This window comes from Pinus tabuliformis, chromosome Q (assembly GCF_031772625.1).
Source record: "Pinus tabuliformis cultivar Carrire ecotype Pingquan chromosome Q, CPIR1, whole genome shotgun sequence".
Taxonomy (NCBI): domain Eukaryota; kingdom Viridiplantae; phylum Streptophyta; class Pinopsida; order Pinales; family Pinaceae; genus Pinus; species Pinus tabuliformis.
Genome location: NC_142296.1, coordinates 461,011,743 through 461,083,831, shown reverse-complemented (window position 1 = coordinate 461,083,831; position 72,089 = coordinate 461,011,743). Strand labels below are relative to the sequence as shown.

The 72,089-nt window shown below is 41.2% G+C and overlaps 1 non-coding gene across 1 annotated transcript; it reads left to right on the top strand.

Annotated features, from left to right (window-relative positions):
* Positions 1 to 30,316: 30,316 nt before the first annotated feature.
* On the top strand, positions 30,317 to 30,390 carry TRNAM-CAU (transfer RNA methionine (anticodon CAU)). Its single transcript has one exon. It is a non-coding gene; the product is annotated as a tRNA-Met (tRNA).
* Positions 30,391 to 72,089: the final 41,699 nt, after the last annotated feature.

Here is a 72,089-nt window from a genome sequence, read left to right as displayed (position 1 = left end):
GACCTCTAATTGAATGAATTTTGGAATTTTTGATCTTAAATCTAGAAGACAGAGTTTTAAGTACATGATGATGCTAGATTTCACACAACAATCTCTTGATTTAGTTCACACTTCTAATGTAAATCCTATGATCTAAATAGGCTAAAGGACTTGTTTTCAATTGTGGTGGGCCCTTGCCACTCCTGGAGCAAGCCCAGATTAACTCAAATCGCTTAAAACTTAAAAAAAAATTACTTACAGAACTTTAAGTACGAAATTAGAATTTTGTGTTACATTTCAACAAAACATGAATTCTAATAGCAAATACATAAAAGTCTCCATTGTATTCATAACATAAGAAATATTACATCTGCTTGCTACTTCCCACTGTCATCTATTGCTCCTCTTGCTCTACCACACCATGATTCCATTGTTCATATGCTTGCTTCCCCCCTTGTATTGCAGAGCATCGGGCTTTATATAATGCAACCAATGCACAACCAATATAACTAAACAAAGCAAATAAAATCTCAAGGCTAAAGTAAGCCATATGAGATCTTCTAGAACAATTTTAAGAAGGGTCATGGTTAGCTCGTTCTAATCATGGAGAAACTAAAGGATCCATTTCCGTTTAAAGCATTAAGTCGTTCAACAAAATCATTTAGAACCGAACCTGACCCAACCCATTCAGACTGAACCCAAGTCGTTCAACGTGATTCTGTACTTAACTTTGCACTAAAATATTCCCCTGACCATAACTTCTTCTCAAAGATGAATTTTTCCAAACGAATTTTGGCTTACCTGAATGAGGGTGCTCTGAAAAAAACCTGCATGTCCAAATTTCAAGATTCTTCATCATCTAATCACAAATTTGATATTTTCACCTATAGGATTTTATTCCGTACTTAACCTATAGTAACTAGTTTAACGGACTTGTGAAGAATTTTGGCAATGGAACCCTGCAACAAATGAAATTACAAAAACCGTTATTAGTAAATCATGACTAAATCATCTCTAATCATATAAAAGCTAAGAAAACTAATGATAATCAATAAGGAGGCATAGGATATGTATTGGCATCAAGTTGTGGAATTACGATATGAAATGAGTTAAAAATGTCGGAAGTTAGGCTATGAAATAGTGGTACTATGTGATGGAAAAATAGACATATTCGAGGCTCAACAAGGTTTCAACTCAATCTTCATCTCTCCAACAAGTCTTCATATCCTTTGAGTAGTTATATCACATTTAACTATTTCTTAATCCATTTTAGGTTTTTCCTTAGATCAAATGTTTATCTATGTTCTCTTGAGTGGTTCTCTAGATATGGTCTATTGTTTCTTTCTTCTTTTTCTCCAATTTATATTTCTCCCAATATTTCATTTATCAAGTTTCTCAAATCATCCTCTACATTTGTATCTTCTCCTCCCATTTTCATGTAAGAAAAATAGGTCTTTCTTCTTGTCCATTTTTCTATGGTATGTGCACACCACCACTTTCACTTATCATAGTAGTGCTTGTTTTTCATGTAATATATTGTGTTTCATCCTTTTCAAGACCCCATTGATTCTAACATTATTTTCTCTCAAACTTGAATGTTATGCAAAATTGTCTACTCGTAATATTTCAATTAATAGTTTGTTGTTGTGTTTACCCTTGTATGTACCTACTCCTTGGTATTGCATCCAACATTTGAATGAATTAAGATGTACATTATTCTTTTATATGTCTCTTCTCATTCCATCTTTACTGACATAAACTTACATGCTATCTTGGGTTCCCTGTACACTTACATGTGTTTAGCAAATCTATCCCATTCAATGTTTGGAACTTTAGTGTAATTCTCTTTACTAATTGTTCCCATTTTTCTATGTTTTTTTGTGTGTTTTTCCCACCATTAGGGAAGGCTTCCTTTCAAAATAATTTCAAGTGTTCTCATTTTTTTTCTTTTGATACAAGTCCTCCATTTCATTGATGAACATGTTCACTAATCCACCTCAATCAAAATATGGTGTTTGTGTGATTGTGTTGGTGGAGGGGGGGTAGTGGGGATGGTAATAGTGTAGTGGAAGTCATACATCCATCTTATGAATCATACTTCATATAGACATCTGGACCTTAGGTCACAACCTCCCTCTACCCATTTAACTACAAAACATTACTCTCTAGTTTATCATTATTTTTGTTTTGGTAAGTAAGCACCCATAGGGGATTTGAACTAGTGACCTATCACAAGGAGTGCCTTAACAGTGCACCCATTCACCGTCAATCCAAACCCACATGGGCTTCCTAGTTTATGATTCAATAAACATATGTATGCATCATTTAAAGAAGGAAAATATCATCAAACAACACAATAGATAAGGAACTACAATGGAAAATACAATAAGCAGACAACATGATGGAAAATAGAAATTGGAAGGGGGGACTCATTCCATTCACGTCCAACACAAGTATAATACATTATTACATAATATTCCTTCTTTAACCAAACCATAATAATACAAAGGAATATCCAAACCATGACATAATAGTCTAAAACCTTCACTTGTCTCCTATCTATACAAAAACCAACTTATGGAAAACCTCAAATAGGCCAAGGCCTTTACATTTATACATTTATATTGTTTCCCCTATAGGTAGGATGATTCATTAAAACTCCAAAAACCATTAGCTTACTCCCATTTTTTTCTTTATGAACTAGTTGATACCTTCTTAAGCTTTGGTTAAGTGGCTATAGTCTTCCGCCACTTTATGCCTTAGTCTTCCACCACTTTATGCCTTAGTCACCTCAACTTATGCATGGTATGTTCATTCTAGTCTTATGATCTCTAATACAATTTATTATTTCTAAATATCTTCATACTTGGTGTTGTGTCTTTTATTTCTCTCTCTGCTAAGATTGCATGTTAGTGTTCAACTATAAACTATTGGTTTAATATTTTTTTATATTTAAATATGTTTTAATGGATGAAAGAAGTTTAGCAGTGGAGCGATTTTTCGAAAACACATGGGCCAAATGATTATTTTAAGATTTATTTTTCATTAAGAATGAGGACATGGAGGAAAAGGGCCTTCAATAAATGACTCAACGAGGAAACCTTAATCTTGTTTATCAATTCTAATTATTTCATGGTAGAAATGTAGTTCGCATAGATAATTGTTGTGGATTAATAGTGTTTTTTCTAAGGGTAAACAACTTGATAATAAATCTCTCATTTATGATTATAGCATATCTAAATATTGAACACTTATCCTCGAGTTACCCTTAGAAAACTATGATTATAGCATATCTAAAGATATGATTATAGCATATCTAAAGATTGTGGAGGAGTGGTTGGTACTAGGATGGTTGTAGCTTCAAAGCCTTTTTTTATTCATGGATGGAGTAAAAAATTAAGCCTTCTACTTCATCTACTATGAATCCTACTAATTCATATGTAGTGGAAAACTTTGAAGACATGTGAAGCTAAAGATCACAAATTTTACGTCATTTTGGAGGCTTTTGCTGTAATTTGTGTCGTCAATTATTTTAACTCTCTTACTTTAGACTTGTACCAATGGGTTCATTTCACCTAGGAAAAGTAGTGTGAGGTCTATCTTTATAGTAATAATTTGTTTATTCTTTGTGAGGTCTATCTTTATAGTAATAATTTGTTTATTCTTTTAGTTTACATACATTGAATATGATCATAAAGTTCTATATGAGGCATAATTAATTTTCAAAATTTTAGTTATATATTTGACCACGATGAAAATAAAAAGTATCAGGGCCATTAATTTTTTTCATAAAGGTCATTAAAAAAGTTATAGAGTCTGGTAAAATTATATCTTATATTATTCAGGGTAACACGCATTAAAAGAAAATAATGTTCATCATTAATTTATGTTATGCATAAATTGTATAAATTTATTCGTTTCATATTTTTAAAATGATTTATGATAAGCAATAAAAATAATTTATTCGTTTCATATTTTTAAAATGATTAACGATAAGCAATAAAAATAATAAACTTAAATGCTATTTGTTAACCATATTTATCTATTCTTTAAACTTATAACTTAATAGAATTATTAATTAAAATAATTACACAAAGAAATGGAAAGTTGATGATTTTTTTTGGAAAAAAATTGTGATTACATTTTGTGGATGCATACTGATATATGCATTCAGATCAAACGATCATACAAAAATAATGTGACTATACATCACATCTATATAGAGAGGATGAATAATACTTAGTATATTAGAATATAAATACATAAGTGTGTCATTTATATATACTATGTGTTGCTGCACCCTATTAATACTAAGGGAGTTCGATCCATCTCACTTGACAACCCATGTAGAACTTTTAGACCATGGACAAAATGACCAGCTTTAGCTTTGATATTGTGCTTCTTGTGGCTTCCCTTCGATGAAGGGCCTATGATAAAAATCATAATGTCCATGATCATCTAATAGCCTAGTGCCATCCGAACACCCCACTTTGATAAGAAATCTACTAGTGAGTTGCATTCCCTATAAACATGACAAACATAGCAGTTTTCAAAAGAATCCATGAGTTGTATAACTTCTTCCAGTAGTGGTAGCAAAATCTGATAGCAATATCTTTGGGCCCCTAAAAGTTCATAATTTAATGATTAAAATATCACTAATTTTTGTGTAAGTTTAGAAAGTTTCATTGACAAGTTCAAATTTACATCCTTCCATTAATACTTTCTATCTTTTCCCTCCCACAAGGGAAACCAGATTGGAAACTGGAAAATAAGAGTGTTCATAGTCTTAAAACCACGTCCATACCAGGAAATTTGGACCAGGCCTACTACACCATAGAAGGGAAAAATAACAAACAAAGAAAATAGAAAAGGCAAGCTTAGAAGGCTACAATTCTAAGGAATAATATATATATATATATATATATATATATATATATATATATATATATATATATATATATATATATATATATATATATATATATATATGTGGGGAAAAAATCCCTAGTAATAATTTAACAAAGCATCCCAAAATAAAACTTCTCCTTTAAGACAAGGAGGTTGGGAGAACATCCCTAGAAGGGGAAAATAGAAGATAAAGACAAAAAAAAGGAAAGTTTAGAAGGCTACAATTCTAAGGAAGATTGATATATATATATATATATATATATATAGATTGGGAGAACATAACTAGTATTAATTTAACAGAGCATCCCAAAAGCTAAAAAGTATAAGCATAAAATAAAAGCTATGCATTAAGACAAAGATGTGTCTAGATTGATGGGTTTCTCCTCAGCTTTGCAACATGATGACATAGGTGAACCCAAAGATGAACTAATTTCCAATTTTGTTAGGTAAACTTCCACATATAGCATTAGATCCTTCAACTCATCCAATTTATGTAGTAGGTTTTCCTGAATTTGGTGCCCATCGAATAAAACTTTCCTAAGAAGCAACTTCACATACCAATAGAGATAAATAATGTGGAGGTAATGGTGACCCCTTGTGTTGCCAATATCTAAAATCCAAGTATCCATCCCATCCAAAACTTCTAAATATATGATTTCTTGACGTTCATGGTGAATATAATTTTCCACTTCATGTATTTCAAACTAAAGCTCAGGTGGGGTGTTGACCTGGTAGTGCATAGTAGAACATTCCACCCAAAAAATGGGCCTGAGAGCTAACAACATTTTCATGGCCACCGCCACCTTTGTGGTAGTGGTATTGCTACTGTTTCACTCTAGTTTGAGAGAGAAAAACATAGGTGAGGCCGAGGAGGTTATAAATAGGGGAATACATAAGCCTTGGGATAAGGAAGAAAGAAACACTTTCCTGCCAGAGAGGGGACAAGAAGAAGAGACCGAAACTAGACCTTCTCTATCAATTAAAGGCAATGTAGGAGAAAGGAAAATAGGGGGAGGAAGAGAATGCAATCATTCCTGAGGCAGAGAGCCCTAGTCTAATATAATGGTGGGAGGGGGAAACAACATGAGTATGAAACATGAAAATAGAAAGGAAACAAAAGCTTCACCACTAGAGAAAACCACTGCAGCACAAGCTCTGGAGGCACTGACACAGGGAAGAGTAATGGAATATACAATGTGCTATGATAGGTTCCTTGGATGTCAAGGCTCATTAAGATCTAAATTAAATGATAGCATGTAAGGAGGGGTGGCTTAAAACCCCATCAAATCATTCATCTCAAACATAATTATCATCCAATATCACCCTCATCAAGGTGATTAAAATCTCATTTAAAAAAATAGTAATCATAATTTTGTCAACTTCCATTTTTATCAAATAATATATATGGAGTCATAAAAAGGAATTCATAAATTCATTCTCAAATGATGGATTGCATTAAAATGATTTGAAATAATTACTAGCATAGATACATCTTCACTTCGAATCTACTAAGCACTAAGAGGAATCAAACATTTCAAGATGAGAACCTCTTTTTGAATGAAAACTTGAGAAAATATTTGCACCTCAAGAAATTTGATTCCTCTCATTAGTTGGTAGATACGAAGTTAAGATGAATCTATGCTGGTTATTAATAATACTCATGATCATACAAAAATAAGGTTGATAAAAAATCTCTCTCTGATGAAACAATCCTCACAAGACATGTTTTTTGCATGTAAAAAGGTCACTGGCATATATATACATATGGTTGTCTTATGATTAATAAAAAACAAAACAACAAAACAACAAAACAACAAAACACAACATATTCATAAGCAAACTCTTGTATATGGTTCTTGTAAGATATATTTCCCTCATATTTGTGCCCCATGGTTTAGTCAGATCCAAGGTTCAACTTTTTTTTCTTTTTATGAGGCCTTATTTAATCTTAGTGACCACGAATGTTCCTTTATCCAAATCCAATACATTTTTTGAGAGTTAACCCGCTTCTTCATTTTTGTGCATGTAGATGTGATCTAAGAGATATGTGAGAAATTTGAGAGTTTTTTTATTTATATTTTTCATGAGAGGAAGCAGAGTGAAATTCATGAGCACTGTTTTCTTTTGCATCCATTTTATAGCCACATGGAAATAGACATATATATGGAGACATTTGATATTCCTGGATATTACAAGAAGGATGGTGACGAAGAGAGAAAAGAGTTCAACATGATTGTTTGTGGCAGGCCCAAAGTTTGTAGAGAAAGAAAGAGAATGGGGGGAACCCTATGCAACACCATCAAAGAAAGCTTAGGGGTAGTCATTTTGAATGATAATAGCTCCGGGAGGAGAGAAAGAATTGATAACTAAGGATGAGGGGTACAAAGAGAAAAGAGTCAAAAAGTGTGAGGAGACTTTAGAGGCATTAGGGGGTTTATTATCAAAGATAATAGCATTTCATTCAAGCTAAATTCCCCAACTGACAAATAGAGGAAGTCCTTGAAGGCTGTATGTAATATTTATAAAGGCCACAGTTTCAAGCAAAGAGAGATGTTCTTAGAAACCCAATCCAAGTCTTGGGGGCATGAGTGTTTTAATTCCATCCACTACTACATATATGAGTAACTTGCGATGACATAGTCCAACGATATGGCCCATCATGTCTGTTATCACTCCGGTTGTTCCCTGCCTCCAAAAGCGAATACGGCCGAGGTAACCACTAACCAATCTTTTAGCTGCAGATCCTAGCCAATCTGCAACTAGAGAGGGATCTCTCTTTGTAATTTAACTTTGTTTTGAAGTATTTTAGGCTAGTTATGATGCACAGAGTTTGGTTTTTTGTTTGTTGGATGGTGACCTCAAATAGAGTTGGGATGCAAGTTCAAAACAGTTTATACCATTGGGCAATGGGGTCAATGATGGTGTACTACTGAAGGTGTTTCTTTGGTAAAAGGGCAATGCTATAGAGCAAGATAATCAGTCTTGGAACAATTTTTAGATCTGGAAGTTTATGGAATGTAAGCCAGTGGATGAAGGGTAGTCAAGAATCCTTGATCATGCTGGCAGAGGGAAGGTGCTTGAATATTATCAAGGAGCAGTTAAGAATTCCTAAATAGTATTCAAAATGAAAGAATTAGTGAAAATAGGAGTAGCTAAGAATTCCTATTTATGACTAATTCTGAAGAAAACATAATTAATAGCAGAGATTGAACACATAGTGTATTTAAACAAATTCTGGGCTATTCTTTTTCTCTGTTACTAAGATCATGAGACATATATGATATTTGCAAACACAGGAAACATAAACATAGGTTAGAGCAACTTATTGATCCATAGAAAGACATAGGAATTCTGTAGCAGTTCCCAGAACATCAAATCCACATTTAGATGGTCTAGCAACAATGAACTTCAAACAACCTTTGTATTAGAGAGTCTGAGAATTTACAGCGCAGTCAAGAGAGAAAATCACCAACACCAAATACATTTTATGGGGAGGTATTTATACAAAAATGAGACACAAAATATCTTGTAGATAAGTCTTCATGCAATAACTTCCTTCACCAACTCTTCAAAAGAAGTAAATGAGAGAAATAAATTCCGCAGTAAATGTTGGTGTGCTAGCTGTCCAATTTGTCAGAGATATTTGACTTTCTGGACTAAGTGAGTCGGCTGATGGCTGCATCTTTATTCTGCGTTTCCTGAGTTTGCTGTCTTGCTGTGTTTCTGTCTTGGCCTTGTCATCAGTGCTTGATTTTTTCATTAATGAGCTGCAGTCATAATTTGGCTTCTTCTTTCTGCTGTTTTTACTTTTTTGATAGGTGGGCCGTGCCTTTGAATTCACTGACCTATAGCTGACCCAAAAAGAGGAAACAGAAACAAAATCACCTTGGTAAAATTTCCAACATTCTCTGCCACCAGTCTTCTGTAGGCAACTGATGTCTTTGTATTTTTATCAGTGTTTCATCAGCTTCAGTATATCTATAAAAGTTGGGCTGAACCTCAAAAAGGTGATTTATCTCATGTTCAATGTAGAACAGATTTTCTAATTTATCATAAAGACTCTGTCCAGAGGGAGGCCCTGTTTCTTCTGAGGTGCTAGAGGATGCTGTAATTTGATTGGCAACATAATTATTCACCCTATTGGCATACTATTCATGTGTTAGCAACCTTCCACTGCTGGTTAATAAGCTAGGTAATCCTTTGCTCTGCAATGTTGCAAACTTTAGTTTGAAGGCATTTATTTCTGCCTGCATTTCTTGACATTTTCTCTCTAGAGTCTGTACAAAATTTTTCAGGGTTAGCACCTTCTTCACTATCAAAATGGTATATGTCCGGTTCCTGATATCTAGGGCTGCCAGCTACTCTTTAGTATGAGTGTTCAAAAATTGGATCATTCTATTGGCTTGCTCAGGCATATTTGTTATATACATTTTTGGGCACTACAACCCCAAGCATGAAATGTCCATAAACCAAGGGCTCCTAAGTCCCTAAAAGTGTTGTTCTTACCCCTAAAGGAACAAGGTCAACTGATTACAGCTTCTCCCAGAAATTCTCCATGAAAAAACTGCTTAGAACTGGTCAAAACAAGATCATTTCAGCTGCTCCATAGGCAAAGTGCGTTGCATCTCACCTAAACACACTGTGTGGGTGCGTTGCATTTCAAAAAGCCCTTCTATGGGGTGCGATGGGCAAGAAGTGACAAATGGCAGTGTCATTCCGCGAGGTGGAGAGGCATGGAAACTTCCAGAAACTTCTCCTGTGACACTTGCCTCTCTGAATTCGACCAAGGATGAGTAAGAGATCATCAATCTCCAAGTGGAAGCAAGAACTATCAGAGGGAAGACACTAATCAAATCACAAGCTGAATCATCTCCCTTACAGATATCTATATATGGATCCCTCATCCCAGAGATCCAGAGGCTAGAATTTTGCATATTGTAAGGAATTGTTGTTGGTTTCTTGAGACAACATCAGATTGTTGGGTGATCTAAGCTTTGTATGAGGTGAAGAGGGGCTTCCTTACTGAGAGGATGATGCTGGGTCAGAACAACTGGTTGTAACTCCCCTTGGCTCTTTCTTGTTTATCAATAAAAGCTATTCAAGTTTTCCTCCATACTCTTGTGTCATTCATGTTTGCTGCATTTGTATGGTCAATTTACATCTGATCCTAGATTGTTTATGATTATAGATCCATGTTCTTCTATAGTGCTATGCTACTGTGATCTTACAGGTACTTTGTGACGCTGGGCGTGCAAGGGAACAAGTAGCGAAAGACTATCAAGAGAGAGAAGAATCGAACTAGGAGATTAGCGCAAGACAGAGGTTAGTCTTCTTTGTTCTTCTCTCATCTATACTTCATAAAGGAAAAGCGAAAGTAGCTTTACTTTGTTTCTTTCTAAGGTAGCTGTCACACCTTAGTGGGATAAGCAGTTCTGTGTAGACACTTTTCCCTGTAACAAAATGGCGACTCCGCTGGGGAAGAATTAGTTTGTTTGTTTATCTTCCTTGTTGTCTATTTTATAAACTTACAAACGGAGCCTGAAGTCGAGCCAGGTAGCTTTCGAACTGCATTTGCTATGCAAATGCAAAGTAGATAAATGCCGCTTCAGTCAATCTCCGGGATTTGTTTATAAATTAAACAACTGATTTACAAACTCTCTGATTGCCCTTTGTGATAACTCTTAGATCCTCCTTAGATCTACCCTGATTGTTGCATTACTAATTACCATTTGCTCGGCCAAAACCCATGAACTGAACTGCAAACTGTGACCCGGAACCCAAGCAAAGTCTCGTCTCTGGCCCAGCGCAGGTATTGTTCTGTGAATCTGAAATTCAGCGCACTTCCCGAGTGTAGTAGGTGCGCTGCATTTTAAATTCCCTGTGTTACAGGTGCGGTGATCAGACTAGGCATTGTTCAGTTTTGGTTTCTGCAGTTCATTCTTTCCAGTTTTATTCATGAATTTTGCTGCCTGTGATCAGTATATCTCTGTTTGAGACCCCTTTTCTTTGTTGTTATTCTGCCTCCTTTGTACAAAATAACTGTAAATGTTTTTGTGTGTTTGTTGGGTCATTTTCAGTTCTCCTTTGCAAAAGTAACGTAATCGTACTATCGTCCTTTGATTTGAAAGCGTCGCAAGTGTCGTTTTTAAGCATAGGAAAGAGTTTGATTGCTGTAGATAGTCGATTATCCTGTTACTATTGTATTTGGTCTGAATTTGTAATTTTTCTAGTGTCGAAAACAAGTATTCGTTTCCAAATCATAAGGTGTTGTGATTGCCTCCATTTTTTGATTTCGAAAAGAAACTTGTTGATAATTGTCACTTGAAAAGCAATTCAGATTTGTGCATCAACTTTCTTTTTATCTTTTACATACTAAGAAAGTCGAAAACAAATAGATGCATGTGCATTTGAATTTAGACTGTTTGATTGGTTTGATTTAGGAAAGTGCATTTAGAGTGTGCTCTTTGCTCTTTGTGAAAGAATACTGTCTCTCTTTCCTTAGTAGCTAGGATTTTCATTACACAAAGAAGATAAAAGACTATTTATCATCTTAGGTTGCATTTTAGGAATTACACATCTACATCTCGTGGTGAACCTAAAAGGAAAACTTCATAAACAAGATCAACTATAAAATAAATTCAATGAATCTAACAACGCTTTGGAACTTAACGCACAACATTTAGAAGTCTAGGCTAGAGACGTATTCCGGCGTCGTAAAGCCTGGTAACTGTTGTTCTCACTGATGTTTGGGTGATTCCTCCACTTTGAGATGATAAGTGCTAGTACGAACTTGTGCTCCCATGTACCGTTGAGTATATTTTGGGAGACCACAATAGGCTTAATCCTTTATCCATAGGAAGCCGTGTCTGCCGCCCTATCGATTGCAATGCACTGAACACAGCATTCAGGAAGATTGACTGCCATACCGTAAAAATTATTCTACAGTTTTGCGATTGGTTTGGTAATCCCTCTACCTAGATTTCCAGAGCAGTCCCTTTCGTTCCTTTTCAGACTCCTTAACGGAAAAGGTCCATCTGAGCAATTGTCACTTCAGGCTCATTAAAAATCGAAGGTGACTAGAGTCATCTTTTGTTTTTTCTCGACTCTTAAAAATTGAAAAACAAGTTGTGTCAAAGTGTCTAAAATTTATTTTAAACGGAATAATCATCACCTTTCCCTGCGTTGATCTTAGGTTGAGGAAATGGAACCCACCAACCAAGGAATTCCCCTTGGAGGAAATCCTAGTCCCTTCTCCTCTTGGGGAGATGTTGGTGCGCCCCATATGGCCACATTGTTGCTTCCAGGATTGACGATCGGCTTGCCCGTATGGCTCTTCTCAACCTCTGTCGTTCCTGAACAATCGAGTCAGCAACTAGACAAATCCAGAGTTACCCACCAACCTTCTACTTCCTCCAATTCTTCCTCTCCTCCCTCTTCTTCGCTTGATGGGGCTGGTAAAGCCAAAAATCACGTGCCTGAGAAGAAGAAATAAAAGAAGAAGAAAGAGAAGAAGAAGAAGGAGCCAAAAGAAAAAGGGGGCAACCAAGCGTCGTCTAGCGAAAATCCACACACTGCACCGACCAGGCCTAAATCGCCATGTGTCATTTGCAAAGGAGACCAATATCATAGAGATTGTCCTTGCATCCCTTGGATCTTAAGGGACTTGTCTCCTCGTTTGCACAACCCGGTGTCGTCAACCTTTGATGATCATGTTGAAAACACACCGTCGACTAGTGAAAGTGAAGCCCCAGGACAAAAAGGAAAATACAGATTTCCTTGTAAGCTGTGCGAAGGAGACCATGCCATCCACCGTTGTCCCTTCTTAGATGAGGCTAAAAGAGTTTTGGATGATCGTCCGGTTTCACCGTTACGACTTCCTCCTGGATATAAAAAAATCTTGCCGAGTCCGTCACTAGTTGAAAAGCCGGCTGACCCGCCAGGTGGTCGGACGAAGCGTCTATCATTGAAGACAAACCATATGAACCCATACCAGACGAAAGTCAAAAGGTCGAGGCAGCAGTTGACCCGGTCTTGCCTTCAGAGGTTCCATCTTCAGATGATACAGTCACAGAAGAGAATAAGGATGACACCGTCCAAATTCTTTTCATAAGCACAGACTCCGATGAACATGGGAGCAATTTACCCATTCCTTTACCACAGGAAGGAATTTCATCAGAGTCGTACCCGGCCGTCTATTCGGTCCCACCACCAAGAAACCTAGTTGTCTCCTTCGATTGGAATCAACTAGGCAAACCCCGTTTACCAGCTAGTGTACCATTCCGAATTATTGCTCAAGTATATAGAATGGTTATGGTTGGTACCATCATAGATGAAGGGGCTTCTGTGAGTATCCTTTCCTCGACTGCTTGGAAAGCGCTTGGTTCACCATCGCTTTTGCCTGAGATGAGAAATCTAACAGGCTTTGACAAAGGAACCAGTCGACCGTTAGGGATCCTTCCCAATGTGCCCATAATATTGAGAGGAAAAACCGTTCACATGAATGTAATGGTAGTTCAAGGACCCCTGGATTATAATCTACTCCTTGGACGAGACTATATGTTATGAAACCAGCTCACAAAAAGATAGAAAAGAGAGATCCACGCCTAGAATTTAGCCTCTTCGAGGGGGAAACCTCCTTTACATTACATAAATGAAAAATTCTTGGATGATACAAATGACAAAACCTCCTTTCTATATATAGGAGTCTAAGGAGTCACAATATAATCCAGCCGACATAACAATAATAATATAAAGCCACAAAAATAACAATAGAGGGATTCTATGGGGCACAGAAATAACAATATGGGGGTAATAGGGGCACAACAATATAAATAAGGGGTATAACTACAATAGTAATGGGGTAATCACTAGTATTATAGGGACCCAACATGCCCCTCTCCTTCAAAAAAGTGTTGTCCTCAACGCTTGAGTAGTTCTGGATACTTCTGCATAAAATTCTCATCCTCCCATGTGGAATCTTCAGCGGATAAGTTCTTCCACTTGATAAGATACTCTGAAATTGATCGATTTCGTAGCTGTCGAGTTCTTGTTTCTGTGACTGCTTCCGGTTCCAATATAATTTTTCCTTCCTCGTCAAGTTCTGGCAATATTGTTTGAACTGGGAGCTTGTCGCCTATAACCTTCTTTAAACATGAAACATGGAAAACAGGGTGCAATCGAGAAGCTGCAGGAAGCTCCAATTTGTATGCCATAGTACCAATCTTTTGCAACACCTTGTACGGACCATAATACTTTGGTGATAATTTATTATCCTTCTTAGCTTGCTTTAGGGACATTTGCTTATATGGTTGTAGCCGTAGGAATACCCAATCACCTACATCAAAACTTCTTTCACTGCGATGTTGATCTGCCTGTTGTTTCATTCTATTTTGTGCCAACACGAGGTTATCCTTTAAGAGTTGGAGGACTTGTTGTTGATGTTCGATGTGATGTTCCACTGCCTGAACCTTAGAATTTTCTCTTAAATATGATGTGATGGATGGTGGTTGATACCCATAAAGTGCCATAAATGGGGTCATTTTTGTTGCTGTATGGAAGGAAGTGTTATACCACCATTCAGCCAGAGGCAACCATTTGACCCATTGTGTCTGTTTATCAGATACAAAGCAACGAAGATATCCTTCCAAACATTTGTTTACTATCTCAGTTTGCCCATCAGATTGAGGATGATAAGATGAGCTATGAGCTAACTGAGTACCAAGACAAGAAAATAATTCTGTCCAAAAATTTCCCTTGAAAATGGGATCTCTATCACTTACAATAATCTTTGGGTTTCCATGTAGCTTTTGAACTGTTTCCATAAATGCAGTAGAAACTGTACTGGCTTTAAATGGATGTGATAATGCACAAAAGTGTGCATACTTGGTAAGTCTGTCAACTACCACCATGATGACACTCTTTCCCTCAGACTTGGGTAAACCTGTGATAAAATCCATTGAAACCTCCTCCCAACGTTGGCTTGGAATGGATAAAGGTTGTAATAGACCGGGTGTCTTAATTGTTTCAACTTTATTTTGTTGGCAAACCAAACATTCCGCCACAAACTTTTGAATATCTGATTTAAGGCCATCCCAAAAAAATTCCTTCTTAACCCTATGGTAAGTTTTTAAAAATCCTGAGTGCCCTCCTAAGGGAGAAGTGTGCAATTCCATAAGAATCTTTTGTTTTAACTGGGAATTCTTACAGAGGTATAAGTGATCTTTGTACCATAACGAATCATTTTTCCAGCTAAATGTATCAGAAGATTTGGAATCTTGTTGTAGCTTTCGAATAAGTGCCCACACTTCTTTGTCATTCTTCCATTCCTCCCTTGCTTCGTTTATCCAATCTGGTTGGATAATAGAAATGGCACACAACAATGCTTCGACATCCTCATCCTTTCTTGAGAGTGCATTTGCCACCACATTTTGCTTACCTTTTTTGTAGATGATTTCAAAGTCATAACCCAACATCTTTGTGACCCACTTTTGTTGCTCTTCAGAGGATAATCTTTGTTCTAAAAAGTATTTAAGGCTATCATGATCCGTTTTTACCTTGAAGTGTTTTCCCATTAGGTAGGGTCGCCATTTCTTAAGTGCATGGAGTATTGCCAACATTTCCTTCTCATAAATAGCTTTGCTTAAAAACTTTCCCTTGATTGGACAACTTTCAAAAGCAATGGGTCTTTCATCTTGCATTAGAACAACACCAATTCCATTTCCTGAAGCATCACATTCCACAATAAAGGTTTTTGTGAAGTCCGGTGTAGCTAAGACCGGTGCTTGGCACATTGCCTCTTTAAGATGTTCAAAGGCCTTTGTTGCTTCCGGAGTCCATGAAAATGAATCTTTCTTCAATAATGTTGTTAGAGGTGCTGCTATTCTCCCATAATTCTTAACGAACTTGCGATAATACCCTGTCAACCCAAGAAATCCTCGCAGATGCTTTATGGATGTGGGGATTTTCCATTCCTTAATGGCTTTAATTTTGCTAGGGTCTACCTTAACTCCTTCATGAGATACAATATGACCCAAATATTCCACCTCCTGGACTCCAAAGAAACATTTGGATCTTTTTGCATATAATTGTTTCTCCTCCAATAGTTGTAGCACCCTGTCAACATGTTCAACATGATCCTTCCAAGACTTGCTGTAGATTAGTATATCATCAAAAAATACTAACACAAATTTTCTAAGGAATGGTTTGAAAATTGAATTCATCAAACCTTGAAATGTTGAAGGTGCATTGGTAAGGCCAAAAGGCATGACCAAAAATTCATAATGACCCTCATGAGTTCTAAATGCCGTTTTCGGAATGTCTTCAATCTTCATTCTAATTTGATGATATCCCGAATGAAGATCCAACTTGGTGAAGTAAATTGATCCATGCAATTCATCCAGTAATTCATCAATGACAGGAATGGGGAACTTATCTTTAATAGTGAGCTTGTTGAGCTCCCTATAATCTGGACACATGCGCCATGATCCATCCTTCTTGTGCACCAATACTACTGGAGCTGAGAAAGAACTTTGACTCGGTTGAATTATACCAGCCTCTAGCATTTCTGCAACCATACGTTCAATTTCACTTTTTTGGACATAGGGATATCTGTATGGCCTGATGTTTGGAGGAACACTTCCTGGAATCAGATGAATAGCATGATCATGATCACGCATAGGTGGGAGACCTTTGGGAGTCTCAAATACCTTGGAATGATTGTCCAGGACTTTTTGGAGATCTGGAGAAATAGATGATCCAAATGTGGAAACATCTAGTGAACATAATTGTGCAATTACACCTCTTTGCTCCTTTTTTAGAAGCTTTGTCATGCCATTATAGCTGATTATCTTTCCCGGTTTCCCTGCAATACCCCTTAATTCAACTTCCTTTCCTTCCGCAGAAAATTTCATGAAAAGTTCTTGAAAATTAAAAGCTATTGTACCCAAGGATTGTAGCCATTGGACTCCTAGTACAACATCAGCACCTCCCATTGGAATGGAAAGCATTGGGCTAGTCAATACATATTCTCCCATGGATAGCTTGATATTATGGCACTTTCCAGAGCAATTTATTGTTCCTCCATTTGCAATCATCACTTGACACTCTGGTGCTGGATATAGGAAGCAATTCAATTCTTTTGCTACCCTACAATGAATAAAATTGTGGGTGCTTCCTGAATCAATCAACACTATTACCTTTTTCTTCTTGATTTGTCCTTCTATCTTGATGGTTTGAGGAGTGGTAATTCCCACCAATGCATTACAAGATATGGTCGGATTTATTTGTTCTTCATCTAGGCTTTGTTCCTGGAGTATATCCTCTTCTTTTGACCTTTCTTGCTCCTTTTCTTCTTCCTCTTCACAATCTATGTAGAATAATTTCTTCTCAGCACACTTATGACCTTTTGTGTATTTGCTATCACAATTGTAACAAAGCCCTTTTGCTCTTTTTTCTTCCAATTGTTGTGGTGTCAACCTTGTAGGTTGTGGAAGACTATGGGAAACAACACTTCCGTCTTTATAGTTGTGAATGGTATGCTTCCTAGTTGCCATAATTTTGCTTTCCATTTTTCTTGCTAACCTGAATGCCTTCTCTAATGAATCAGGTTCCCAAAGGCGAACATCATGTTGGATATTATCCTTTAAAGACCCTATGAACACATCAATCCTATGCTCCTCTGGAATATCTTTTACCCTTATGTTCAATTTTTGGAACTCCTCAATGTGCTCCATTACTGAACCCTTTTGTTTGAGACTTATCAATTGGTTAAAAAAAGTGTTGTTTTTTGTATCTTCATAATGTGCTATCAATTCTTCCGTAAAAATTGACCAAGTGATAAATTTTTTATGAGAGCAAAGCCATTGATACCATACAAACTGATTTGGTTCCAAATATACAGTTGCCATATGTACCTTTTGTGTGTTTTGCACATTATTGAGATCGAAGAACTGCTCCATCTGTAATATCCATGTGGCGGGATCCTTGCCATCAAACTTCCTCATATCGATTTTTGGAATATGGTGGGTCTTCGATCCAACATTAGTGTCTATGGAATCATGATTAACATTATTTTTTTTCACATCATGAGTTTCCTTTACAACCTTTTCACCATTAGTAAGTATTTCTTGTAGAAAATTTGTCAAATCTGTCTTCAAATCTGCCATGTCTGTCTTCAAATCTGTCTTCAAATCTGCCATGTCTCTCTTCAAATCTATCTTCGAATCATCCATCTTAGCTTCCATGCCATTTATCTTAGATTCCACGCCACTTATCTTAGCTTCTGTTAGCTTTTGTGAGCGTGACATTTGTTGCACTTGTTCTTGTAATTTTGATATATCATGTAGCATTTCTTCTTCTTCTTCATGAGTCATGCTAGAGCTTTCAGGTTCCTTACTAGGTGTTTGCATTTTCTTTCCTCGGGGCATCAGTTACTGATAATAATGCTTTACTATGCCCTTTGAATTCCGTTAAACCAAGCTTACACAAAAATTTAAAAAAAAACTACACACCTTTTTTCACTTTATAGAAGCTTGATATTGAATCTGATGTATCTCTGTAATTTCGGATCATCCAGTTCTAAAATTGCTACCTGTAGTAGCCTTCTGCGTCCTCTTTCCAATGCCACAAGTCTGAGCCAAATTGGATTCTCCAAGGAAGAGTTATGTGAAATCTCCCACAGTGACTTGGTTTAGACGGGTTCAGTAGAGCGAACTTGTACGACGTTCCACGAGTCACCATTTCAACCTTTGAATCTGAAACACACACACAAGAAACTACAGTCCGTCCTCTTTCTATACCTTTTTATGAAATTTCAATCCGATCCTCAGAGAGAGAGTTATGACGATTTTCCCCAGGTCACCTGTTTTGAATGTAATTCAGGAGTCTGCAAAAAGGCCAACTTCCTCAGATCATATCTCCGCAAATGTCACGCGAAAAGCTCTGAAATTCGGACCCAAGGTTCAGAGCCAATTCTTCTCAAATGGGTTTTTTTTTTTACTTCTGAAGCGTCACAGAAAACAAGTTATAGCGAAAATGCCACGATGACCTGTTTGGAGCAGCGAAACCCTAGAATCCAAAGCTCTGATACCAAATGTTATGAAACCAGCTCACAAAAAGATAGAAAAGAGAGATCCACGCCTAGAATTCAGCCTCTTCGAGGGGGAAACCTCCTTTAAATTACATAAATGAACAATTCTTGGATGATACAAATGACAAAACCTCCTTTCTATATATAGGAGTCTAAGGAGTCACAATATAATCCAGCCGACCTAACAATAATAATATAAAGCCACAAAAATAACAATAGAAGGATTCTATGGGGCACAAAAATAACAATATGGGGGTAATAGGGGCACAAAAATATAAATAAGGGGTATAACTACAATAGTAATGGGGTAATCACTAGTATTATAGGGACCCAACACTATATTTATTGCATGGGAGCCATTGTCTCCTCACTCTTTAGAGTAATGTGTTTTCCGCACGAAAGAAGAGTGGTCAAGCTCGTGGACCAGCTTTCATTTCCCGGATCACGCATAGCAAATAGTCATATACCATCCCTAAATGGTCTTTTCACACAAGGAATGTCTCATCAATCCCCAGTCCGCCCACCCGATGAGCGCGAGTGATTCGGGGGACATGACTGAAACCCAGGGGGCATGCACCCTGGTCTGCTTCGGCAGGAAAACTTCGGGTATAGGGTAGGTTTCCGCGAGAGATATATGACTGGTCTGTACTCCCATCCGTTATTGGAAGAGGGAGTTATTCTGGAACAAGATTCTCTTGTCAAAGTTACGTGAGTGGAGTAGCCTCCTCCACTCACCTTTGTCTATTTCGGTAGACATCGCCGAAGAAATGTTTTGTTTGCTCTGTGAATAGAACAATCTTTGGGTAACCTGAAAGAGGTATACCTTTCCTGATAAAAAAAATGTTTTGTCAGTTTGAACAAAAGGTGGCCTTGAAACTTTATTTTATACCTAGGGGCATGCAAACCTTTTGGCATGCAAGGGAAGAGCGACTATTTATTTTTTAAATTTGTAGGTCCTCTAACCCTTTAAACTCATAGGATTGGTCGTTTCCTAACTTGCATAAAGAAAGGATGTGGGGAAAAACTCTAAAAATTGCCGTTTTTAAATGGGACATTCTTATTATACGACTGGATTAATCGAGTAGTTTTAGCGCATAGTTCAAGCTCGTTAAAAAATAAACATAAGCCATAAGCAAATGTTCCCCCTCGCGTTTAAGCTCATTAAAAAATGAACTATTTCCCGGTAAATAACCATCATGAATGTAGTACTTCAGCCTTTAAAAGCCTTGGTCGTGTTCTCATCATCACCTCCACTCTGTATTGGCCGATCATTCACCTCCATTTGATTGTTTACCCCTTTTTGAGGAACAGCTGCGAAGAGTGATCTCATTAGCCATCCTTGTAACACTGCCATGATTGGAACATTCCAAACCTTTCCTGGAATCAGCTGCTACCCAATTTTATCACTCGTTCCTCAAAAGACGAGTCTCCTTCAAGCTCTTTTCAACTGACTCGTAAAATATGAAAATATTGTCGAGCCATTGGCCTCTCCAGCTCGCTAAAGGGACCGGAAGTGCTATCCCTCCTCTAAACTTTAATCTTTTTGGACCTGAGGGATTATTACACAAAAAGATCGAGTGCTTGTTTTGTTCGGCTCGTTAAAAGTATCGAAAATTCATCCCTTCTGTATTGTTTTATACTTTTTCAGAATTAAGGGATTAGATGTCGGAAAAGGAATTTTGGAGTTTCCTTTACGTTCCTTTTCAGACTCTCTAAAATTGAAAAGGACCGAGTTATCTTTGTCGTTAAACTCGTTAAAACTTAATAGTGACAAACTTGTCCATAGCAGACAGGAACGAGTTTCACTATCGCTAGGCTCATTAAAACATAGCGATGGGTTTGCCCGAAGGGAAAATTATAGAACAAGCATATGTTATCCTCCTCAAGCTTGAAAAAAATAAAGAGGTACTAGTCAGCAATGACTGGGGAAAATTGGGAAGAAAACTTGAAGAAACTTTGTTGGTAGCAAGTCGCTCTTGAACATGACACTTTCACTCCACATCCAAGTCAGGTTGGGTTGTCTCATTCACTGGTCACATCGCCATGGTCCCATCACACCATCAAAATTTGGGGTAATGCTACCAATCCATCATGTCAGTGTCGCCGATATGTTCAAGAGAAGTCATTCAGAGAATTCACTTGTGTCTCACCCACTACAATACATTCATACTCCATTCTTTCATGACCGCCACCCTGAACCGTACGTCATCAGATCGTTTTCACCTCCATTAAAATCATTTGCTCCATTCCGTGTCATTGATTTGGGATTCATTAAGGACCTCCTATGACGGATCAATTCTTGTCGACATTAGCTCATTATGCGAGAAGTCGATCTAGGAACACCTCATTCAGTACTTTGAAGCTTGCATGCCTCAATGGCAAGTTTCTCACTTCTGGCGAAAGGTTTACATCGATGGCCTTCGACTGAAAGATTTTGCGTGGTGTTCGACGCCAAGTCCTTTATTCACACCATGTGAATTGTACTACAGTACCTTGAGGGTCATTATCATTATCGGTGATTCCTCTCGCGCCTGTTAACAACTTACATCATTGGCTGGTAATCAGGCGATGTCTTTCCATGTTCGACTCCAGGAAATCTCTCACATGGATAGACTTGTACTTCGAGTGAAGATCGGACGAGATTGAAGACCCCGGATCTAGTTTCATCCATCCGGGCTGTGATATATATTCAGGGAAATAAAGACATCAAATGTACATAGATAATCATCCAATCAAAGGGATGATGGCTCTACCAGAATCATCAGTCTACACTCAGACGTTTGTCTGTCCTATGTACATGAAAATGAATTTATAAAGCTGAGCATGGGAATGCCCGCCTTAGCTAGATCATGAAAATATTATGAAGATAATGTATTGTATTGTATCTTATTACAGGTCTCCTCCCAGCTTGAAAGAACTTCGGATCCTCATAATAAAGCATTTCACCCGACGTGAAAAGATTAATGACCTCATGCTTTAGGGGGCAACTATTATACATATTTTTGGGCACTACAACCCCAAGCATGAAATGTCCATAAACCAAGGGCTCCTAAGTCCCTAAAAGTGTTGTTCTTACCCCTAAAGGAACAAGGTCAACTGATTACAACTTCTCCCAGAAGTTCTCCATGAAAAAACTGCTCAGAACTGGTCAAAACAGGATCATTTCAGCTGCTCCATAGGCAAAGTGCGTTGCATCTCACCTAAACACACTGTGTGGGTGCGTTGCATTTCAAAAAGCCCTTCTATGGGGTGCGATGGGCGAGAAGTGACAAATGGCAGTGTCATTCCGCGAGGTGGAGAGGCATGGAAACTTCCAAAAACTTCTCCTGTGACACTTGCCTCTCTGAATTCGACCAAGGATGAGTAAGAGATCATCAATCTCCAAGTGGAAGCAAGAACTATCAGAGGGAAGACACTAATCAAATCACAAGCTGACTCATCTCCCTTACAGATATCTATATATGGATCCCTCATCCCAGAGATCCAGAGGCTGGAATTTCGCATATTGTAAGGAATTGCTGTTGGTTTCTTAAGACAACATCAGATTGTTGGGTGATCTAACTTTGTATGAGGTGAAGAGGGGCTTCCTTGCTGAGAGGATGATGCTGGGTCAGAACAACTGGTTGTAACTCCCCTTGGCTCTTTCTTGTTTATCAATAAAAGCTATTCAAGTTTTCCTCCATACTCTTGTGTCATTCATGTTTGCTGCATTTGTATGGTCAATTTACATCTGATCCTAGATTGTTTATGATTATAGATCCATGTACTTGTATAGTGCTATGCTACTGTGATCTTACAGGTACTTTCTAAAGCTGGGCGTGCAAGGGAACAAGTAGTGAAAGACTATCAAGAGAGAGAAGAATCGAACTAGGAGATTAGCGCAAGACAGAGGTTGGTCTTCTTTGTCCTTCTCTCATCTATACTTCATAGAGGAAAAATGAAAGTAGCTTTACTTTGTTTGTTTCTAAGGTAGCTATCACACCTTAGTGGGATAAGCAGTTCTGTGTAGACACTTTTCCCTGTAACAAATTGGCGACTCCGCTGGGAAAGAATTAGTTTGTTTGTTTATCTTCCTTGTTGTCTATTTTATAAACTTACAGATGGAGCTTGAAGTCGAGCCAGGTAGCTTTCGAACTGCATTTTCTATGCAAATGCAAAGTAGATAAATTCCGCTTCAGTCAATCTCCGGGATTTGTTTATAAATTAAACAACTAATTTACAAACTCTCTGATTGCCCTTTGTGATAGCTCTTAGATCCTCCTTAGATCTACCCTTGAATGTTGCATTACTGATTACCATTTGCTCTGCCAAAACCCATGAACTGAACTGCAAACTGTGACCCAGAACCCAAGCAAAGTCTCGTCTCTGGCCCAACACAGGTACTGTTCTGTGAATCTAAAATTCAGTGCACATCCGGAGTGTAGTAGGTGCGCTACATTTCAAATTCCCTGTGTTACAGGTGCGCTGATCAGACTAGGCATTGTTCAGTTTTGGTTTCTGCAGTTCATTCTTTCCAGTTTTATTCATGAATTTTGCTGCCTATGATCAGTATATCTCTATTTGAGACCCCTTTTCTTTGCTGATATTCCACCTCCTTTGTACAAAATAACTATAAATGTTTTTGTGTGTTTGTTGGGTCATTTTCAGTTCTCCTTTGCAAAGTAATGTAATCGTACTGTCGTCCTTTGATTTGAAAGCGTCGCAAGTGTCGTTTTTAAGCATAGGAAAGAGTTTGATTGCTGTAGATAGTCGATTATCCTGTTACTGTTGTATTTGGTCTGAATTTGTAATTTTTCTAGTGTTGAAAACAAGTATTCGTTTCCAAATCATAAGGTGTTGTGATTGCCTCCATTTTTTGGTTTCGAAAAGAAACTTGTTGATAACTGTCGCTTGAAAAGCAATTCCGATTTGTGCATCAAATTTCTTTTTATCATTTACATACTATGAAAGTCGAAAACAAATAGATGCATGTGCATTTGCATTTAGACTCTTTGATTGGTTTGATTTAGGAAAGTGCATTTAGAGTGTGATCTTTGCTCTTTGTGAAAGAATACTGTCTCCCTTTCCTTAGTAGCTAGGATTTTCATTGCACAAAGAAGATAAAAGACTGTTTATCATCTTAGGTTGCATTTTAGGAATTACACATCTACATCGTGGTGAACCTAAAAGGCAAACTTCATAAACAAGATCAACTATAAAATAAATTCAATGAATCTAACAATGCTTTAGAACCTAACGCACAACATTTAGAAGTCTAGGCTAGAGATGTATTCCGGCGTCGTAAAGCCTGGTAACTGTTATTATCACTGATGGTTGGGTGATTCCTCCACCTTGAGATGATAAGTGCCAGTACAAACTTGTGCTCTCACGTACCGTCGAGTATATTTTGGGAGACCACAATAGGCTTAATCCTTTATCCATAGGAAGCCGTGTCTGCCGCCCTATCGATCGCAATGCACTGAACACAGCATTCGGGAAGATTGACTGCCGTACCGTAAAAAGTATTCTGCAGTTTTGCGATTGGTTTGGTAATCCCTCTACCTAGATTTCCAGAGTAGTCCCTTTCATTCCTTTTCAGACTCCTTAACGGAAAAGGTCCATCTGAGCATTTGTCACTTCAGGCTCATTAAAAATCGAAGGCGACTAGAGTCATCTTTTGTTTTTTCTCGACTCTTAAAAATTGAAAAAACAAGTTGTGTCAAAGCGTCTAAAATTTATTTTAAACGGAATAATCATCACCTTTCCCTGCGTTGATCTTAGGTTGAGGAAATGGAACCCACCAACCAAGGAATTCCCCTTGGAGGAAATCCTAGTCCCTTCTCCTCTTGGGGAGATGTTGGTGCGCCCCATATGGCCACATTGTCGCTTCCAGGATTGACGATCGGCTTGCCTATATGGCTCTTCTCAACCTCTGTTGTTCAGAACGCCGCGATTCCTGAACAATCGAGTCAGCAACTAGACGAATCTAGAGTTACCCACCAACCTTCTACTTCCTCCAATTCTTCCTCTCCTCCTTCTTCTTTGCTTGATGGGGCTGGTAAAGCCAAAAATCAAGTGCCTGAGAAGAAGAAAGAAAAGAAGAAGAAAGAGAAGAAGAAGAAGGGGCCAAAAGCAAAAGGGGGCAACCAAGCGTCGTCTAGCGAAAATCCACACACTGCACCGACCATGCCTAAATCACCATGTGTCATTTGCAAAGGAGACCACTATCATAGAGATTGTCCTTGCATCCCCCGGATCTTAAGGGACTGGTCTCCTCGTTTGGACAACCCGGTGTCGTCAACCTCTGATGATCATGTTGAAAACACACCATCGACTAGTGAAAGTGAAGCCCCAGGACAAAAAGGAAAATATAGATTTCCTTGTAAGCTGTGCGAAGGCGACCATGCCGTCCACCATTGTCCCTTCTTAGACGAGGCTAAAAGAGTTTTGGACGATCATCCAGTTTCACCGTTACGACTTCCTCCTGGATATAAAAAACTCTTGCCGAGTCTGTCACTAGTTGAAAAGCCAGCTGATCCGCCCAGGTGGTCGGCCGAAGCGTCTATCATTGAAGACAAACCATCTGAACCCATACCAGACGAAAGTCAAAAGGTCGAGGCGGCAGTTGACCCGGTCTTGCCTTCAGAGGTTCCATCTTCAGATGATACAGTCACAGAAGAGAATAAGAATGACACCGTCCAAATTCTTTTCGTAAGCACAGACTCTGATGAACATGGGTGCAATTTACCCATTCCTTTACCGCAGGAAGGAAGTTCATCAGAGTCGTACCTGGCCGTCTATTCGGTCCCACCACCAAGCAACCTAGTTGTCTCCTTCGACTGGAATCAACTAGGCAGACCCCATTTACCAGCGAGTGTACCATTCCGAATTATTGCTCAAGTATATAGAATGGTTATGGCTGGTACCATCATAGATGAAGGGGATTCTCTGAGTATCCTTTCCTCGACTGCTTGGAAAGCGCTTGGTTCGCCATCGCTTTTACCTGAGATAAGAAATCTAACAGGCTTTGACAAAGTAACCAGTCGACTGTTAGGGATCCTTCCCAATGTGCCCATAACATTGAGAGGAAAAACTGTTCACATGAACGTAATGGTAGTTCAAGGACCCCTGGATTATAATCTACTCCTTGGACGAGACTATATTTATTGCATGGGAGCCATTGTCTCCTCACTCTTTAGAGTAATGTGTTTTCCGCACGAAGGAAGAGTGGTCAAGCTCGTGGACCAGCTTTCATTTCCCAGATCACGCATAGCAAATAGTCATATACCATCCCTAAATGGTCTTTTCACACAAGGAATGTCTCATCAATCCCCAGTCCGCCCACCTGATGAGCGTGAGTGATTCGGGGGACATGACTGAAACCCAGGGGGCATGCACCCTGGTCTGCTTCGGCAGGAAAACTTCGGGTATATGGTAGGTTTCCGCAAGAGATATATGACTGGTCTGTACTCCCGTCCGTTATTGGAAGAGGGAGTTATTCTAGAACAAGATTCTCTTGTCAAAGTTACGTGAGTGGAGTAGCCTCCTCCACTCACCTTTGTCTATTTCGGTAGACATCGCCGAAGAAATGTTTTGTTTGCACTGTGAATAGAACAATCTTTGGGTAACCTGAAAGAGGTATACCTTTCCTGATAAAACAAATGTTTTGTCAGTTTGAACAAAAGGTGGCCTTGAAACTTTATTTTATACCTGGGGGCATGCAAACCTTTTGGCATGCAAGCGAAGAGCGACTATTTATTTTTTAAATTTGTAGGTCCTCTAACCCTTTAAACTTGTAGGATTGGTTGTTTCCTAACTTGCATAAAGAAAGGATGTGGGGCAAAACTCTAAAAATTGTCGTTTTTAAATGGGACATTCTTATTATACGACTGGATTAAAAAATAAGCATAAGCCATGAGCAAATGTTTCCCCCCGCGTTTAAGCTCATTAAAAAATGAACTATTTCCCAATAAATAACCATCGTGAATGTAGTACTTCATCCTTTAAAAGCCTTGGTCGTGTTCTCATCATCACCTCCACTCTGTATTGGCCAATCATTCACCTCCATTTGATTGTTTACCCCTTTTTGAGGAACAGCTGCGAAGAGTGATCTCATTAGCCATCCTTGTAACACTTCCGTGATTGGAACATTCCAAACCTTACCTGGAATCAGTTGCTACCCAATTTTATCACTCGTTCCTCAAAAGACGATTCTCCTTTAAGCTCTTTTCAACTGACTCGTAAAATATGAAAAGATTGCTGAGCCATTGGCCTCTCCAGCTCGCTAAAGGGACCGGAAGTGCTATCCCTCCTCTAAATTTTAATCTTTTTGGACCTGAGGGGTTATTACACAAAAAGATCGAGCACTTGTTTTGTTCGGCTCGTTAAAAGTATCGAAAATTCATCCCTTCTGTATTGTTTTATACTTTTTCGGACTTAAGGGATTAGATGACGAAAAATGAATTTTGGAGTTTCCTTTACGTTCCTTTTCAGACTCTCTAAAATTGAAAAGGACCGAGTTATCTTTGTCGTTAAACTCGTTAAAACTTAATAGAGACAAACTTGTCCATAGCAGAAAAGAACGAGTTTCACTATCGCTAGGTTCGTTAAAACATAGCGATGGGTTTGCCCGAAGGGAAAATTATAGAACAAGCATATGTTATCCTCCTCAAGCTTGACAAAAATAAAGAGGTACTGGTCAGCAATGACTGGGGAAAATTCGGAAGAAAACTTGAAGAAACTTTGTTGGTAGCAAGTCGCTCTTGAACATGACACTTTCAATCCACATCCAAGTCGGGTTGGGTTGTCTCATTCACCGGTCACATCGCCATGGTCCCATCACACCATCCACATTTGGGGTAATGCTACCAATCCATCATGTCAGTGTCGCCGATATGTTCAAGAGAAGTCATTCAAAGAATTCACCTGTGTCTCACCCGCTACAATACATTCATACTCCATTCTTTCATGACCGCCACCCTAAGCTGTACGTCATCAGATCGTTTTCACCTCCATTAAAATCATTTGCTCCGTTTCGTGTCATTGATGTGGGATTCATTAAGGACCTCCTGTGACGGATCACTTCTTGTCGACATTAGCTCATTATCTAAGAAATCGATCTAGGAACACCCCATTCAGTACTTTAAAGCTTGCATGCTGCATTTAGTTCATGTCGCTATTCCTGAATCAAGGGGAGTGCAGGTCAGATGGGATAATTTTTTGGATGTATTACCGCATCCCGAAGGTTTAGAACCGCTTTTCACAGGTCAGTGGAATCTCTATGCTCAAAATCCTGATTCTAGTAGTCACTTATTCGGTACCTCCCAAGGGGCGGGAACTGCTATTCTAACTTTTCTCGGAGGATTCCATCCACAAACTCAAAGTTTATGGCTGACTGATATGGCTCATCATCATTTAGCTATTGCACTTGTTTTTTCAATTGCTGGTCATATGTATAGAACCAACTTTGGGATTGGTCATAGTATGGAAGATATTTTGGAGGCACATGTTCCTCCAGGAGGCCTATTAGGACGCGGACATAAGGGTCTTTATAACACAATCAATAATTCTCTTCATTTTCAATTGGGTCTTGCTTTAGCTTCTTTGGGGGTTATAACTTCCTTGGTAGCTCAACACATGTATTCTTTACCCCCTTATGCATTCATAGCACAAGACTTCACCACCCAAGCTGCATTATATACTCATCATCAATACATTGCCGGGTTCATTATGACAGGAGCCTTTGCTCATGGAGCTATATTCCTCATTAGGGATTATAATCCGGAACAGAATAAGGATAATGTATTGGCGATAATGTTAGAGCAGAAAGAAGCTATAATATCTCATCTTAGTTGGGTTAGTTTATTACTAGGTTTCCATACCTTGGGACTTTATGTCCATAATGATGTTATGCTTGCTTTCGGTACTCCAGAAAAACAAATCTTGATCGAGCCCATATTTGCTCAGTGGATACAATCTGCTCATGGTAAGACGTTATATGGTTTCGATATACTCCTATCTTCAACAAGTGGTCCATCATTCGATGCAGGTAAGAGCATATGGTTACCCGGTTGGTTAAATGCTATTAATGATAATAATAATTCATTGTTCTCAACAATTGGTCCTGGAGACTTTTTGGTTCATCATGCTATTGCTCTAGGTTTGCATACAACTACATTGATCCTAGTTAAAGGTGCTTTGGATGCGCGTGGTTCCAGGTTAATGCCAGATAAAAAAGATTTTGGTTATAGTTTTCCTTGCGATGGTCCGGGACGGGGTGGTACTTGCGATATCTCGGCCTGGGATGCTTTTTATTTAGCAGTTTTCTGGATGTTGAATACTATTGGATGGGTTACTTTCTATTGGCATTGGAAGCATATAACATTATGGCAGGGTAATGTAGCACAATTAAATGAGTCTTCCACTTATTTAATGGGATGGTCAAGAGATTATCTATGGTTAAATTCTTCACAACTTATTAATGGATACAATCCTTTTGGTATGAACAATTTATCTGTTTGGGCGTGGATGTTCTTATTCGGGCATCTTGTTTGGGCTACTGGATTTATGTTCCTTATTTCCTGGCGTGGATATTGGCAGGAACTGATCAAAACTCTTGCATGGGCCCATGAACGCACGCCTTTAGCTAATTTAGTTCGATGGAGAGACAAGCCAGTAGCCCTTTCCATTGTTCAAGCACGATTAGTTGGATTAGCTCACTTTTCCGTAGGTTATATATTCACTTATGTAGCTTTTTTAATTGCCTCTACATCAGGTAAATTTGGTTAATTCTTCTTCATCAATTTCTCTGTGGGGTATTGTCATTGTATCAATGACAATACCCCACAGAGAAAAAGTAATCAACATAATATTACTCCATCTAAAATCTGATCTATATTTTGATTCCTGGTAGGTAATAGTACCAACTGAACTATTATGGCGAGAAAGAGTCTCATTCAGAGAGAGAAGAAGAGACAAGCACTGGAACGGAAATATCATTTAATTCGTCAATCTTTGGAGGAAAAAAGCAAAGTGTCATCATTGGATGACAAATGGGAAATTCATAGAAAATTGCAATCTTCACCACGTAATAGTGCACCTACACGTCTCCATCGACGTTGTTCTTCGACTGGAAGACCTAGAGCCAACTATCGAGACTTTGGATTGTCCGGACACATACTCCGTGAGATGGCCCACGCATGTTTATTGCCCGGGATAAAAAAATCGAGTTGGTAGGAAAAGAAAAAAGTAATTGAAGTTTCTTGTGATAATGGGATATAGTACCCCTATCCCTATATAGGGATAGGGGTACTATATCCCATTATTGTTTTGTGTACCCATTCTGATTATGATATAAATCAATGGTGCGGAGTAGAGTAGTCTGGTAGCTCGCAAGGCTCATAACCTTGAGGTCACGGGTTCAAATCCTGTCTCCGCCAGACCAGAACATACGAAGTATTTTGGTCCGGAAAGGATTGCTCTCTCACTTATAAATTTATAATTGAATTATAAGTGAGGAAAAGAAACGATCAATACATGAACTATTCTTTTTCATATTCCATGTGAAGGGCGGGTAGCGGGGATCGAACCCGCATCTTCTCCTTGGCAAAGAGAAATTTTACCATTCAACCATACCCGCATTTCAATTATATGAATATATAGATATTCATATAATTGAAATGGAAAATACATATATGTTCAATCCCATTCGTAAGTAGATACCATTTTTGAATGGTCCAATTATTAATTCAATTACGGATATGGAAAACCCCTCCTCCTTGGGCCTGAAGTAAAAGGCCCTTCAGAAAAGCTATAAAGCCCTCCGGGAGGAGGGGGAGGGAGTGTGAACCTAAAACATCTAGAACATATCTAAGATATGAAAGAATTAAGGATACCTACAAAAAGGACTGATCCGATCCATAATGATACACCCGAAAATACAACATTTTTGCTACTTGACCAACCATCGGGAGAGGCAAGTGCAACAGGTACACCAATCACTAGTAAAAATGAAATAGCAATTAATGCAAACACAGCCGATTGGAAAGCAATAGTCATGGTTGTGATCTTACAAGCTCCCAACAGATTGAATAGACTATACCATCCGATCCCCAATTTTCAATTCTGATCAAATGCACTATGGAAAGGATTTGACCATAAATTGATCGAGCTTTCAAACTTTTTCGCAAGTTTCTCACTTCCGGTGACAGGTTTACATCAATGGCCTTCGACTGAAAGATTTTGCGTGGTGTTCGACGCCAAGTCCTTTATTCACACCATGTGAATTGTACTGCAGTACCTTGAGGGTCATTATCATTATCGGTGATTCCTCTCCCGCCTGTTAACAACTTACATCATTGGCTGGTAATCAGGCGATGTCTTTCCATGTTCGACTCCAGGACATCTCTCACATGGATAGACTTGTACTTCGAGTGAAGATCGGACGAGATTGAAGACCCTGGATCTGGTTTCATCCATCTGGGCTGCGATATATATTCAGGGAAATAAAGACATCAAATGTACACAGATAATCATCCAATCAAAGGGATGATGGCTCTACCAGAATCATCAGTCTACACTCAGACGATTGTCTATCCTATGTACATGAAAATGAATTTATAAAGCTGAGCATGGGAATGCCCGCATCAGCTAGATCATGAAAATATTATGAAGATAATGTATTGTATTGTATCTTATTACAGGTCTCCTCCCAGCTTGAAATAACTTCGGATCCTCATAATAAAGCATTTCACCCGACGTCAAAAGATTAACGACCTCATGCTTTAGGGGGCAACTGTTATAGACATTTTTGGGCACTACAACCCCAAGCATGAAATGTTCATAAACCAAGGGCTCCTAAGTCCCTAAAAGTGTTGTTCTTACCCCTAAAGGAACAAGGTCAACTGATTACAACTTCTCCCAGAAGTTCTCCATGAAAAAACTGCTCAGAACTGGTCAAAACAAGATCATTTTAGCTGCTCCATAGGCAAAGTGCGTTGCATCTCACCTAAACACACTGTGTGGGTGCGTTGCATTTCAAAAAGCTCTTCTATGGGGTGCGATGGGTGAGAAGTGACAAATGGCAGTGTCATTCCGCGAGGTGGAGAGGCATGGAAACTTCCAGAAACTTTTCCTGTGACAATCGCCTCTCTGAATTCGACCAAGGATGAGTAAGAGATCATCAATATCCAAGTGGAAGCAAGAACTATCAGAGGGAAGACACTAATCAAATCACAAGCTGACTCATCTCCCTTACAGATATCTATATATGGATCCCTCATCCCAGAGATCCAGAGGCTGGAATTTCGCATATTGTAAGGAATTGCTGTTGGTTTCTTGAGACAACATCAAATTTTTGGGTGATCTAAGCTTTGTATGAGGTGAAGAGGGGCTTCCTTGCTGAGAGGATGATGCTAGGTCAGAACAACTGGTTGTAACTCCCCTTGGCTCTTTCTTGTTTATCAATAAAAGCTATTCAAGTTTTCCTCCATACTCTTGTGTCATTCATGTTTGCTGCATTTGTATGGTCAATTTACATCTGATCCTAGATTGTTTATGATTATAGATCCATGTTATTGAATAGTGCTATGCTACTGTGATCTTACAGGTACTTTCTGAAGCTGGGCGTGCAAGGGAACAAGTAGCGAAAGACTATCAAGAGAGAGAAGAATCGAACTAGGAGATTAGCGCAAGACAGAGGTTGGTCTTCTTTGTTCTTCTCTCATCTATACTTCATAAAGGAAAAACGAAAGTAGCTTTACTTTGTTTGTTTCTAAGGTAGCTATCACACCTTAGTGGGATAAGCAGTTCTGTGTAGAAACTTTTCCCTGTAACAATATTTCCCAATGATGCTCTAGCCTTTTGAGTCTCAAATTGAGCTTGGCATATTAATTCTATCTGCGCATGTATAGTATGGATTGATTGCCATTGGTTAGTGATAGATTGGCCAATATTGGCCCACAAAATTTTCTTGATTTCAGCTAGAGTTTTATCTAGAGTAAGCTCTTTTTCTAAAGACTTTATTTTATTGTCCAGGGCCATTATTTCCCTTGTTTTCTCAGCCACCGCTACCTTGGACTTGTGATAGCTTACTTCTAGCTTGGCCAACTTTTATTTGGCCTCTTTCAGCTTTGTCATCGAGACTTCTAGCTCTTTGACTGCTTTCATCATGTCTTCCTGTTATAGACATTTTTGTGCCTAACAGCATGGAGCATGAAATGTCGATAATCTGAGGGATCCAAAGTCCCTAAACATGTTGTTCTCACCCTTAGAGGAACAAGGTCTGCAAACCACAGCACTGAAAATCAGTTCTCCATCTGAAAACACTCAAAAACAGGCTATTTCTGGATCATGTCAGCTGCTCCACTGAGCATCTGCGCTGAATGTCAACTGCTCCTCCTTGTACCTACGCTGAAGGTCAAAATCAATGAAGGCTACCTGCGCTGGGCGAGATTGGCCAAGTGGCACAGTCATTCTGCAAGGTGTCAACTGCCCAGGAAGCTTCCAAACTGACACTTGGTTCAAGGAATTCGCCCTATGATGAGTAAGAGGGTCTTGATCTCCAAGTGGAAGCAAGATTCTCCAAGTGGACTCAAGAACTGAAGATTAACTAAAGTGGGAGAGGACACTAGTCAGCTTTATGCCAGCCTCAAGCTGACTCATCCTTTCTCCAAATCTCCTATATATAGAGCTCTCTCATGAGGTATAGGGGGGCTGGAATTTTGTGCAAGTAAGGAAGTGCTGTTGGTTTGTGTATAGAGCTATTGGGTGTTTTGCTTGAAGGAGGTGAAGAGGAGATTTCTTTCAGCTGGGAGGTGTTGCTGGATTGGGCCCATTGTGGTTGTAACTCTCTCAGAACTTTACTTCTATTATCAATAAAGTATTTGAGGTTCTTCTATATGCATGTGTCTTTATGATGAATATATGCTTGTATATTTGATTTATGCTAATCCTATAATCGATTATGGATGTATGCTTCTTGTAGTTTCCTTTTCTTGTGCTTTTACAGGATCTGGGTGTAGCTGGGCCAGTGAAAGGGCAAAGAGTTAGGAGCCAGCAGCAAGGAGTGAAGACTGGATCGACTATTAGCGCAAGATAACGGTTAGTAGATCATCCTTTTCTTCCCTCTCTCATCTCATAAAGAAGAAACTTTGAATAGCTTTGCATTCAGTTGTTGCTGAAGTACTATCACCTTCAGAGTGGGATAGAGGCATTCTGCATTAGATACTTTTCCCCCCAACAAATTGGCGACTCCGCTGGGGATCGTATCTTGTTGGTTGTTTGTGGTTTTTTGCTATTCATTTCATAAACAAAGGGAGTACCGAATCGAACTGTGTTTGAATCCATCAAACACAAAGTAGAGGGCAACTACTCTAGCTCAGTTTCTGGGCAAGTTTATGATTTGAAGAGTTGATTCACAAGGACTCTAATAAGCTCTTAGTGATAGCTTTTTCATCCTCCTTGTCATCCCTTAGTGTGTCCTTGACTGATAGCTTCTGATTTGAGCAAAAACTATGAATTTTTGAGCAACCTGTGACCCGGAAACCACCATAAACGAAAGTCTCGTTCTTCATTGCAGGCTGTACAAAGGCAGTCTGCATTTCAGCGCAGTTCCTGAAGGGGCTACCTGCGCTGAAGGTCAAACAGGCAGTGTTACACCTGTGCTGGACCAGTCTTGGCTTGAGCTACTGGGGTTTCCTGCTGTGTCTTGCCTTGTTTTCACTCTTGTTTTTGCTGTTTGTTGCCAGTCAGTGGGCCTATCTGAAACCAATCTTCCTTTGTCATTATTCCGCCTCAGTTGTATAAAGAAACTGTATTTGTTCTTTTGTATTTCTTGTGTCATTTACAGTTTCCCATAACGAAAGTGAACCAGTCTTGCATTGACCTCTTAGATCTAGACCTGTGATTAAGTGTCGTTCTGATCTTAAGAGTTAGTTTATTTGCTGTTCATAGCTGATTGAGTTTGTCGCTTTCGTTATATGGTTTGAATTTATATATTTCTAAGTGTCGAAACAAGTGAATCGTAAGGTGTCTTTCGATTTTGGACAAACTTGTTTTCTTCCGCTTGAAATTGAATTCAAAGTTATACAACAACTTTCTTTTTGCATTTCATCAACATTAAGAAAGAGAAAAGAAATACTTGCATTGTGCATGTGCATTATTACAGTTTGCATGTTGATTTAGAAAAGTGCATTAGTGTGTGCTCTTTGATCTGTGTGAAAAGATTTTTGTCTCTCTTTTCCCTCAGTAGTTAAGATTTTCATAAGTCGAAAAGATTGAAAAAGCTTGCTTCTCATCTTAGACTGCATTTAGGAATTTGTATCAATACATCTCGTGGTGAACCTTGAAAGGCAAAACTTTAAAAAGATCAACTTAAAATATATTGAATGAACCTAACAACGCTTTGAAACATAATGCAAACATCTAGAGGTCTAAGCTAGAGACGTGTTCCGGCGTCGTTAAACGTAGTGACTGTCGATCTCGACGAAGGTGGGTGATTCCTCCTGAGAGTCGGTGGCACTAATACGGACTTGTGCTCCCACGTACCGTCGCGTATATATTGGGAGACCCCTATAGGAATAAAGCCTTTATCCAATAGGAAACCGTGTCGGCCGCCCTACTGATCGCAATGCAGTGAACACAGCATTCACGAAGATCGACCACTCGTACCGTAAAACGTATTCTGTGGTTTTGCGAAAAGTTTGGCACACCCTCTGCCTAGAACTCCAGAGCAGTTTCTTTTGGCCTTTTTCAAACTCTATAACTGAAAAAGTCCAACCGAGCATTTGTCACTTCGGGCTCGTTAATACATCGAAGGAGACTAGAGTCATCTTTAGCTTTTTCTCGACTCTTAAAAAGTGAAAAAAGCAAGTTGTGTCTAAAAGCGTCTAATAAAATTCATTCAATTCGGAAACACAAATTTCCCCTTTTAATATTTTAGTTGATCGAGTAATCCGCAATCGTGGAAGAAAGTCAATTGAAACCCCGTCGTTCACAGAGGCTTACGAGTCAACCGTCTTTGTCCCCGGAATCGAAAACAGTACGGGCAAAGCGAACTCGTTTAACCGGTTCAAAATCTCCTTTGAAAGTTAGAACAAGTGTTCCTACTACATCCGAGGTTCCGGTTACTCCTAACATTTCTGGAAACCCTGCCTTTATAGAAGAAGTCCAACAGCCACAGAAGGACAGTGATACTGATCCTAGTCGGGGGGCAAATACTTGTTTAACTGAACCAGTTCCATCTGTAACCGGTCCAGAAAGTTTTGTTCCCCAAACAACTGTCGCTGTCGAAGCAACCCCTTCTTCGGCACCAGAAATATTTTACGGACCTGACGGTCTTCCTCTTCCACCGGGTTTGATTGCGATAGAGGAAATTGCAGAGGATCCGCAAGCAAGTACTCCAACTCATTTTGGAGTCGAGGTCACTCTATTTCCTTCATCAGAAGTTAATCCACCACAAGTGGAAGTCCCTGTAGAATCGCTAGGCAATCTATTGGATAGACTTAAAATGTCTGAACAACCGTCATCATCTAGGACTGTGTCAAATGACACAGCGACAGCAGAAGCCCCTGCCGTCACTCCAACGATGTTTGCCGGCATACCAGCTGTCCCAACTAGCTCTCAACAGCTAGAAGGAGTCCACCAAGGGACTATTTCGACAGTATGGTCTGTTCCAGTTTGTTCATCCGGAGTAATACCCGGTAATTCTTATGTTGAAACTAGACAGATTGATCCTCATGGAGGTCAATTTGGGCCATCTAGTCCTCAAGGACTAACAATACCTCTGAGTTCTGGATTGCTACCATATGGGGGGCAGTATGCCTTTTCATTACCTCCTCCGGGAGGATATCCATATGGCAGTTCTCAACAGTATTCAGGTTATACTGGAATTGCATCAAGTAGTTGGGTACCTATGCTACCTCAACAACCAAGGATTGTATATTCTATGCAACAGTGTGTACCTGTGACGAACATCCCAACCACCCCGGCTATTGTAACCGTGTCCCAAGTTCAAGCGATACCTGTTACATGTCAACCTCATATTTCTCAGGTTGTAATGCAACAGTCGCTTGACCATGGGTCACAACCACAATCGCCAACTGGTGGGACGACACAAGTACAAACGGGTACAATTACCCCACACCTTGGTCCAATGGTTAGCATGGCGCAACAGAACATGGCGTCACAACCATGGCTTGTACAATACCAACAACCGCAGTTCCAGCAAGTGTACCAAGGTTCTGAGCAGCAGATCTTTGCGAACAGTGGACAACCGTATATCCAAAACGGTCAAAACCAACCACTTTACAGTGGTCAAGTCCACCAGCCGTATCAGTCATACCAACATCAATTACATTATGCTGGTATGCAAAGACCCACTGCTCAAGCGATTCCATCGTACCCTGGTTACGCTTCGCCTAACCTGAATCAACAGTTACCATTCGTGGCAACTTTAGAGTTACCCGATTTACACCGTTTAACAAATGATCCGATTGCTTATGCCCCTTGGTGGCCAGCGATTCCTCATAAACTTCCATCTGACATTCCTAAATTCAATGGAAATCCAGGTGAAGACCCGTCGAATCACGTGATGACTTTTCATCTGTGGTGTTCGTCGAACACCCTTAACGACGATTCGATAAGACTTCACCTTTTTCAGAGGACATTGACAGGTCCAGCGGCTAAATGGTATATTGAATTGCCAAGAGCCTCTTTCGACAATTTTAGTTCCCTAGCCACGACTTTCTTAACCCACTTTCAATTACCGATAAGGTATGAAACAGGAACAGAAATATTAACCAACTTCAAACAGACAACTGCTACCCATATATCTGATCATATACATGAGTGGCGTCGTCGTCGTAGGATGGTGAAAACCTATGTTCCCGATCAGCTGTTAGCTGAATGGTTTATAAAGTCGTTACTTCCGGCCATTACGGAAGATGTGGCCAAGGGGGGAGTCGTAACAGAGGAGCAAGTAATTGCTCGTGCACAGTATTTGGACTTAGTTTATACTCAGTCCGACACGCTCTATGACAAAATACCTGACGCCCCTAGACCAGAGTTTTCAATTCCTCCACCTCCTAAATCAAATAGTGACTCTCATGCCGGTGATGGTGTGATTGGCACAGCAAACGCGAAATCGATAAAGGCTTCGTCAAAGAAAGCCCGTAAGAATTCGGATCAAAATGCAAAAGAAGAAATTCTTGCTTCGGAAGTAAATTCCGTATCGGAAGATAAGGGCAAAGAAACCAATCAACCAGGAAGCAAGAAGAAACAAAAAAAAGGGAAGAAGAAGAAACAGGGTGAGTCATCCCCTGGAAAAGATTCTTCAAACCCTCCTGGCAAAGGAAAACAAAATTATCCATGTCTAATATGTGATGATAAGGATCATAACACAAAGAATTGCCCATTCAAAGCTGAGTTAAAGAGGTTCTTTAAAAGTTCCCAAACCTCAGCTGTGTTAACTGATCCATTTCCCAACCCAGGTCAAAATCTGGTTGATAGTGGAAATGCTTCCCCGTCGCAAGTCCTAATGTTGTCGGTTTCGAAACAGCAGAATGATGCTTTGATTTCGACAAGGAACAAGGATTATGGGAATCCTCAGGTGTCGAACGAAAAAGTTAAAGATCAACCAAGTAGTTCGACAACGACTTCGACAGAAGTTGTAACGCCCACCATCCCCGAATTAACAATAAAACCGCCAAAGGGTGTAGTACACAAGTCGACATTTAATCCTCGCGCCAGAGCGGCGCAGCATTATAACATAGTGGAAGATTTGGCCCAATCGCCATCCGCTATGTCGGCTCTTGAAGTGCTACAAAATTGTCCAACCCAAAGGCAGGCATTGTTATCGGCAATTGGTGGGGTTGATCCTAAGGATTCCAATCTAGTATCTTTTGATCACAAGGGATATGATCCTCAGTTACCAGCTCAGCTAGCTTTCCTTATCCAAGTGAAAGCGCTCAACAAAACTGTTCACAGAACGATAATTGATGAGGGAGCCTCGACATGTATTATGTCAATGAGTTGCTGGAAAACTTTAGGATCTCCAACCTTGTCGCGATCTTCGACGACATTAAAAGCCTTCGACGGAAGGACTTATACCCCTTACGGTATCCTTAATAACTTGAAAGTTGAACTAGGAGGAAAGACAGTAGAAATTGATGTAGAAGTCATTGATGGAAATCTTGACTATAACATCCTACTGGGTAGACCATGGATTTATGCCATGGCGGCTGTCGTGTCGACTTATTTTAGGAAGATCGCATTCCCGTTTGAAGGAGGGATTACGATCGTCGACCAACAGAATTTCCTCCCTAATGGTTCGCAAGTTACAGGAAGCATTCCCATGATCCATGAGAGTAACCATTCAATTCAAGATATCGGAGTAGGATTATTGAAAGACCCCACATTGATGGGAACTTTCGCGCTACCACCTCCTATTTATATAGGAAATGTGCCGTTTGTAGCAACCTGCAACATGATATCTTCCACGAAGGTCAACATGGATCATTCAATGGTTTTTCCCCCAAGCCCTTTAGAAATATTGTAGCAATCAATGTTTCAAGCATGGGAGGCGAGCCCAAATCAACGCTCGTCAAGCGTTTGGGTAGATAGATCTAGAGAATATGGAACCCCATTAGATCCTTGGTCGAAAGTACATGGGACTGACGAAGGAATCTTACAATCAATGATGATTGAGGGGGCACCATGGAATGATCACCACCATCGTTCCCTTCTTCCGGAATATGAAGAAGATACTCAAAGTGACCTCTATCACCCTTCAGTATTTGAGTTCCTAACGAATACTGTAAACACGGTGGATTCCGAGCAAAACCTATCCAATATTGAAGAGACTATAGCCATAAATATCTCGACTAAAACAGATGTTGTAGAGAATATTTATGTCGACAAAGGTTGTTCCCCTTCAGAACTGGAAATATATAACGCTCTTTTTCGCGAATTTAGAGATGTCTTTGCATGGTCATATGATGAAATGCCAGGCATTGACTCGAGTATCGTTGAACATGAAATTAAAATGTATCCTGATGTCAAACCAGTAAGGCAACGACTTCGGCAAGTGCACCCGAAGAAAGCCGCTGCCATTAAGGCGGAAGTTGAAAAACTCCTCCATGCTGGGTTCATCTACCCGGTTCTTCTAATCGATTGGGTATCGAATATTGTCCCTGTTATGAAAAAACAAGGGATGATTAGAGTGTGTGTCGATTATAGGGATGTAAACCAAGCGTGTCCTAAGGACAACTACCCTACACCCTTCATCGACCAGATAATTGATGAATGCACCGGATGTGAGATCTTTTCATTTATGGATGGATTTTCCGGGTATAATCAAATAAATATCCGCCCACAGGACCAGTCAAAGACTGCATTTATTTGTCCATGGGGCACATTCGCTTATCGAAAATTACCCTTTGGTTTAAAGAACGCAGGGGCGACGTTTCAGAGGGCGATGAATTATGCCTTCCATGACATCAAGAACATCGTTCAACCTTATCTCGACGATCTTCTGGCTCATTCGCGAAAGCGGACTGATCATCCGCAGCATTTAAGAGCGATATTTCTACGTTGCCGACACTACAAGATAAGACTCAATCCGCACAAATGTGTGTTTTGCGTCGGTTCTGGTCGTTTACTTGGCTTTGTAGTCTCTAAAGATGGGATTCGTCTCGACCCCTGTAAGGTTCAGGCAATCATTAATTTGCCTCCACCTTCAAATTTGCTTCAGATTTAGAAACTCCAAGGGAAAGCAAACTTTCTGAGGAGGTTCATTCCTAATTACGCTGAACTTGCTAAGGGTTATACTCGTCTTTTGAAAAAGGATGTACCTTTTGTCTGGGACCAGGTGGCGCAAGCTTCCTTTGATGCTCTGAAAGATTTTCTAGTAAAAGCATCATTAATGTACGCCCCGGACTATCAAAGAGATTTTAACCTGTATCTAGCTGCAGCAGATACGACTATTGCGATGGTTTTAGTTCAAGAAGTCGATGAAATTGAACATCCTATCTATTATTTAAGTAAAAACTTAAATGATACAGAAAGTAAATATTCTTATGTTGAAAAACTAGCGCTTGCAGCAGTTCAAGCGATTCAAAGGTTTCGACATTATGTCCTCTTTCGGAAAACTACCATCCTGTCATATTGCAACCCCATGACTTATATACTGTCGCGACAGTTGCTGGGGGGCAAATATTCAAAATGGATAGCGATCCTTCAAGAGTTTGATCTGGAATTTGTAAAATCCAAATCAAAGAAGGCCCTAGTTTTCGCAGAATTATTATGCGATCTCCCATCTTCGTCCAACGATGAAACATTGGAAGAGTCAATCGTGGACGAAAGTTTGTTTCTGATATCTGTAAGCGATGAGTGGTATGGAGATATCATAGTTTATCTCCAAACCCAAAATTTCAGGCCTAACACCTCACGCTCCGAACAAAAACGTATACGATACCAAGCAAAAGATTACATGATCATCGGTGATACGCTTTACCGTCGTGGTGTCGATACAGTTCTGAGGAGGTGCCTTACCCATGAGGAGGCCGAAAAATCCCTGAATGATTGTCATTCAGGCGCGTGTGGGGGGCATCAGTCTGGATATGCAACAGCACAAAGAATCTTACGAGCAGGATACTTCTGGCCAACCATGTTCAAAGACTGCATAACCGCAGTCAGAAGTTGCCATGCTTGTCAAATCTTTGATAGCAAAACCAGATGACCACCCGCACCTTTACAGCCAATAGTTGCTGTTGGGCCCTTCGCCAAGTGGGGCATCGATTTCATGCAATGTAACCCCACCTCGACTGGGGGGCATGGGTATATTATAGTCGCTGTTGACTATTTTACCAAATGGGCCGAGGCGATGCCTACATTGGATAACACTGGTGAAACAGCTGCCCTTTTCTTTTTCAATCATGTAGTCGCCAGGTTCGGCGTACCACAGGCTATAGTCACAGATCATGGGTCGCATTTTCGCAATCACATGATGGTCGAATTAGCTGCCAAGCTAGGGCTATCTCACGACAGCTCTACCCCATATTATCCGCAAGCCAACGGACAAGTTGAGGCAATCAACAAGGTCCTAAAGCGTATGTTGCAAAGGATGATCGGGGTTCATAAAAGAAGATGGCACCTAATCCTGTACTCAGCTTTGTGGGCTTACTGAACCTCGGTAAAGAACGCAACCGGGTTCACACCCTTTCAATTGGTGTATGGCCTGGAAGCAGTCTTACCGTTCCAGTGCGAAATTTCTTCGCTTAAACTCGCAATTGATCTTCTCCCCGGAACCTCAGAAGAAGAGGCTCGTTTCTTGGAATTAATCCAGTTGGATGAAACCCGTCGTGACGCCGCTTTGGCTAACGAAGCTCATAAGAAACGAGTCAAGGCTCAGTTTGACAAAAATGTCAAACCCCGTGTCTTCTCAGAAGGTGATTTGGTCCTGCTTTATGACCAAGAATCCGATAAATTGGGAGCAGGTAAATTCAAGTCCTTATGGATGGGCCCCTATATTGTTAAAAGGGTGTTAGCAAAAGGAGCCTACGAGTTAATGGATTACGATGGAATTCCACTGGCACAGCCCCGCAACGGGTTGTACCTCAAGCGTTACTATGCTTAAATAGTAACCTGCATGCTTTTGTTGTATTTTATTTTCGCTAAAGTGTTTGTTCTGGTCGAGTGATCCACCTTTTTCCGTTGCAGATGTCGAACTTTCTGGAGATATGTGTTGGGTATGCCGACGGAGCGAGTCGTAGTTCGCGGAACTTTTCCTCCGTAGCCTGGGCCATTTTTGATCCAAGCGGCGAGTTAGTAAGTTTCAGAGGTGTATGTATTGGGAAATCAACGAATAACATCGCTGAGTATAGCGCGTTGATAGAACTACTCTCTGATGCCATCACACGTGGCATACGCCGACTAATTGTCAGGCTAGACTCACAGCTCGTAATACTACAACTCAATGGTATATATTCTGTTCGCAATCCAGCTATTTATCGCATGTTCCTAAGGGTTAAGATCTTGGGAAAACGATTTGATTTAATTCAATATCAACATATTTCAAGAAACTTAAACACATTAACTGACTCATTAGCAAACTATGTGTTAGATAGACATTTGCAACATTTATAAAAAGGACACATCATCAAAAATTGTACATATGGATCACATAAATCAACCAGAATAAAACCCGAAAATCAAAATATATAAGCTGTTTATATAAGTTCATACATAATGTTCTGTAACCAAGACAAAATTGGTCATATGACCTAAGAACTCAAAAAGATGCTAGGGGGCACCCTAGCCTAGTGGTGCTCATGATAGTACGTCACGGCCTGTGCAATCATGCGCAAGAGACGAGTCCATCGTCTAGGCACACCAATGGTATGCCGCTGCATCTGTAAAGGTAACTTGTCAATCTGTACATCCGAAAGGCCACGAGTAAGGCTCTCAACCTGCTCCTGCACAGCTGTAAGGGTCTCAGTGTCGTCAAGATCCTTATCATCACATATTAGACATGGATAATTTTGTTTCCCTTTGCCAGGAGGGTTTGAAGAATCTTTTCCAGGGGATGACTCACCCTGTTTCTTCTTCTTCCCTTTGTTTTGTTTCTTCTTGCTTCCTGGTTGATTGGTTTCTTTGCCCTCATCTTCCGATACGGCATTTACTTCCGAAGCAAGAATTTCTTCTTTTGCATTTTGATCCGAATTCTTACGGGCTTTCTTTGACGAAGCCTTTATCGATTTCGCATTTGCTGTGCCAATCACGCCATCACCGGCATGAGAGTCACTATTTGATTTAGGAGGTGGAGGAATTGAAAACTCTGGTCTAGGGGCGTCAGGTATTTTGTCATAGAGCGTGCCGGACTGAGTATAAACTAAGTCCAAATACTGTGCACGAGCAATTACTTGCTCCTCTGTTACGACTCCCCCCTTGGCCACATCTTCCGTAATGGCCGGAAGTAACGACTTTATAAACCATTTAGCTAACAGCTGATCGGGAACATAGGTTTTCACCATCCTACGACGACGACGCCACTCATGTATATGATTAGATATATGGGTAGCATTTGTCTGTTTGAAGTTGGTTAATATTTCTGTTCCTGTTTCATACCTTATCGGTAATTGAAAGTGGGTTAAGAAAGTCGTGGCTAGGGAACTAAAATTGTCGAAAGAGGCTCTTGGCAATTCAATATACCATTTAGCCGCTAGACTGTCAATGTCCTCTGAAAAAGGCGAAGTCTTATCGAATCGTCGTTAAGGGTGTTCGACGAACACCACAGATGAAAAGTCATCACGTGATTCGACGGGTCTTCACCTGGATTTCCATTGAATTTAGGAATGTCAGATGGAAGTTTATGAGGAATCGCTGGCCACCAAGGGGCATAAGCAATCGGATCGTTTGTTAAACGGTGTAAATCGGGTAACTCTAAAGTTGCCACGAATGGTAACTGTTGATTCAGGTTAGGCGAAGCGTAACCAGGGTACGATGGAATCGCTTGAGCAGTGGGTCTTTGCATACCAGCATAATGTAATTGATGTTGGTATGACTGATACGGCTGGTGGACTTGACCACTGTAAAGTGGTTGGTTTTGACCGTTTTGGATATACGGTTGTCCACTGTTCGCAAAGATCTGCTGCTCAGAACCTTGGTACACTTGCTGGAACTGCGGTTGTTGGTATTGTACAAGCCATGGTTGTGACGCCATGTTCTGTTGCGCCATGCTAACCATTGGACCAAGGTGTGGGGTAATTGTACCCGTTTGTACTTGTGTCGTCCCACCAGTTGGCGATTGTGGTTGTGACCCATGGTCAAGCGACTGTTGCATTACAACCTGAGAAATCTGAGGTTGACATGTAACAGGTATCGCTTGAACTTGGGACACGGTTACAATAGCCGGGGTGGTTGGGATGTTCGTCACAGGTACACATTGTTGCATAGAATATACAATCCTTGGTTGTTGAGGTAGCATAGGTACCCAACTACTTGATGCAATTCCAGTATAACCTGAATACTGTTGAGAACTGCCATATGGATATCCTCCCGGAGGAGGTAATGAAAAGGCATACTGCCCCCCATATGGTAGCAATCCGGAACTCAGAGGTATTGTTAGTCCTTGAGGACTAGATGGCCCAAATTGACCTCCATGAGGATCAATCTGTCTAGTTTCAACATAAGAATTACCGGGTATTACTCCGGATGAACAAACTGGAACAGACCATACTGTCGAAATAGTCCCTTGGTGGACTCCTTCTAGCTGTTGAGAGCTAGTTGGGACAGCTGGTATGCCGGCAAACATCGTTGGAGTGACGACAGGGGCTTCTGCTGTCGCTGTGTCATTTGACACAGTCCTAGATGATGATGGTTGTTCAGACATTTTAAGTCTATCCAATAGATTGTCTAAGTGAAAAAGCAAGTTATGTCTATAGCGTGGTCAATGTATAGGATCTCTGGGGGGCAAAGGTCAAAAATTGCCAAATTTAGAGCATAGCTTATGTGAGGTGCAAGCTCTATAAAAATTGGAATCTTGCAGGAAGTCGTTTCTTATCCTATGACTGGTATATCGAGTAGTTTTACCGCGGAATTTATGCTCGTTAAAAAATAGAAAAGCGAGATCCGAGCAGTTTTAGCATCATAGTTCATGCTCGTTAAAAAATAAACATAAGCTTTTGAGCAAGAGTTTCCTCCAGAGTTCAAGCTCATTAAAAAATGAACCTATTCCGGTAAATAACCATTGTGATCGTAAATTTGTTAGCCATAAAATCCTTGGTCGTGTTTGCACCCGCCACCTCCATTTCATTTGGCCAATCGTTCACCTCCATATGATTGTTTACCCCTTTTGAGGAACAGCTGCGAAGAGTGATTTGACTTAGCCATCCTTGTGACACTGCCGTGATTGGAAAATTCCAACCTGTACCTGGAATCTGCTGCTATCCCTGTTTATCACTCGTTCCTCAAAAGACGAGTCTTCTTTGAGCTCTTTTCATTTGACTCGTAAAATATGAAAAGTTTGCCGAGTTTTGGCCTTCCAGCTCGTTAAAGTGACCGGAAGAGCTATCCCTCTATCACCCTTCAGTATTTGAGTTCCTAACGAATACTGTAAACACGGTGGATTCTTGAGTATACAGAGCATTGGATGAGTAAGAGGGTCTTGATCTCCAAGTGGAAGCAAGATTCTCCAAGTGGACTCAAGAACTGAAGATTAACTAAACTAGGAGAGGACACTAGTTAGCTTTATGCTAGCCTCAAGCTGACTCATCCTTTCTCCAAATCTCCTATATATAGAGCTCTCTCATGAGGTCTAGGGAGGCTGGAATTTTGTGCAAGTAAGGAAGTTCTGTTGGTTTGTGTATAGAGCTATTGGGTGTTTTGCTTGAAGGAGGTGAAGAGGAGATTTCTTTCAGCTGGGAGGTGTTGCTGGATTGGGCCCATTGTGGTTGTAACTCTCTCAGAACTTTACTTCTATTATCAATAAAGTATTTGAGTTTCTTCTATATGCATGTGTCTTTATGATGAATAGATGCTTGTATATTTGATTTATGCTAATCCTATAATCGATTATGGATGTATGCTTCTTGTAGTTTCCTTTTCTTGTGCTTTTACAGGATCTGTGTGTAGCTAGGCCGGTGAAAGGGCAAAGAGCTAGGAGCAAGCAGCAAGGAGTGAAGACTGGATCGACTATTAGTGCAAGATAACGGTTAGTAGATCATCCTTTTCTTCCCTCTCTCGTCTCATAAAGAAGAAACTTTGAATAGCTTTGCATTCAGTTGTTGCTGAAGTACTATCACTTTCAGAGTGGGATAGAGGCATTCTGCATTAGATACTTTTCCCCCCAACAAATTGGCGACTCCGCTGGGGCAGCAGCTGGCGATCTCGGACGAATTGCTGGACGAACAGGACCAATATCTGCATGCACCCAAGAGTACAATTAAAAGTCTTGACATAATAAAGCACAGCAACATTATGAGTAAGAACAATAAACAGTAATATGGTCAAAGAGTTTACCAATGGCACCCCACTGCTCGCCATCCGGTAACACCAAATCCGGATCACCTCGGAAATCCATGCCCACATATGGATACTCAGAAAACGCCATCTCCTGGCGCTCGAACCACCTAAAGAAGGCCTCAGTAAAGGTAATCTGAGGTTGACCTGCATGCCTAGACATGTGGTCAACCCACCTCTGCATGCGTGGCTCGGTCGGGGAAGGCAAATCAAGTATGATGTACTGAGGCTGCATCAGTGGGATTTTCTCCAAGGCGAAGGCAGTCAGAATAGAACCAAATCCAAAGTTCTTCAGCTTCCCGTCCTTTACCTTGGTCAATTGACTTTTCATCTGAACAAGAACCGCATCACACCAGTTGAATACTTTCGGTTGGAGACACTCTAAGGCGTGCTGCATATAAGACCTGTTGGCAACATGTAGAGCTGCGCTGTCGGCCATCCTACCAATAGTGAACAGAATGGACCTGAGAGCCCGATCAATAATCTCTCGGATAACAATCTTGCCGTCTCTGCTCGGCTGAGAACCTTCCCTGCAATACTGGCGGACATAATCTCTGGTGGAATCAGTCCCCCGGTCCGTACCTGATAAGGAAACGGGGGCACCTCGTCTTGACAGTCCAGTCAAGAAATACATGTCCTCTATGGTCAAGGGGATGGTCTTCCCCCTAATCTGGAACACTTGGTTAACAGGATCCCAAGCGTCAAGCATATACTGTAGTAAAGAAATCTGTGCTCTCATGCTAGAGATACAGAAGAACTTCAGCAGGCCACAGTTCCGCAGCGCGTTCATCGTGACCGGGTCATGGAGGGCAATCATGTCCTCCTCTTCATGTTCTCGTTCTCGCCATGTAAGGGACATTTTTGTTCAAGGTTCCCTGCAAAGCAAACAAGAGAAAGAGTGAATTCCTGATTTGATGAGAAACTGGCGAAAAAATCATCAAAAATAACCTTAAAACTCAGTCTTTTTGAGCCCAGCGCAGGCAGGAAGTCTCCCACTTGCGCTGAGGGTCAGGATGCCTTAAGGCAGCTTGACCTTCAGCGCAGGTTTCGAAAGGGAAACCTGCGCTGATCCTAGGGCGCCCTGGCAAAACCCCAGGGGCTCAGAAAGACCGGAAAATAGGCAAAAAACAGGAAAAGGAAACCGTGAAAAGAAAGAGCTAGGGTTTAGCTCCTACCTGGTCCAGACGGCACCGAAAATCGTCCACAGAATCTCCCGGAATCAGCTGGTGAAAATCAAGGGGGAAGAGGCACCTCCGGAGCTCCAACAAACCAAATGCAAATGAAATGGTAAATGAGAGGTAAAAACACCTTTTAATGGCTTTTTACACAGTTTAAAGTGAAATATTAGGGTTATAATCTCATTTTCATGCAAATATTATTCATTTCTAACAAAGTTTGTTGCAACAATCGAAAATGCAGTACTATATTTGAGAAAGAGAAAAGCTAGTAATGGTAAAAAACAAAATTTGACCATATAACCGAGCAGTTTTAGCATAAAGTTCATGCTCGTTAAAAAATAAACGCAAGATTCGAGCAGTTTTACCGCGGAATTTATGCTCGTTAAAAAATAGAAAAGCGAGATCCAAGCAGTTTTAGCGTCATAGTTCATGCTCGTTAAAAAATAAACATAAGCTTTTGAGCAGTCAAGCTCATTAAAAAATGAACTTCCCGGTAAATAACCATTGTGATCGTAAATTTATTAGCCATAAAAGCCTTGGTCGTGTTTGCACCTGCCACCTCCATTTCATTTGGCCAATCGTTCAACTCCATAAGATTGTTTACCCATTTTGAGGAACAGCTGCGAAGAGTGATTTCACTTAGCCATCCTTGTGACACTGCCGTGATTGGAAAATTCCAACCTGTACCTAGAATCTGCTGCTATCCCTATTTATCACTCGTTCCTCAAAAGACGAGTCTTCTTTGAGCTCTTTTCATCTGGCTCGTAAAATATGAAAAGTTTGCCGAGTTTTGGCCTTCCAGCTCGTTAAACGACCGGAAGAGCTATCCCTCTTCTAGATTTTAATCTTTTTGGACCTGAGGGATTATTGCACAAAAAGGTCGAGCGCTTGTTTTATTCGGCTCGTTAAAGTTATCGAAAATTCGTCCCTTCTGTATTGTTTTATACTTTTTCGGACTTAAGGGATTAGATGACGAAAAAGGAATTTTGGAGTTAACTTTCTGTACCTTTTCAGACTCTCTAAAAATGAAAAGGACCGAGTTTTCCTTGTCGTTAGACTCGTTAAAATGATTAAATAGCGACAAACTTGTCTTTAGACGAGAACGAGTTTCCCTATCGCTAGGCTCGTTAAAACATAGTGATGGGCTTGCCTGAAGGGCAGGTTATAGAACAAGCATATGTTATCCTCCTCAAGATTGACAAAAATAAAGAGGTACTGGTCAGAAATGACTGGGGAAAAATTGGGAGAACCTCAAAGCTTTGATGGTAGCAAGTCGCTCTTGAACATGACACTTTGTCCTCCGTATCACATTGGGTTGGGTTGTTTCATTCACCGGTCTCATCACCATGGTCTTTGCAAAACCATCCGTATTTGGGGTAATGCTACCGATCCATCACATCAATGTCGTTATATGTTCAAGAGATGTGTTCAGAAAGAGTCAACCGTGTCCCATCCACTGCCATACATTATCCTTCATCCACCCATGATCGCCACCCTGAATCATATTTCACAGATTGTTTTCACCTCCACTAAAGTCATTAGCTCCATTCCGTGTCACTGATGTGGGATTCATTAAGGCCCTCCTTTGACGAATCGCTTCTTGTCAACTTCAGCACATTATCCAAGAAGTTGATCTAGGAACACCCCCCCAGTACTTTGAAGCTTGCATGCCTCAATGGCAAGTTTCTCACTTCCGGCGATAGGTATACATCAATGACCTTCGACCAGAAGATTTTGCGTGGTGTTCGACACCAAGTCCTTTATTCACACCACGTGAATTGTACTATAGTACCTTGAGGGTCATTGTCATTATTGGTGATTCCTCTCGCGCTTGTTAACGGTTTACATTATTGACCGGTAATCAAGCGATGTCTTTCCATGTTCGACTTCAGTGCAATTCTCACATGGATCGACTTGTACTTAAAGTGAAGATCGAACGAGATTGAAGACCCCGGATCTAGTTTCATCCATCCGGGCTGCGATATATATTCAGGAAATATAAAGACATTGGATATGTACACTATTGCAGCAGATGATCATCCTACTCAAAGGATGATAATTTCAGCAGAGAATTATCAGTCTATCATCAGACAGTCGTCTGTTATGTGTACCAAAATGGATTTATAAAGCTGAGCATGGGAATGCCCGCCTCAGCTAGATCATGAAAGCAGAATGAAAAATAATGTATTGTATTGTATTTTATTGCAGGGCACCTCTCAGCGATTGAATGAACTTCGGATCCTCCTAATAAAGCATTTCACCCGATAAACGACCTCATACTTTAGGGGGCAACTGTTATAGACATTTTTGTGCCTAACATCATGGAGCATGAAATGTCAATAATCTGAGGGATCCAAAGTCCCTAAACATGTTGTTCTTACCCTTAGAGGAACAAGGTCTGCAAACCACAGCACTGAGAATCAGTTCTCCACCCAAAAACACTCAAAAACAGGCTATTTCTGGATCATGTCAGCTGCTCCACTGAGCATCTGCGCTGAATGTCAACTGCTCCTCCTTGTACCTGCGCTGAAGGTCAAAACTAATGAAGGCTACCTGCGCTGGGCGAGATTGGCCAAGTGGCACAGTCATTCTGCAAGGTGTCAACTGCCCAGGAAGCTTCCAAACTGACACTTGGTTCAAGGAATTCGCCCTATGATGAGTAAGAGGGTCTTGATCTCCAAGTGGAAGCAAGATTCTCCAAGTGGACTCAAGAACTGAAGATTAACTAAACTGGGAGAGGACACTAGTCTTTATGCCAGCCTCAAGCTGACTCATCCTTTCTCCAAATCTCCTATATATAGAGCTCTCTCATGAGGTCTAGGGAGGCTGGAATTTTGTGCAAGTAAGGAAGTGCTGTTGGTTTGTGTATAGAGCTATTGGGTGTTTTGCTTGAAGGAGGTGAAGAGGAGATTTCTTTCAGCTGGGAGGTGTTGCTGGATTGGGCCCATTGTGGTTGTAACTCTCTCAGAACTTTACTTCTATTATCAATAAAGTATTTGAGGTTCTTCTATATGCATGTGTCTTTATGATGAATAGATGCTTGTATATTTGATTTATGCTAATCCTATAATCGATTATGGATGTATGCTTCTTGTAGTTTCCTTTTCTTGTGCTTTTACAGGATCTGTGTGTAGCTGGGCCGGTGAAAGGGCAAAGAGCTAGGAGTAAGCAGCAAGGAGTGAAGACTGGATCGACTATTAGCGCAAGATAACGGTTAGTAGATCATCCTTTTCTTCCCTCTCTCGTCTCATAAAGAAGAAACTTTGAATAGCTTTGCATTCAGTTGTTGCTGAAGTACTATCACCTTCAGAGTGGGATAGAGGCATTTTGCATTAGTTTATACTCAGTCCGGCACGCTCTATGACAAAATACCTGACGCCCCTAGACCAGAGTTTTCAATTCCTCCACCTCCTAAATCAAATAGTGACTCTCATGCCGGTGATGGCGTGATTGGCACAACAAACGCGAAATCGATAAAGGCTTCGTCAAAGAAAGCCCGTAAGAATTCGGATCAAAATGCAAAAGAAGAAATTCTTGCTTCGGAAGTAAATGCCGTATCGGAAGATAAGGGCAAAGAAACCAATCAACCAAGAAGTAAGAAGAAACAAAACAAAGGGAAGAAGAAGAAACACGGTGAGTCATCCCCTGGAAAAGATTCTTCAAACCCTCCTGGCAAAGGGAAACAAAATTATCCATGTCTAATATGTGATGATAAGGATCATAACACAAAGAATTGCCCATTCAAAGCTGAGTTAAAGAGGTTCTTTAAAAGTTCCCAAACCTCAGCTGTGTTAACTGATCCATTTCCCAACCCAGGTCAAAATCTGGTTGATAGTGGAAATGCTTCCCCATCGCAAGTCCTAATGTTGTCGGTTTCGAAACAGCAGAATGATGCTTTGATTTCGACAAGGAACAAGGATTATGGGAATCCTCAGGTGTCGAACGAAAAAGTTAAAGATCAACCAAGTAGTTCGACAATGACTTCGATAGAAGTTGTAACGCCCACCATCCCCGAATTAACAATAAAACCGCCAAAGGGTGTAGTACACAAGTCGACATTTAATCCTCGCGCCAGAGCGGCGCAGCATTATAACATAGTGGAAGATTTGGCCCAATCGCCATCCGCTATGTCGGCTCTTGAAGTGCTACAAAATTGTCCAACCCAAAGGCAGGCATTGTTATCGGCAATTGGTGGGGTTGATCCTAAGGATTCCAATCTAGTATCCTTTGATCACAAGGGATATGATCCTCAGTTACCAGCTCAGCTAGCTTTCCTTATCCAAGTGAAAGCGCTCAACAAAACTGTTCACAGAACGATAATTGATGAGGGAGCCTCAACATGTATTATGTCAATGAGTTGCTGGAAAACTTTAGGATCTCCAACCTTGTCGCGGTCTTCGACGACATTAAAAGCCTTCGACGGAAGGACTTACACCCCTTACGGTATCCTTAATAACTTGAAAGTTGAACTAGGAGGAAAGACAGTAGAAATTGATGTAGAAGTCATTGATGGAAATCTTGACTATAACATCCTACTGGGTAGACCATGGATTTATGCCATGGCGGCTGTCGTGTCGACTTATTTTAGGAAGATCGCATTCCGTTTGAAGGAGGGATTACGATCGTCGACCAACAGAATTTCCTCCCTAATGGTTCGCAAGTTACAGGAAGCATTCCCATGATCCATGAGAGTAACCATTCAATTCAAGATATCAGAGTAGGATTATTGAAAGACCCCACATTGATGGGAACTTTCGCGCTACCACCTCCTATTTATATAGGAAATGTGCCGTTTGTAGCAACCTGCAACATGATATCTTCCACGAAGGTCAACATGGATCATTCAATGGTTTTGCCCCCAAGCCCTTTAGAAATATTGTAGCAATCAATGTTTCAAGCATGGGAGGCAAGCCCAAATCAACGCTCGTCAAGCGTTTGGGTAGATGGATCTAGAGAATATGGAACCCATTAGATCCTTGGTCGAAAGTACATGGGACTGATGAAGGAATCTTACAATCAATGATGATTGAGGGGGCACCATGGAATGATCAACACCATCGTTCCCTTCTTCCAGAATATGAAGAAGATACTCAAAGTGACCTCTATCACCCTTCAGTATTTGAGTTCCTAACGAATACTGTAAACACGGTGGATTCCGAGCGAAACCTATCCTTCAAGAGTTTGATCTGGAATTTGTAAAATCCAAATCAAAGAAGGCCCTAGTTTTCGCAGAATTATTATGCGATCTCCCATCTTCGTCCAACGATGAAACATCGAAAGAGTCAATCGTGGACGAAAGTTTGTTTCTGATATCTGTAAGCGATGAGTGGTATGGAGATATCATAGTTTGTCTGCAAACCCAAAAGTTCAGGCCTAACACCTCACGCTCCGAACAAAAACGTATACGATACCAAGCAAAAGATTACATGATCGTCGGTGATACGCTTTACCGTCGTGGTGTCGATACAGTTCTGAGGAGGTGCCTTACCCATGAGGAGGCCGAAAAAGCCCTGAATGATTGTCATTCAGGCGCGTGTGGGGGGCATCAGTCTGGATATGCAACAGCACAAAGAATCTTACGAGCAGGATACTTCTGGCCAACCATGTTCAAAGACTGCAAAACCGCAGTCAGAAGTTGCCATGCTTGTCAAATCTTTGATAGCAAAACCAGACGACCACCCGCACCTTTACAGCCAATAGTTTCTGTTGGGCCCTTCGCCAAGTGGGGCATCGATTTCATGCAATGTAACCCCACCTCGACCGGGGGGCATGGGTATATTATAGTCGCTGTTGACTATTTTACCAAATGGGCCAAGGCAATGCCTACATTGGATAACACTGGTGAAACAGCTGCCCTTTTCTTTTTCAATCATGTAGTCGCCAGGTTCGGCGTACCACAGGCTATAGTCACAGATCATGGGTCGCATTTTCGCAATCACATGATGGTCGAATTAGCTGCCAAGCTAGGGCTATCTCACGACAGCTCTACCCCATATTATCCGCAAGCCAACGGACAAGTTGAGGCAATCAACAAGGTCCTAAAGCGTATGTTGCAAAGGATGATCGGGGTTCATAAAAGAAGATGGCACCTAATCCTGTACTCAGCTTTGTGGGCTTACCGAACCTCGGTAAAGAACGCAACCGGGTTCACACCCTTTCAACTGGTGTATGGCCTAGAAGTAGTCTTACCGATCCAGTGCGAAATTTCGTCGCTTAAACTCGCAATTGATCTTCTCCCCGGAACCTCAGAAGAAGAGGCTCGTTTCTTGGAATTAATCCAGTTGGATGAAACCCGTCGTGACGCCGCTTTGGCTAACGAAGCTCATAAGAAACGAGTCAAGGCTCAGTTTGACAAAAATGTCAAACCCCGTGTCTTCTCAGAAGGTGATTTGGTCCTGCTTTATGACCAAGAGTCCGATAAATTGGGAGCAGGTAAATTCAAGTCCTTATGGATGGGCCCCTATACTGTTAAAAGGGTGTTAGCAAAAGGAGCCTACGAGTTAATGGATTACGATGGAATTCCACTGGCGCAGCCCCGCAACGGGTTGTACCTCAAGCGTTACTATGCTTAAATAGTAACCTGCATGCTTTTGTTGTATTTTGTTTTCGCTAAAGTGTTTGTTCTGGTCGAGTGATCCACCTTTTTCCGTTGCAGATGTCGAACTTTCTGGAGACATGTGTTGGGTATGCCGACGGAGCGAGTCGTAGTTCGCGGAACCTGTCCTCCACAGCCTGGGCCATTTTTGATCCAAGCGACGAGTTAGTAAGTTTCAGAGGTGTATGTATTGGGCAATCAACGAATAACATCGCTGAGTATAGCGCGTTGATAGAACTACTCTCTGATGCCATCACACGTGGCATATGCCGACTAATTGTCAGGCTAGACTCACAGCTCGTAATACTACAACTCAATGGTATATATTCTGTTCGCAATCCAGCTATTTATCGCATGTTCCTAAGGGTTAAGATCTTGGAAAGACGATTTGATTCAATTCAATATCAACATATTTCAAGAAACTTAAACACATTAACTGACTCATTAGCAAACTATGTGTTAGATAGACATTTGCAACATTTATAAAAAGGACACATCATCAAAAATTGTACATATGGATCACATAAATCAACCAGAATAAAACCCGAAAATCAAAATATATAAGCTGTTTATATAAGTTCATACATAATGTTCTGTAACTAAGACAAAATTGGTCATATGACCTAAGAACTCAAAAAGATGCTAGGGGGCACCCTAGCCTAGTGGTGCTCATGATAGTACGTCACGGCCTATGCAATCATGCGCAAGAGACGAGTCCATCGTCTAGGCACACCAATGGTATGCCGCTGCATCTGTAAAGGTAACTCGTCAATCTGTACATCCGGAAGGCCACGAGTAAGGCTCTCAACCTGCTCCTGCACAGCTGTAAGGGTCTCAGTGTCGTCAAGATCGCGAATAACAACTCTCCTAGCAGGCTCCCCTGCTGGGGCAGCAGCTGGCGATCTCGGACGAACTGCTGGACGAACAGGACCAATATCTGCATGCACCCAAGAGTACGATTAAAAGTCTTGACAGAATAAAGCACAGCAACATTATGAGTAAGAACAATAAACAATAATATGGTCAAAGAGTTTACCAATGGCACCCCACTGCTCGCCATCCGGTAACACCAAATCCGGATCACCTCGGAAATCCATGCCCACATATGGATACTCAGAAAACGCCATCTCCTGGCGCTCGAACCACCTAAAGAAGGCCTCAGTAAAGGTAATCTGAGGTTGACCTGCATGCCTAGACATGTGGTCAACCCACCTCTGCATGCGTGGCTCGGTCGGGGAAGGCAAATCAAGTATGATGTACTGAGGCTGCATCAGTGGGATTTTCTCCAAGGCGAAGGCAGTCAGAATAGAACCAAATCCAAAGTTCTTCAGCTTCCCGTCCTTTACCTTGGTCAATTGACTTTTCATCTGAACAAGTACCGCATCACACCAGTTGAATACTTTCGGTTGGAGACACTCCAAGGCGTGCTGCATATAAGACCTGTTGGCAACATGTAGAGCTGCGCTGCCGGCCATCCTACCAATAGTGAACATAATGGACCTGAGAGCCCGATCAGTAATCTCTCAGATAACAATCTTGCCGTCTCTGCTCGGCTGAGAACCTTCCCTGCAATACTGGCGGACATAATCTCTGGTGGAATCAGTCCCCCAGGCCGTACCTGATAAGGAAATGGGGGCACCTCGTCTTGACAGTCCAGCCAAGAAATACATGTCCTCTATGGTCAAGGGGATGGTCTTCCCCCTAATCTGGAACACTTGGTTAACAGGATCCCAAGCGTCAAGCATATACTGCAGTAAAGAAATCTGTGCTCTCATGCTAGAGATACGGAAGAACTTCAGCAGGCCACAGTTCCGTAGCGCGTTCACCATGACCGGGTCATGGAGGGAAATCATGTCCTCCTCTTCATGTTCTCGTTTGCGCCATGTAAGGGACATTTTTGTTCAAGGTTCCCTACAAAGCAAACAAGAGAAAGAGTGAATTCCTGATTTGATGAGAAACTGGCGAAAAAATCATCAAAAATAACCTGAAAACTCAGTCTTTTTGAGCCCAGCGCAGGCAGGAAGTCTCCCACTTGCGCTGAGGGTCAGGCTGCCTTAAGGCAGCTTGACCTTCAGCGCAGGTTTCGAAAGGGAAACCTGCGCTGATCCTAGGGCGCCCTGGCAAAACCCCAGGGGCTCAGAAAGACCGGAAAACAGGCACCATGTTGGCGAATTCCTTAAGCATTTTGATTAGCAACCAGATTTTGACCTGGGTTGGGAAATGGATCAGTCAATACTGCTGGGTTTTTTGAACTCTTAAAGAGTTTCTTAACTTCAGCTATATGTGGACAATCTTTCGTCCAATGATCCTCATCGCATATATGACACCCTGCCGGGGGTTTCCTTTTTCTCCCTTTCTTTTTCTTCTTGCCCCCTGGTTGCTTCAGTTGTTTGCCCTTGTCGGTCAACATGGCATTTACTTCTGAGGCAAGAAGTTCTTCATTTGCATTTTGACTAGAAATTTTGTGTTTTCTAATCACGCCATCGTCGGCGTGAGAGTCATTGTTTGATTTAGGAGGAGGAGGAATTGAGAATTCCGGTCTAGGGGCGTCAGGTATTTTGTCGTAGAGCGTGCCGGACTGAGTATAGACCAAGTCCAGATATTGCGCACGAGCGATAACCTGCTCTTCCGTTATGACTCCTCCCTTTGCCACATCTTCCGTGATGGCAGGAAGTAATGACTTGATAAACCATTCAGCTAATAGCTGATCGGGAACGTACATTTTTACCATCCTACGACGACGTCGCCACTCATGTATATGATCAGATATGTGGGTGGCAGTCGTCTGTTTGAAGTTGGTAAGGAGTTCTGTTCCCGTTTCATACCTTATTGGTAATTGAAAATGGGTTAAAAAGGTTGTGGCTAAGGTACTGAAGTTGTCGAACGAAGCTCTAGGCAATTCAATGTACCATTTTGCCGCTGGACCCGTTAACGTCCTCTGAAAGAGGCGAAGTCTTATCGAATCATCATTCAGGGTGTTCGATGAACACCATAGATGGAATGTCATCACATGATTGGATGGGTCTTCACCCAGATTTCCATTAAATTTAGGAATATCTGACGGAAGTTTATGTGGAATCGCTGGCCACCAAGGGGCATAAGCAATTGGATCATTCGTCAGCCGGTTTAGATCTGGTAATTCTAAAGTTGCTACAAAGGGCAACTGTTGATTCAAGCTAGGCGAAGCATACCCAGGATAAGATGGGATCGCCTGAGCAATGGGTCTTTGCAAACCAGCATAATGCTGGCAACTTTGACAAGGTTGATGGGCATAACCATTATAGTATGGTTGCCCATTACTTACAAAGACTTGTTGCTCAGGTCCTTGATATGATTGCTGGAATGGCGGTTGTTGAGATTGAACCAGCTCTGGTTGTTGGACCATTTGCTGTTGACCAATACTGGATGATTGACCAAGATGAGGAGTCACAGTACTTGTTTGAGCCTAAGTCGCTCCAGATAAGGAGGCACTAGCCTGAGATTGTGATTGAGTCGTTGAGACAAGAGGTTTTTGTATTGCAACCTGAGAAACTTGGGGTTGACATACAATAGGTGGAGCTTGTACTTACGACACATTCACTATAGCAGGTATGGTGGGAATATTCGACACAGGGTGTACTGGTTGCATTGAATATACAACCCTTGGTTGTTGAGGCAGTATTGGTACCGAACCGCTGGATGTAATTCCAGTTTGACCTGAACTTTGTTGTAAACTCCCATATGGTTGTTCTCTGGGAAGGAACAATGAAAGAGCATACTGCCCTCCATATGGTGGAAATCCAATACTTAAAGGGTAAATTGGCCTTTGAAGACACATTGGATCAATTTGTTGAGTTCCAACATAAGAAATACCAGATGATAATCCGGATGAAGAAATAGGAACTAACCATGTCGTCGTCCCTGATTGGACTCCGGCTTGTTGTTGACAATTTGCCGGGACAGATGGTATACCAGCGAACATCGTTGGAGTAGCAGCAGGAGGCTCTGCTGCTGCTGTGTCGGACGACACAGTCCTAGATGTCGACGGTTGTTCAGACATATCTAGTCTATCCAAAATATTTCTTAGCGATTCTACAAGAACTTACGATGCCAAAAGACTAATCTTCGAAGATCAATGAGGGAATGGTGATGATTATCCCGTTTAAAATAAATTTTAACAACGCTTAGACACAACTTGCTTTTTCACTTTTAAAGAGTCGAGAAAAAGCTAAAGATGACTCTAGTCTCCTTCGATGTTTTAACGAGCCCGAAGTGACAAATGCTCGGATGGAGTTTTTCAGTTATAGAGTTTGAAAAAGGCCAAAAGAAACGGCTCTGGAGATCTAGGCAGAGGGTGTGCCAAACTTTTCGCAAAACCACAGAATACGTTTTACGGTACGGGTGGTCAATCTTCGTGAATGCTGTGTTCACTGCATTGCGATCAGTAGGGCGGCCGACACGGCTTCCTATGGATAAAGGCTTTGTTCCTATAGGGGTCTCCCAATATATACGCGACGGTACGTGGGAGCCCAAGTCCGTATTAGTGCCACCGACTCTCAGGAGGAATCACCCACCTTCGTCGAGATCGACAGTCACTACGTTTAACGACGCCGGAACACGTCTCTAGCTTAGACCTCTAGATGTTTGCGTTATGTTTCAAAGCGTTGTTAGGTTCATTCAATATATTTTAAGTTGATCTTTTTAAAGTTTGCCTTTCAAGGTTCACCATGAGATGTATTGATACAAATTCCTAAATGCAGTCTAAGATGAGAAGCAAGCTTTTTCAATCTTTTCGACTTATGAAAATCTTAACTACTGAGGGAAAAGAGAGACAAAAATCTTTTCACACAGATCAAAGAGCACTCGCTAATGCACTTTTTCCTAAATCAACATACAAACTTATATGAAAAATGCAAAGATGTAGGTATTTCTTTTCTCTTTCTTAATGTTTGTGCCTAACAGCATGGAGCATGAAAGTATAGCGATCCACCCTGTTAGGCACAAAAATGTTCTATGGATTATTTAATGTTTGTGCCTAACAACATGTCAACCTCAGATTTCTCAGGTTGTAATGCAACAGTCACTTGACCATGGGTCACAACCACAATCGCCAACTGGTGGGTCGACACAAGTACAAACGGGTACAATTACCCCACACCTTGGTCCAATGGTTAGCATGGCACAACAGAACATGGCGTCACAACCATGGCTTGTACAATACCAACAACCGCAATTCCAACAAGTGTACCAAGGTTCTGAGCAACAGATCTTTGCGAACAATGGACAAACGTATATCCAAAACGGTCAAAACCAACCACTTTACAGTGGTCAATTCCACCAACCGTATCAGTCATACCAGCATCAATTACATTATGCTGGTATGCAAAGACCCACTGCTCAAGCGATTCCATCGTACCCTGGTTACGCTTCGCCTAACCTGAATCAACAGTTACCATTCGTGGCAACTTTAGAGTTACCCGATTTACACCGTTTAACCAACGATCCGATTGCTTATGCCCCTTGGTGGCCAGCGATTCCTCATAAACTTCCATCTGACATTCCTAAATTCAATGGAAATCTAGGTGAAGACCCGTCGAATCACGTGATGACTTTTCATCTGTGGTGTTCGTCGAACACCCTTAACGACGATTCGATAAGACTTCGCCTTTTTCAGAGGACATTGACAGGTCCAGCGGCTAAATGGTATATTGAATTTCCAAGAGCCTCTTTCGACAATTTTAGTTCCCTAGCCACGACTTTCTTAACCCACTTTCAATTACTGATAAGGTATGAAACAGGAACAGAAATATTAACCAACTTCAAACAGACGACTGCTACCCATATATCTGATCATATACACGAGTGGTGTCGTTGGCGTAGGATGGTGAAAACGTATGTTCCCGATCAGTTATTAGCTGAATGGTTTATAAAGTCGTTACTTCCGGCTATTACGGAAGATGTGGCCAAGGGGGGAGTCGTAACAGAGGAGCAAGTTATTGCTCGTGCACAATATTTGGACTTAGTTTATACTCAGTCCGGCACACTCTATGACAAAATACCTGACGCCCCTAGACCAGAGTTTTCAATTCCTCCTCCTGCTAAATCAAATAGTGACTCTCATGCCGGTGATGGCGTGATTAGCACGGCAAATGCGAAATTGATAAAGGCTTCATCAAAGAAAGCCCGTAAGAATTCGGATCAAAATGCAAAAGAAGAAATTCTTGCTTCGTAAGTAAATGCTGTATCCGAAGATAAAGGCAAAGAAACCAATCAACCAGGGGGCAAGAAAAAGCAAAACAAAGGGAAGAAGAAGAAACAGGGTGAGTCATCCCCTGGAAAAAATTCTTCAAACCCTCCTGGAAAAGGAAACCCCCGGCAGGGTGTCATATATGCGATGAGGATCATTGGACGAAAGATTGTCCACATATAGCTGAAGTTAAGAAACTCTTTAAGAGTTCAAAAACCCCAGCAGTATTGACTGATCCGTTTCCCAACCCAAGTCAAAATCTGGTTGCTAATCAAAATGCTTCCCGATCCCAAGTGCTTATGTTGTCTGTCTCGAAGCAACAAAACGATGCTTTGACGAAGAATAAAGATTGCAGAAATCCAAAGCTGTCGAACAACAAGGCTAATGAACAACCTAGTAGTTCGACAACAACTTTGACCAAAGTTGTGCCACCCATCATTCCTGAGCCAATGATAAAGTCGCAAAAGGGAGCAGTACACAGATCGACATTTAATCCTCGTGCCAAAGTAGCACAGAATTATAATATAGTAGAGGACCTGGCCCAATCGCCGTCCGCTATGTCGACACTTGAGGTACCACAAAATTTCCTCTCCCAAGAGCAAGCTTTATTATCAGCAATAGGTGGGATTGGCCCAATAGATTCCAATCTTGTGGCCTTTGATCATAAAGGATATGACCCTGAATTACCAGCTCAACTAGCTTTCCTTATTCAAGTGAAAGCCCTCAACAAAACTGTTCATCGAACAATTATTGATGAGGGGGCATCTACATGTCTTATGTCGATGAGTTGCTGGAAAGATTTAGGCTCACCACCGTTGTCGAAATCTTCAACGACGTTAAAAGCATTTGATGGACGATCATACACTCCATACGGGATTTTAAGTAACTTGCAAGTTGAACTGGGGGGCAAAACAGTAGGAATTGATGTTGAAGTAATTGATGGAAACCTCGATTACAACATCCTACTGGGAAGGCCCTGGATCTATGCCATGGCCGCGGTTGTGTCGACCTACTTCAGGAAGATTGCACTTCCCTTCCAAGGAGGAATTACATTCGTTGACCAAAAATTTTTTCTCCCCAACAGTTCACAAGTTACGGGAAGCATTCCAATGATCCATGGAAGGAATCATTCGCTCCAAAATATCGGAGTAGGTCTCCTAAAAGACCCTGCCTTAATGGGTACTTTTGCCCTACCGCCTCCGAGTAATCTGGCGGAAGTGGCCACAGTGGAATATGAAACCTTCTATTTCTAATGGATCTAAAACTCCGAGGACGGTTCTTATCTCGTGTCAACCTCGTTAAGAAATGAAACAAGGAGCCATGAGGATAGTTCTTTTACTGTGTCAACCTCATTAAAAAATGAAACGAACCCCCTGTCCAAATCTCAAAGGTAAACCTTCATTCCAACCACCGAGTCGAATGCAATGAAGCTTGGGGGGCATGTACCTCGATTTGCATTATTATGCTGGGGGCATGCAAAAAGGCCGAGCAGTTTTAGCACATAGTTCATGCTCGTTAAAAAATAAACATAAGATTGAGCAGTGTTTTGGCGCATTCAAGCTCTTTAAAAAATGAACCCAGTACCGGTAAATAACCATTGTGATCGTAAATCTATTAGCCATAAAAAGCCTTGGTCGTGTCTTGCACCTGCCACCTCCATTCCATTTGGCCGATCGTTCAACTCCATATGATTGTTTACCCATTTTGAGGAACAGCTGCGAAGAGTGATTTCACTTAGCCATCCTTGTGACACTGCCGTGATTGGAAAATTCCAACCTGTACCTGGAATCTGCTGCTATCCCTATTTATCACTCGTTCCTCAAAAGACGAGTCTTCTTTGAGCTCTTTTCATCTGACTCGTAAAATATGAAAAGTTTGCCGAGTTTTGGCCTTCCAGCTCGTTAAACGACCGGAAGAGCTATCCCTCTTCTAGATTTTAATCTTTTTGGACCTGAGGGATTATTGCACAAAAAGGTCGAGCACTTGTTTTATTCGGCTCGTTAAAGTTATCAAAAACTCATCCCTTCTGTATTGTTTTATACTTTTTCGGACTTAAGGGATTAGATGACGAAAAAGGAATTGTGGAGTTAAATTTCTGTACCTTTTCAGACTCTCTAAAAATGAAAAGGACCGAGTTGTCTTTGTCGCTAGACTCGTTAAAATGATTAAATAGCGACAAACTTGTCTTTAGATGAGAACGAGTTTCCCTATCGCTAGGCTCGTTAAAACATAGCGATGGGCTTGCTCGAAGGGCAGGTTATAGAACAAGCATATGTTATCCTCCTCAAGCTTGACAAAAATAAAGAGGTACTGGTCAGAAATGACTGGGGAAAAATTGGGAGAACCTCAAAGCTTTGATGGTAGCAAGTCGCTCTTGAACATGACACTTTGTCCTCCGTATCACATCGGGTTGGGTTGTTTCATTCACCGGTCTCATCACCATGGTCTTCGCCAAACCATCCGTATTCGGGGTAATGCTACCGATCCATCACATTAGTGTCGTTATATGTTCAAGAGATGTGTTCAGAAAGAGTCAACCGTGTCCCATCATCATAGGGCGAATTCCTTGAACCAAGTGTCAGTTTGGAAGCTTCCTGGGCAGTTGACACCTTGCAGAATGACTGTGCCACTTGGCCAATCTCGCCCAGCGCAGGTAGCCTTCATTGATTTTGACCTTCAGTGCAGGTACAAGGAGGAGCAGTTGACATTCAGCGCAGATGCTTAGTGGAGCAGCTGACATGATCCAGAAATAGCCTGTTTTTGAGTGTTTTCAGATGGAGAACTGATTTTCAGTGCTGTGGTTTGCAGACCTTGTTCCTCTAAGGGTGAGAACAACATGTTTAGGGACTTTGGATCCCTCAGATTATCGACATTTCATGCTCCATGCTGTTAGGCACAAAAATGTCTATAACAGTTGCCCCCTAAAGTATGAGGTCGTTTATCGGGTGAAATGCTTTATTAGGAGGATTCGAAGTTCATTCAATCGCTGAGAGGTGCCCTGCAATAAAATACAATACAATACATTATTTTTCATTCTGCTTTCATGATCTAGCTGAGGCGGGCATTCCCATGCTCAGCTTTATAAATTCATTTTGGTACACATAACAGATGACCGTCTGATAATAGACTGATAATTCTCTGCTGAAATTATCATCCTTTGAGTAGGATGATCATCTGCTGCAATGATGTACATATCAAATGTCTTTATATTTCCTGAATATATATCGCAGCCCGGATGGATGAAAATAGATCTATACTTGTGTCGACCCACCAGTTGGCGCTTGTTTTATTCGGCTTCGTTAAGCCAACAACACTTCCTTACATTCACAAGATTCCAGCCTCCCTAGACCTCATGAGAGAGCTCTATATATAGGAGATTTGGAGAAAGGATGAGTCAGCTTGAGGCTGGCATGAAGCTGACTAGTGTCCTCTCCCACTTCAGTTATACTTCAGTTCTTGAGTCCACTTGGAGTTTCTTGCTTCCACTTGGAGATCTAGATCCTCTTACTCATCACAAGGCGAATTCCCTGATCCAAGTGTCATTTTGGAAGCTTCCTGGGCATTTGACACCTTGCAGAATGACTGTGCCACTTGGCCAATCTCGCCCAGCGCAGGTAGCCTTCATTAGATTTGACATTCAGCGCAGGTACATAGTGGAGCAGTTGACATTCAGCGCAGATGCTCAGTGGAGCAGCTGACATGATCCAGAATTAGCTTGTTTTTGAGTGTTTTCAGGTGGAGAACTGATTTTCAGTGCTGTGGTTTGCAGACCTTGTTCCTCTAAGGGTGAGAACAACATGTTTAGGGACTTTGGATCCCTCAGATTATCGACATTTCATGCTCCATGCTGTTAGGCACAAAAATGTCTATAACAGTTGCCCCCTAAAGTATGAGGTCGTTTATCGGGTGAAATGCTTTATTAGGAGGATCCGAAGTTCATTCAATCGCTGAGAGGTGCCCTGCAATAAAATACAATACAATACATTATTTTTCATTCTGCTTTCATGATCTAGCTGAGGCGGGCATTCCCATGCTCAGCTTTATAAATTCATTTTGGTACACATAACAGACGACCGTCTGATAATAGACTGATAATTCTCTGCTGAAATTATCATCCTTTGAGTAGGATGATCATCTGTTGCAATGATGTACATAACAAATGTCTTTATATCCTGAATATATATATCGCAGCCCAGATGGATGAAACTAGATCCGGGGTCTTCAAACTCGTTCGATCTTCACTCTAAGTACAAGTCGATCCATGTGAGAATTTCGCTGAAGTCGAACATGGAAAGACATCGCTTGATTACCGGTCAATAATGTAAACCGTTAACAAGCACGAGAGGAATCACCAATAATGACAATGACCCTCAAGGTACTACAGTACAATTCACGTGGTGTGAATAAAGGACTTGGTGTCGAACACCACGCAAAATCTTCTGGTCGAAGGTCATTGATGTATACCTGTCGCCGGAAGTGAGAAACTTGCCATTGAGGCATGCAAGCTTCAAAGTACTGGGGGGGGTTTGTTCCTAGATCAACTTCTTGGATAATGAGCTGAAGTCGACAAGAAGCTATCCGTCAAAGGAGGGCCTTAATGAATCCCACATCAGTGACACGGAACGGAGCTAATGATTTTAGTGGAGGTGGAAACAATCTGTGAAATATGATTCAGGGTGGCGATCATGGGTGGATGAAGGATAATGTATGGCAGTGGATGGGACACGGTTGACTCTTTTTGAACACATCTCTTGAACATATAACGACACTGATGTGATGGATCGGTAGCATTACCCCAAATGTGGATGGTTTGGCGAGGACCATGGTGATGAGACCGGTGAATGAAACAACCCAACCCGATGTGATACGGAGGACAAAGTGTCATGTTCAAGAGCGACTTGCTACCATTAAAGTTTTGAGGTTCTCCCAATTTTTCCCCAGTCATTTCTGACCAGTACCTCTTTATTTTTGTCAAGCTTGAGGAGGATAACATATGCTTGTTCTATAACCTGCCCTTCGGGCAAGCCCATCGTTATGTTTTAACGAGCCTAGCGATAGGGAAACTCGTTCTCGTCTAAAGACAAGTTTGTCGCTATTTAATCATTTTAACGAGTCTAACGACAAGGAAAACTCGGTCCTTTTCATTTTTAGAGAGTCTGAAAAGGTACAGAAAGTTAACTCCAAAATTCCTTTTTCGTCATCTAATCCCTTAAGTCCGAAAAAGTATAAAACAATACAGAAGGGATGAGTTTTTGATAACTTTAACGAGCCGAATAAAACAAGCGCTCGACCTTTTTGTGCAATAATCCCTCAGGTCCAAAAAGATTAAAATCTAGAGGAGGGATAGCTCTTCCGGTCACTTTAACGAGCTGGAAGGCCAAAACTCGGCAAACTTTTCATATTTTACGAGTCAAATCAAAAGAGCTCAAAGAAGACTCGTCTTTTGAGGAACGAGTGATAAACAGGGATAGCAGCAGATTCCAGGTGCAGGTTGGAATTTTCCAATCACGGCAGTGTCACAAGGATGGCTAAGTGGAATCACTCTTCGCAGCTGTTCCTCAAAATGGGTAAACAATCATATGGAGGTGAACGATAGGCCAAATGGAATGGAGGTGGCGGGTGCAAACACGACCAAGGCTTTTATGGCTAATAAATTTACGATCACAATGGCTATTTACCGGAATAGGTTCTTTTTTTAGATAAAAATGAGCTTAAACTCTGGAGGAAACATTGCTCACTGCTTTTATTTATTTTTTAACGAGCATGAAGACCGCGTTAAAACTGCTCGGATCTTGCATTTATTTTTTAACGAGCATGAACTTTATGCTAAAACTTCTCGGATCTCGCTTTTCTATTTTTTAACGAGCATAAATTCCGCGGTAAAACTGCTCGATATACCAGTCATAGGATAAGAAACGACTTCCTACAAGATTCCAATTTTTATAGAGCTTGCACCTCACATAAGCTATGCTCTAAATTATATAACGACGCTTAGACACAACTTGCTTTTTCACTTTTTAAGAGTCGAGAAAAAGCTAAAGATGACTCTAGTCTCCTTCGATGTTTTAACGAGCCCGAAGTGACAAATGCTCGGATGGACTTTTTCAGTTATAGAGTTTGAAAAAGGCCAAAAGAAACTGCTCTGGAGTTCTAGGCAGAGGGTGTGCCAAACCTTTCGCAAAACCACGGAATACGTTTTACGGTACGAGTGTTCGATCTTCGTGAATGCTGTGTTCACTGCATTGCGATCAGTAGGGCGGCCGACACGGTTTCCTATGGATAAAGGCTTTGATCCTATAGTGGTCTCCCAATATATACGCGACGGTACGTGGGAGCACAAGTCCGTATTGATACTTATCGCTTCACCGTGGAGGAATCACCCAACCACTCAACGCTAAGATATCACGTTTAACGACGCCGGAACACGTCTCTAGCTTAGACCTCTAGATGTTTGCGTTATGTTTCAATGCGTTGTTATGTAAATTCAATTTATTTTAAGGTTGATCTTGTTTAGCAGTTTGCCTTTATGGATCACCACGAGATGTATAGAAACACTCCTGAATGAAATCTAAGATGATAAGCAAGCTTTTCAATCTTTCAACTTTGAAAACCTTAACTACTGAGGGAGAAGGAAGATAACACCTTTTCACACAGATCATAGAGCACACACTAATGCACTTTTCTAAATCAACATGCAAACTGTCATAATGCACATGCATAATGCAAATATTTGCTTTCTCTTTCTTAATGTTGATGAAATGCAAAAAGAAAGCTGTTGTATAACTTTGAATTCAATTTCAAGCGGAAGAAAACAAGTTTGTCCAAAATCGAAAGACACCTTACGATTCACTTGTTTCGACACTTAGAAATATATAAATTCAAACCATATAACGAAAGCGACAAACTCAATCAGCTATGAACAGCAAATAAACTAACTCTTACGATCAGAACGACACTTAATCACAGGTCTAGATCTAAGAGGTCAATGCAAGACTGGTTCACTTTTGTTATGGGAAACTGTAAATGACACAAGAAATACAAAAGAATAAATACAGTTTCTTTATACAACTGAGGCGGAATAATGACAAAGGAAGATTAGTTTCAGATAGGCCCACTGACTGGCAACAAACAACAAAAACAAGAGTGAAAACAAGGCAAGACACAGCAGGAAACCCCAGTAGCTCAAGCCAAGACTGGTCCAGCGCAGGTGTAACACTACCTGTTTGACCTTCAGCGTAGGTAGCCCCTTCGGGAACTGCGCTGAAATGCAGACTGCCTTTGTACAACCTGCAATGAAGAACGAGACTTTCGTCCGTCTTGGTTTCCGGGTCACAGATTGCTCAAAAATTCACAGTTTTTGCTCAAATCAGAAGCTATCAGTCAAGGACACACTAAGGGATGTAAAGGAGGATGAAAAGCTATCACTAAGAGCTTATTAGAGTCCTTGTGGATCAGCTCTTCAAATCATAAACTTGCCCAGAAACTGAGCTAGAGTAGCTTCCCTCTACTTTGTGTTTGATGGATTCAAACACAGTTCGATTCGGTACTCCCTTTGTTTATGAAATGAATAGCAAAAAACCACAAACAACCAACAAGATACGCTCCCCCGTGGAGTCGCCAATTTGTTGTTGGGAAAAGTATCCAATACGGAATGACCCTATCCCACTCTAAGGGTGATAGTACCTCAACAACAATCGAAGCAAAGCTATCTAAGATTTCTTCTTTATGAAAGTAAAATAGGGGAGAAAGAGATCCACTAACCGATGTCTTTCGCTAATGGTTGATCCAATCTTCTCTCCTTGCTGCTTGCTCCCAACAGTTAGATGAGTCTAGAGCCTCCCACCAGCCTTCTACTTCCTCTAACCCTTCCTCCAATCCTTCATCTTCAAAAGGTAAAGCTGGCAAAAGCCAAGCTCCTACGGAGAAGAAGGAAAAGGAGAAGAAAGAGAAGAAGAAGAAGGAGCCTAAGGCGACTGGGGGCAAGCAAAAGACATCTGACAAAAACCCACACACAGCACAGACCGGGCCTAAATCGCCATGTGTCATATGTAGAGGAGACCATTTCCATAGAGATTGTCCCTGTATTCCCCGGATACTAAGGGACTGGTCCCCTCGGTTGCACAATTCGGGAGCATCAACCTCTGATAGCCATGTTGATTGCTTACCGTCAACCAGCGAAAGTGAAGGTTCAAGACGAAGAGGGGGATCAAGATCTCCCTGCAGACTGTGTGAAGGCGGTCACGCCATCCACCGTTGTCCCTTCTTAGACGAAGCGAAGAGAGTTTTGGAAGATCGTCCGGTTTCACCGGTAATACTTCCTCCTGGATACAAAAAACTCGTGCCAAGTCCTTCGTTGGTTGAAAATACAGCTGGCCCGCTCAAGTGGTCAGCTGAAACGTCAGTCATTGAAAATGAACCTACTGAATCCAGACCAGATGAGAGTCTATAGACCTGACAAGTTGAGGCAATCAACAAGGTCCTAAAGCGTATGTTGCAAAGGATGATCGGGGTTCATAAAATAAGATGGCACCTAATCCTGTACTCAGCTTTGTGGGCTTACCGAACCTCGGTAAAGAACGCAACCGGGTTCACACCCTTTCAACTGGTGTATGGCCTGGAAGCAGTCTTACCGTTCCAGTGCGAAATTTCGTCGCTTAAACTCGCAATTGATCTTCTCCCCGGAACCTCAGAAGAAGAGGCTCGTTTCTTGGAATTAATCCAGTTGGATGAAACCCGTCGTGACGCCACTTTGGCTAACGAAGCTCATAAGAAACGAGTCAAGGCTCAGTTTGACAAAAATGTCAAACCCCGTGTCTTCTCAGAAGGTGATTTGGTCCTGCTTTATGACCAAGAATCCGATAAATTGGGAGCAGGTAAATTCAAGTCCTTATGGATGGGCCCCTATATTTTTAAAAGGGTGTTAGCAAAAGGAGCCTACGAGTTAATGGATTACGATGGAATTCCACTGGCGCAGCCCCGCAACGGGTTGTACCTCAAGCGTTACTATGCTTAAATAGTAACCTGCATGCTTTTGTTGTATTTTGTTTTCGCTAAAGTGTTTGTTCTGGTCGAGTGATCCACCTTTTTCCGTTGCAGATGTCGAACTTTCTGGAGACATGTGTTGGGTATGCCGACGGAGCGAGTCATAGTTCGCGGAACCTGTCCTCCGCAGCCTGGGCCATTTTTGATCCAAGCGGCGAGTTAGTAAGTTTCAGAGGTGTATGTATTGGGCAATCAACAAATAACATCGCTGAGTATAGCGCATTGATAGAACTACTCTCTGATGCCATCACACGTGGCATACGCCGACTAATTGTCAGGCTAGACTCACAGCTCGTAATACTACAACTCAATGGTATATATTCTGTTCGCAATCCAGCTATTTATCGCATGTTCCTAAGGGTTAAGATCTTGGAAAGACGATTTGATTCAATTCAATATCAACATATTTCAAGAAACTTAAGCACATTAACTGACTCATTAGCAAACTATGTGTTAGATAGACATTTGCAACATTTATAAAAAGGACACATCATCAAAAATTGTACATATGGATCACATAAATCAACCAGAATAAAACCCGAAAATCAAAATATATAAGCTGTTTATATAAGTTCATACATAATGTTCTGTAACCAAGACAAAATTGGTCATATGACCTAAGAACTCAAAAAGATGCGAGGGGGAACCCTAGCCTAGTGGTGCTCATGATAGTACGTCACGGCCTGTGCAATCATGCGCAAGAGACGAGTCCATCGTCTAGGCACACCAATGGTATGCCGCTGCATCTGTAAAGGTAACTCGTCAATCTGTACATCCGGAAGGCCACGAGTAAGGCTCTCAACCTGCTCCTGCACAGCTGTAAGGGTCTCAGTGTCGTCAAGATCGCGAATAACAACTCTCCTAGCAGGCTCCCCTGCTGGGGCAGCAGCTGGCGATCTCGGACGAACTGCTGGACGAACAGGACCAATATCTGCATGCACCCAAGAGTACAATTAAAAGTCTTGACAGAATAAAGCATAGCAACATTATGAGTAAGAACAATAAACAGTAATATGGTCAAAGAGTTTACCAATGGCACCCCACTGCTCGCCATCCGGTAACACCAAATCCGAATCACCTCGGAAATCCATGCCCACATATGGATACTCAGAAAACGCCATCTCCTGGCGTTCGAACCACCTAAAGAAGGCCTCAGTAAAGGTAATCTGAGGTTGACCTGCATGCCTAGACATGTGGTCAACCCACCTCTGCATGCGTGGCTCGGTCGGGGAAGGCAAATCAAGTATGATGTACTGAGGCTGCATCAGTGGGATTTTCTCCAAGGCGAAGGCAGTCAGAATAGAACCAAATCCAAAGTTCTTCAGCTTCCCGTCCTTTACCTTGGTCAATTGACTTTTCATCTGAACAAGTACCGCATCACACCAGTTGAATACTTTCGGTTGGAGACACTCCAAGGCGTGCTGCATATAAGACCTGTTGGCAACATGTAGAGCTGCGCTGCCGGCCATCCTACCAATAGTGAACAGAATGGACCTGAGAGCCCGATCAGTAATCTCTCGGATAACAATCTTGCCGTCTCTGCTCGGCTGAGAACCTTCCCTGCAATACTGGCAGACATAATCTCTGGTGGAATTAGTCCCCCGGGCCGTACCTGATAAGGAAATGGGGGCACCTCGTCTTGACAGTCCAGTCAAGAAATACATGTCCTCTATGGTCAAGGGGATGGTCTTCACCCTAATCTGGAACACTTTGTTAACAGGATCCCAAGCGTCAAGCATATACTGCAGTAAAGAAATCTGTGCTCTCATGCTAGAGATACGGAAGAACTTCAGCAGGCCACAGTTCCGCAGCGCGTTCGCCGTGACCGGGTCATGGAGGGCAATCATGTCCTCCTCTTCATGTTCTCGTTCTCGCCATGTAAGGGACATTTTTGTTCAAGGTTCCCTGCAAAGCAAACAAGAGAAAGAGTGAATTCCTGATTTGATGAGAAACTAGCGAAAAAATCATCAAAAATAACCTTAAAACTCAGTCTTTTTGAGCCCAGCGCAGGCAGGAAGTCTCCCACTTGCGCTGAGGGTCAGGCTGCCTTAAGGCAGCTTGACCTTCAGCGCAGGTTTCGAA